Raw genomic sequence first — 72,089 nt, 5'->3', positions numbered from 1 at the left:
GTATCACGGCCTCCGCCTCGTACGTCAAAGAAAAAGGGGTCTCGCCCGTGGATCTTTTTGGGGTCATGCAGTAAGCCCATAATACATTAGGTAGCTCTTCAGCCTATCTCCCTTTTGCCCCGTCCAACCTTCTCTTGAGACCGTTCAGAATCGTCTTGTTCACAGCCTCGGCTTGGCCATTACTTTGTGGATATGCCGGGGTTGAATACTTTTTCTTTATGCCGAGTTCATTGCAGAATGCTCGGAAAGCTTTGCTATCAACTTGTAGTCCATTGTCTGAGACTAGTGAGTTCGGTACTCCAAACCTTGTAACTATATTTTTCCACACAAACTTTTTTACGTCGATATCCCGAATGTTGGCCAATGCCTCGGCTTCCGCCCACTTTGTGAAGTAATCCACAGCCACTAACATAAAACGGCGATTACCTGTTGCTCGGGGAAACGGGTCGAGGATGTCTAGCCCCCATTATGCGAATGGCCATGGGCTGTTTATAGGGTTTAGACGTCCTGTCGGCTGGTGGATCAGAGGGGTGTGCTTTTGGCATTGTTCACACCTCCTGACATATTCTGCGGCATCTTTCTGCATCTGTGGCCACCAAAACCCCTGGGTCATGGCCCTGTGCGCTAGAGACCGTCCCCCCACATGGCCACCACACACCCCATCATGCAACTCGGTCAGAAGTTCGTTAACTTTCTCGGGATGTAGACATAAAAGGTAAGGGCCTGCGAAAAACCTCCAATACAACTTGCGGTCTGCCAACAACCAGTACCGGGAAGCTACCCGGCGAATCTTTTTTGCCTCCTTCTCATTGTCCGGAATTTTATCCTCGGCTATGAAGTCAATGATCGGGTTCATCCAACACGGATTTGCCTTCGACATCATGGCAACTTCAACCCCAGCCAGCTTGTCATCACTTTTCACCTCTATGCTTGGCTCCCCTATAAGCTCTATCTTGACCAGCCTAGGTATATTCTCGGTTGAGGATGAGGCCAATGTGGCCAGTGAGTCGGTGTGTTTGTTTTGAGACCGACCTACCTGAGCAATCTTCACCATTCCGAATTGGCCAATAATCCGCTTAGCTGCATTTAGATAGGCTTTCATCCGTGAGTCCCGAGTTTCGAAGCTTCCCGTGATTTGATAAACAACCAGCTAAGAGTCTGAATAAATCTCAACATCTTTTGCGCCCAGACACAATACGGTCCTCAAACCAGCCAGTAGGGCCTCGTATTCGGCTTCGTTGTTCGAGGCTTTGAATCCTAATATGAAGGCGTGTTCTAATCGTATACCCTCTGGAGTGATTATGACAATACCAGCCCCGACCCCCATAGCATTAAAGGTACCATCTACAAACAACTTCCACGGATGAATTTCTGCATTACAAATTACCTTCCCGTCGTTCTTAGGTGTGAATTCTGCAATGAAATCTGCAAGAACCTGTCCTTTCACCGAGCTTCTTGGTCGGTACCTTATGTCGAACGAACCCAATCGAGTCCCCTATTTGGCAATTCGGCCCGTGAAGTCTAATCTTTTTAACAGTGACTACAATGGATACTCGGTGAGGACAAACACCGTATGGACCTAAAAGTAATGTGGCAATTTCCTGGTGGCGTGTACCAGGGCTAAAACCAACTTCTCCAGGGGCAAGTACCTTGTCTTGGCATCTACTAAGGTCTTGCTTATGTAATATACTGGCATCTGTACTCCTTGATCCCTTAGTAACACGGCACTTACGGCATGGTCAGTGACCGAGAGGTACATAAACAAATCTTCCCCGGGATCCGGGGCCGTCAACATTGGCTCCTTTGCCAAGTATTCCTTCAGTTCTTGAAAAGCCTCATCACATCCTTTGTCCCAATGAAACCCCTTCCACTTCTTCAGAAGTTGATAAAATGGCCGGCAGCGATCGGCGAATTTGGAGATAAATCGGTTTAGGGCGGCTAACATCCTGGTAAGCACTTGCACCTCTTTGGGATTGCTTGGTGGCCTGAGACGCTTCACAGCCTCTATTTGGTCGGGGTTGGCCTCTATCCCCCGAGTAGAAACCAGATAACCCAGGAACTTGCCAGCCCCCACACCGAAAGTGCACTTCTCAGCATTCAGGCGCAATTTATGCCGCCAGAGTATCTTAAATACTCCCTGGAGGTCTTCTGTGTGTTGTGACACTTTCCTGCTTTTCACCACCATGTCGTCAATGTATACTTCAACTGTGCACCCAATTTTTTCTCGGAACATCCTCGTCATCATCCGTTGATACGTGGCCCCGGCGTTCTTCAATCCAAACAGCATGACCTCGTAGTGATAGTTTGCAGTTGGGGAGATGAATGCTGTCTTTTCTCGGTCCTCAGGCGCCAAGGCAATCTGGCGGTAACCCTAGAAAGCGTCCAAGAAGCTCATCCTCGGGTGCCCATATGTCGCGTCCACCAGTTGGTCAATCTTGGGCATGGGGAACGGATCCTTGGGACATGCCTTGTTCAAGTCTGTGAAGTCCACACAAACTCTCCATTTGCCGTTCTTTTTCTTCACTACCACCGTGTTCGCTAGCCATCTCGGGAAGAATATCTCTCTTATCACTCCAGCTTCCTTTAGCCGCTGGACCTCCAAGTTCACTGCGTCAACATGTTCCTTTGATGCTCTTCTCGGCTTTTGCTTTTTCGGGGGGAATGATGGGTCCACGTTAAGTCTGTGGACAATGAACTCGGGATCTACGCCGGGCACTTCATACGGGTTCCACACAAAAACGTCTATGTTCTGCAAAAGGAACAACAACATCTCCACTCTTTCTCGGTCATTCATGCTTGTACCTATCTGGAAATACCTGTCAGTATCTAGAAAAATTCTAACCTTCAATACCTCCTCGGCAACGTCTGCCCCCGTTTCTCCTCGGGGCTTCGGTAATTGCTATAAAGTTTCTCTATTAGTCTGCTCCTCCTGCCCGAGCTGTTCACTCTTCCACCTGACCGCGGCGACAAGACACTGCCTTGCCACTCGTTGGTTTCCTTTTACCTCGGCGACACCATATTCGGTGGGAAATTTTACTTTCATGTGGAGGGTGGACGGAACAACCTTCATTACGTGAATCCACGGCCTCCCCAGGATTGCAGTATATGGTGAGAATGATCGGACTACTATGAATGTCACTATGACTTCCTTGCCTTCCATGCCCACCGAGAGGGAGATTTGTCCTTCGGGAACCACTATTCTCTCGTCGAATGAGACCAGCAGCGTGTCATATTTCACCAAATCCTGACTCTTTAGTCCGAGCCCTTCGAACAGGTCCGGGTACATGACGTCAGCCCCGCTTCCTTGGTCTATCATCACCCTTTTCACCAGGAAACCACTTATCCGAGAAGTTACTACCAACGCATCATCATGGGGTTGCACCGTCCCCTCCAAATCCTCTTCCCCGAATGAGATGGTCTGCCGTTCAACTTTCTTCTTCTTCTCGGGTGATTCTCTTTCCATGTAAGCCACTGCCGATACCCTCTTAGCTGCTGTCGTACCTCTTGGTGCAGCGTGGATGATTTCGATCACCCCCAGTGGTGGCTAGAGGGGGTTCCTTTTCTGTTGAACATCCTGGCCAGATTCCCGATCCATGAAGTCCACTACAAACTCCTTCAGGTACCCCGCTTTTACTAGCTGCCAGAGATAATCTTTTAGTACTCGACACTGCTCGGTGGTGTGCCCTTTATCTCTATGGTATGTGCAGTACAGGTTCTGGTTCCTCCGAGATATATCCTCTCCCATTTTGTTCGGCCACCTGAAGAATGATTCGTTCTTGATCTGATCTAAGATTTTATGCAAGGGCTCTTTGAACGCCACATTAACTCCTTCAATTTGCGCCCTTGGTTCCTGCATCCTGAAGTCTTTTTTTGGTCTTACCGGCACAACGCCCTGCCGAGATCTCCCGAGTAACGGTGCTTTCCCCCTGTTCTGCAGCTAATCATCCTCTAGGCATTTGTACTCCTCAATGCGCCTTATGAGCTGCCTCATATCCTCAGGAGGTCTTTTCGTTAATGACTCCCGCAATTCAGAGTCTTCGGGGAGCCCTATCCTGAAGGTGCTTGCCTCAATCTTCTCATTTCCTCCACCAATCTCATTGTAGAGTTCCCAGTACCGGCTTGCATAACTCCAGAGGGTTTCCCCGACCCTCATCTTTATGGAAAGTAGCGCGTCCACCGGCTGTGGCACTCGGCTGCATGTCACGAATCTACTACCGAATTCTTGAATCAGCTCGGCAAAGCTAAGAATGGAGCCTTTTCATAACCTGTTGAACCATCTCAGGGTCGTGGAATCGAGGCTGGAGGGGAATACCTTACACACCAAGGCATCATTGTGTGCATGCAAGGACATCATGTGGATGTAATGACTAACATGCTCCACAGGGTCCGTCTTCCCGTCGTAGGAACTGGACGGTGGTCTTGTAAATCTGCTCGGCATAGGGGCCCGTTCAGTTTCTTTAGAGAATGGTGACCGAGCAGCCCTTCGCAAGGCTCGACTTATGGTGTCCATGGCGGCACTGTGGGGTCGCCGTTCCTCTGGCGAATTTGACCCTCGATCCCTGTATTCATGCGAACGCGAACGGTCATGGTAGTGACCTGTCTCTCGGGAATGTGAATGATTCCTGTGTGATTCTTGAGAGGGTGATCGATTTCGGAATCGTCGCATGCTGGATTGGCTAGAGCTCTCTTCATGCCGATCTCCCGTGCTATCATTTCTCCTTTGCCGGTGGTGGCGGTCCCTTTCTTGGCGCCGACCCCTTGCTTCCAGCTCTAAATCCATCACCAGTCTGCGCAACCGCTCCAGCTCTCGGTCTCTGTCATCGTACTGCCTGTGTCCCGAGACGCCGGACACCGTTTGACGGGTCTAATCTGACCCTTCTCTCAGGCCAGACTCTTCCTCTCCTCGCAGGCGCTCCCTATCCTCGCGCCTTTTCTGCCTCTGTTCCCGCCACGTGGATCCCCGGGAAGATCCCACGGAACCGCTTTCAGCACGCCCTCCTAAATGACGTTCGGACATTTCCTTTAGTTGAGTCTCAGTCGAACCACAGCTTTGTAGGAGGGCCCCACGGTGGGCACCAATTGTGCGCTCCAGAAATGAGACTGTTGGGCTTGAACTCACTTGGGCTCACAATCTATTTGTAGGGTAGGCTTCAAGATTTCCTACCTTGGGTCGTTCTCGGCACAGAGACTTGAAGTGATATTGCTCCTCTCCTTCCTAATGACTCTTTTTCCTTTTTTTTTCTAAACCCCTTGCTCTTCCCCAACTTCTTCTATTTATAGCTTGTGTTAGTGGGGAGATTATAATTACAGCCACCGCTAGTGCAATTGGAGGTCTAATATTATCCGTTTTAAGTGGGCGTTAAGGTGAGAGTGGGATGCAACATTTATGGCCTTGGAACTTGGTTCAGGCTTAGCCGATTGTGCTCGGTAACGTTTCTCCCCGAGCATTTGATGGTTTGTAAGGACCGGGTCCATATGTTTGTTCGGGAAAGTTTATGCCGAGCATGTATCAGGATTCGAGGCCCAAAATTTGTTTTATATGAAGGCAGCTTCAAGAAGGGCTTAGGGCAATGGGGCCGTTCCATTGGGCCTGGACCCTGGGCCTATATGAGTCTTGGGATCTCGGTACCGTACAGTATGCTTTTCAACTAGAAATGTCCTTTTATGTGTTATTTTTTTAGGAAAATTACACTTTACCCTCCTAAACTAGTACCTACATCATTTTTGCCCCATAAACTATGAGAATGTATACTTACCTCTTAAACTATTACTCGTATAGCACTTTGCACCTCATCTTATAAATAATAGTTTAGGGAAGTAAGTATACATTCTCATAATTTATAGGGTAAATGTAAAATGAATATAGTTTTAGGGGGGTAAAGTATGCATTCTATAGTTTGGAAAAGTAAGTGTAAAAAATGGTATAGTTTAGGAGGGTAAGTATGCATTCTCATAGTTTAGTGAGTAAGTGTAAAATGTGTATAGTTTAAGGGATAAAATGTGATTTCCCTTAATTTTTGTTGACTAAAACAAAATTAATAGAAATTTGTCTATTCCATTGTAATTACTAATTACCCTCCCACACCATATAAAAAAAAGAAATAACAACTGGCACACACCAAATTATGAAAATAGGAAGCCAAATCTGTCATTAGCAAAATTGATATTTTATGATGGTATGAGAAAACTTGCAATATTTTCTTCTCCTATATACACTTTAGTGTTAGTTACTTTAATTGTTTTGTTTTCGGGTATCATCAGCTATTCTTGGCTATTTCATACAGGAAGTCGGTTTAAAACCATTCGCAATGATTGGTGGCAGAATATACAAACCTGCTTGAACATTTTTGGATCCCCACAACTGAAAACACGCAAACTCGACATTACCGGAGCAGGTAATCCATCTACCTTAGGGATATATACTCGCTCTCTCTTTTTGTTCTATCATACTGTTACAAAGTTTTTCTATGTTTCTGTGATAATGTAGACAGACTTGAGTCCTGACAAACGGGTCAGTTCAATTGGATTTAGATTTGATCTAGTAGGATTTCGAACTAGATCGGATTTGGGCTAGTAACTAATTAGATTAAAACTAGTTGCTATTCTTATGATCTTTACCTTATCTTTGTGTTAGGAACCCACTAGTTCCTAAAAGGAACGGATGGGAAACTACGGAAATGAATGAAAATTATATTTGAGTAGACTCGAGGTTCTCACTTCTCATCCTCTAAAAACAAGATATTGTCTATGAGCCTAGGCTTTGGGATGGGTAAAGCTAATTCTTAACAACATGATTCTCTCTCCTTTGTAGATTTTGTGCGCAAGATGTTGGACAAATTTCCGAACGCAATTATGAAAGCTGATGACTTTGGCTGGACTCCTCTGCATTATGCTGCATATTTTGGCAATTTCGAAGTTGTCAAACTATTTTTGGAAAATAATAATATTTCCCTTGCTTACGAGCGGGACATTCAGGGCATGTCTGCTCTTCACATTTCAGCCATGGAAGGACATTGTGATGTGATGAGCGCAATCATTGAAAAATTTCCATATACTTGTGAATTGTTAGATAACAGAGGTAGGACAGCTCTTCATCTTGCGGCGGAGAGTGGAAGGACAAAAGCTGTGAAAATATTGCTCTCATCTTTAGCTTTTCAGGATCTCATAAATGAGCAAGAAAACGACGAAGGAAACACGGCTATGCATCTTGCTGCCATCAAAAAGAGATACAAAGTATTGAAATTGCTTGCAGGTGATACGAGAGTTGAAAAAAGGGCTACGAACAAGGAAGGGAAGACCGTTGCTGACATTCTTCAATTAGATAGCCTTTGGTGGATTAAAATAACGGCGCTTTGGTGGATTAATATTATAATAAGGGTAAGCCTCGTAAAACTATGTTAAAATACTGTTTTTGGAAAAAATTTAAATTATTAAGAAATAGTAAATTTAATCATTTAATCATATACTTCTAAATTATCAATTTTCTAGAAAGTTTAAGTTATTGAAAAATGATAAATTTAATTATTTAACTACATACTTTTAAGTTCAAAAAAACTATAAACATGATTACTATGAATGAAACTATTTCGGAAAGATTTGAATGGGTGCAATTGCTACTCCCTGAATTTAAAAGTTAAGATGATAAATTATTTTTTAACCTCTTACCTTCTTATTTTTTAGGGAAAAAAATCTTTTTTATTTCTTTTAATTTTTTTTAATAATTTTAATTTTTATATTTCCCAATAAGTAATAATTACAAGGTGATCATCTAAACCCCTTCGGGAAAATGTCACTCTTCTGAATTCCTTTGAAAATATTATAGAGGGGGGAGATATTCATATATTAATATTGATGTGAATATGATCCCACTTAAATTAACAAATAATTCTATTACTTACATTTGATGTGAAAGTATGCTAAAGCATACTTGTACTTTAAAAAAGTAAGAGGTATTAATTTTTAAAAAGTTATACCTAAAAGTTAAAAAACAAAAAACTAGCTTATAAGCTTATCCGGTTGGAAACATTTTATCTAGTTTTTTTTGTTGAAAATACTAATAAAAGATAAAAACAAAATAAAATAAGTACGTGAATCACATGAAACCCACAAATAATATGAAAAATATGCAAAAGTTAAATAAAATAAATATGTGACTCATGTGTGACCCACAACTAGTAGGGAAAATAAGCAATATGTTGACTTATAAGTGCATCCCAAATGACTGCTTAGTGTCTTTTTAATATTTATAAGATGAAAAAAAATTTAACCATTTACCAGTGGACAATGGCAGCTCTAAGAATTTTATTTAGGGTGATCACTAAGAAATTTCAATTATCACAATATTTGTCTTGGTACCATTTTTCAAGGAAAAATAAAATTAGAAATTATTTTTATTAAATACTTTGAATGAGTTACAAATTTTATCTTGTTGTTTTATAATAGGTTTTTTTGTTGAATAATTTTTTTTACTTGTTGTTGTAAGGACGCGATTCGTGGCGGACCGTAACAGTGTCGGGTTCGCACGTGAAAAGGCCCCTAACAATATCATTTGTAGAGCGTGGGTTTGGAAGGCTAGGCCTTGGTTGATAGGCGGTGGGTTTTTCACGGTGTTCGTACTAGTTTCAGTTTTCCTACACCCCTGGAGTCTTTTTCCTAGAGGTGGGCTGGGAGGCTCTGGTTTCTGGCCATTTTTCCCAGCCCCTTCTCTAGTTTACTTATCTTTCCTTTTATATCTCCTTGCGTTCATTGTCCTTCGTCCACGTATAGGGTCAACTTTTCCAAGACTGATACTTGTCCCATCAGCCCATACCCAAAGTCGTTGGGGATGGTTGTAAAAGCCAAAGAATGCGGCTCTGTCGGGTTCAGAACATTAAATGGCAATAACAGCAGCTTTCCCTGGATATTTTAGATCTTTCTTCCATGTTCCAGTCCTATACCGTTTTTACCCTTCCCTTTGGAGGTACTGTGGGTCTGCCGAGGACTGAACTACCCTCGGCGGTACCCAAAGGCTATTTCGTTGAACTTGGACCATAATCCTCCTCGGCCTGGGCCTTTGGACTCTCCCTGGGTAGAGGGGCTTGGCCCATAAATCATTTGCGCCCCACATTAGCCCCTCAAAACCCGGCTGTCCAACCTCTGGGCTGGACAGGGGGGTTTTGGTGATGCCAAACTTCTTCCTACGGCCCAATCCATTCGGCCTATTGAACATGCTGGCGGCGCTTCATATGCCCAAGAGGTGCACCGGTCTACGAGACAGTTTTTAATTTCGCGCTTGATGCATTCTTATCGCTTGGGGTATTCAAAACGCGCTTTGAATAATCACTATTTACGAGACTACTTTAATTCGACGGTTTATTTTGATGGGGTGGAGAAGCGGAACCGGCGTGTTTGGGTTTGCTGGTTCTTTTGGAGATCTGAACCTATTAAATGCCCCCCGCTCCGCCCTCTGTATAAGTAGGACAGGAGGAGGTGATTGTTTTTACCAAAAATCCCTTTTCATCCTCCTGCGACTCTGGAATACTTAGCCTCCCTTAAGATTTGGTTTACTCGCCGGTTTATACACTTAATCGTACAATACTTTACCATAACAACAAGGGATGCAAAAGTCCCACCCCTCCCAAAAACGCCACGTTCCGATAAAACTTATCATGGCTCGATCGGGACAAGGATGGCGAAGACTCAAAATCAACCTCATCCTTCTTTCAGTCAAAATCCGAAGCAGGGACTCGTCACGTCAAACTTTCGACGTGACTGAGTCGAGAACACCCAAGATCGTTACCATCCGGCTCCTCACGAGCGTACCTAATATGGCACCGGCGTGTTAGGAGTCAGGGCGGAGGCAAGGGCTAAGTGCTTTTGCTTCTCCCTCTTTTGCTCCTTGGTGCCCTTCCCCTCCCTCTTCTTATTGTCTTCCCAGCACCAGTTCCGCCCTGGTGCTGTTTCTTTTCTATCTTTTGTTCCTCTCTTTGTCTCTTCATCTCTCTCTCTTCTTCTCCTCCTTCTTTACTCATGTCCTTCATCTTCTTTATTCATCCCCCTCATCTTCGTCATTGATTTCTTCCTTACTGTTTCCTTCTTCTTCATTCATTTTCTTTTTTAAAGTGAGTCCCTCTCTCAGTATGAGCAGCAATGAGGCAGAGATTGGAGAAATTTTGAAGACGAGTTTAAAAGACGCTTGACAGTTTACTTTTCTGTACTACAGATGTAATGGTTGCTTAGGCAGTTTACATTTTGTATAGGCTCGTTTGAGCCCCTTTTTGTATGTTGTAATGATTTTTTTATATTAATAAAAATTGTTGTCTACCTTATTTCGCATGTTATGTCTCTATGTTTTCATAAATTTGCAAGCGCTGCTCGGCACAATAATATAGCATCTAAATCAATGACGACTAAGACCAAAATATTTGATAATAAAATGATGTCGCCATAGCTTTAGTAGAAGTGTTTGGCACAATAAGGCCGACCCGTAAAAAAAATAGTACTCACCCGGAACTAGCCGAGGAGAGAACCGAAGGCTTGATGCCGTGTGAGAAATAGCCGTCCGAGGACATATCCCCTACCAAATGAATAGCCCTCTTATACGACTAAATGCTGGGGCGTTCCACCCTCTTCCTTACACCTTTATTGGCCTTAACATTTTATGGTGTTTAAGCCGTAGATGAAGTGACCTGACATTTTTACCAAGTAACCTTTCTTATGAGAGTCAAACCTTTTCTTATCCAAGTATTTGGTTTTCCCATAGGCTTGAGTCCGAGGACCATGCAAGGCCTTGGTTCTGTCCAATAACTTGTAATTTTTATAATTTTTCGTGCTTGGCTTCCCCATAGGCTTGAGTCCGAGGACCATACAAGGCCTTGGTTCTGCCCAAAAACTTGTAATTTTTATAATTTTTCGTACTTGGTTTCCCCATAGGCTTGAGTCCGAGGACCATACAAGGCCTTGGTTCTGCCCAAAAACTTGTAATTTTTATAATTTTTCGTACTTGGTTTCCCCATAGGCTTGAGTCCGAGGACCATACAAGGCCTTGGTTCTGCCCAAAAACTTGTAATTTTTATAATTTTTCGTACTTGGTTTCCCCATAGGCTTGAGTCCGAGGACCATACAAGGCCTTGGTTCTGTCCCTGGGTCCATATGCCGAACGGGCCTGGGCCGCGAATTTACTGGGCCCACAAATTAAGAGGTGTTTTCATAACTTTTGATCACGCGGTACCTTTTGGCGTCCCAGTGTTCGAGGTGCACCTTCTCGAGACTCCTTTAATCTCAGGGTTGCAGACGACGTTGGAAGTCGAGCCAGAGACGTTTTGTCTGTAGCGTTCCTTGGGACGCTGCGCGAATTAAATGCCACCACCTTATCTTTTAACATAAATAGGAGAGAAAGTTGCTCCTTTTCACACACAAATCCTTCAGATTCCTCCCTTAGTTCATCATGCTTGAGGCAGAGATTGGGAAAAAGGAGCTCCCTCCGCCACAAAGGCGTCATGTCCCCCCGAGACTCAGAGTAGGGAGGTACGGGCCAAGGAGGTGCAAGTTCAAGGGAGCATTCCATTTCGTCATAGGGGAGAGGGTCCTCTTCCCTCTTTTAGTCGAAATCCGAAGCAGGTTCTGGTCATGCCAGTTTTTCGGTATGTCCAAAGAAGGAATTTCCACCATCAGCACTGTCTACCTTGTGGCAGGCAAATTTTTGTGGGGGCTTCCCAACCTCAAGCTCCTAGCACCTTTTTTGTAGATGGTGTTAGCCTGAGGTCAGGTTCTTTGGCTGCCTGAGTTATGGGCATGCAGAGGTGTCGAGGAATGGTTTCCTTAGACAATAACTTGGCGCAGTAGCCAACCTCTCCTCTGAGCTGTCCCCACGGCCTTCTCTCCACTCGCTTGTATTTTCCTTTACTTATGTAGTCAGCTTCAGTGTAAGCTTGTTTCAGTTTTTCATTGTACACTGTACTGTTCCTTTGTCTTAATAAAATATGTGTCTATTTCTCCATACATATCTTTCTTCTCCGTAACAACTACTTTATGCATGAATATTAAATGCAAGCTTGCCCTTAAGGATATTCCAGGCAGAAAAAATGCTTTAACACGGGTTCCTACTAATTTAAACTCACAAATATTATCAAGTATAACAATGGTAACTTTCAATAAATTAAATTCTTGGAACTAACCGGGATAAGCGCTGAGTACTACGCGATGCATGCTAGACCAATGTCCGAGAACGATAATCTCTAAATAATTCGTCTGAAAGGGTAGCTAAGTAGCGAAGGACTTTGGTTGTGCTTTTGGGGTAATATGTTGCGCCGTATCGCATCAACCCCTTTGATACTGGGGATCCGAGGGTAGACCGAGGAATCCGCGCCATCAAGGTATTAACCCGTCTGCTAACGCGGAGTTCTCTTCGGAGGGATTTCGAGGTTTACGGGCCATAGTTTTTTCTTTAAATAGTTGGTTCCTCATCCAAGTAGTTGGTTTCCTCACAGGCTTGAGTCCGAGGACTTTGCAATGCCTTGGTTCTGTCCAAAACCTAGTTTTCACTACATCCAGGTAGTTGGTTTCCCCTGAGGCTTGGGTCCGAGGACCATGCAATGCCTTGGTTCTGTCCAAAACCTAGTTTTCCACATCCAGGTAGTTGGTTTCCCCTGAGGCCTGGGTCCGTGGACCATGCAATGCCTTGGTTCTGTCCAAAACCTAGTTTTCCACATCCAGGTAGTTGGTTTCCCCTGAGGCTTGGGTCCGAGGACCATGCAATGCCTTGGTTCTGTCCAAAACCTAGTTTTCCACATCCAGGTAGTTGGTTTCCCCTGAGGCCTGGGTCCGTGGACCATGCAATGCCTTGGTTCTGTCCAAAACCTAGTTTTCCACATCCAGGTAGTTGGTTTCCCCTGAGGCTTGGGTCCGAGGACCATGCAATGCCTTGGTTCTGTCCAAAACCTAGTTTTCCACATCCAGGTAGTTGGTTTCCCTTGAGGCTTGGGTCCGAGGACCATGCAATGCCTTGGTTCTGTCAAAACCTAGTTTTCCACATCCAGGTAGTTGGTTTCCCTGAGGCTTGGGTCGAGGACCATGCAATGCTTGGTTCTGTCCAAACCTAGTTTTCCACATCCAGGTAGTTGGTTTCCCCTGAGGCTTGGGTCCGTGGACCATGCAATGCCTTGGTTCTGTCCAAAAACTAGTTTTCCACATCCAGGTAGTTGGTTTCCCCTGAGGCTTGGGTCCGTGGACCATGCAATGCCTTGGTTCTGTCCAAAACCTAGTTTTCTCATTGTGTGGGATCTTGGCTTTAGGGGAGTTAGCTCCTCGGCCAAGCCCCTAGAGTTTATCCATACGGTTAACGTTACAAGGTACCTAGTTTACTCTTTACATGGGACCTTGGCTTTAAGGGAGTTGGCTCCCCAACCAAGCCCCTAATCAAGAAACATAGTCCCTAACAGAACTTTATACTAGAACTCTATAACCGACGGTTAGATATAACGAAGAAGCTCTATCGACCCACTTCCTATACCAACACACAAGCCTTTCCCACAGACGGCGCCAATTGTAAGGACGCGATTCGTGGCGGACCGTAACAGTGTCGGGTTCGCACGTGAAAAGGCCCCTAACAATATCATTTGTAGAGCGTGGGTTTGGAAGGCTAGGCCTTGGTTGATAGGCGGTGGGTTTTTCACGGTGTTCGTACCAGTTTCAGTTTTCCTACACCCCTGGAGTCTTTTTCCTAGAGGTGGGCTGGGAGGCTCTGGTTTCTGGCCATTTTTCCCAGCCCCTTCTCTAGTTTACTTATCTTTCCTTTTATATCTCCTTGCGTTCATTGTCCTTCGTCCACGTATAGGGTCAACTTTTCCAAGACTGATACTTGTCCCATCAGCCCATACCCAAAGTCGTTGGGGATGGTTGTAAAAGCCAAAGAATGCGACTCTGTCGGGTTCAGAACATTAAATGGCAATAACAGCAGCTTTCCCTGGATATTTTAGATCTTTCTTCCATGTTCCAGTCCTATACCGTTTTTACCCTTCCCTTTGGAGGTACTGTGGGTCTGCCGAGGACTGAACTACCCTCGGCGGTACCCAAAGGCTATTTCGTTGAACTTGGGCCATAATCCTCCTCGGCCTGGGCCTTTGGACTCTCCCTGGGTAGAGGGGCATGGCCCATAAATCATTTGCGCCCCACAGTTGTTATTTGGTCTTGTATTGTTTTTGTTTGGTTTATGTTTGTTGTTATTGGGGCTGATATTTATTGTTGTTATTGAAGCTTAAAAAAAGGATTAAGAATTATATTTGAAGCCAGAATTAATTTTGAAGTAATGCTACGTTTACAACAGTTTTACAATAAATCTTATGCAAAAAGCTATTATTAGTAGGTAAAAAAATAATATTAGTATTTAGCCCAAATTAGAACTAATAATAGCTTACCACATTAAATTTATTGTGAAAATTTTGTGAATGTGTAGTGTAGCACTACTCTTATTTTTGTTAAACTCAAATTTTTTTAATTCTGAAGTCAGGGTATTCAAAATTTTTATTAAGATAATCACAATATATTAGTTTAGCATATAATATTTTTTTAGCAAGTGTGTAACCACCTTGAGTTGCATGTAGAGCCGCCCCTGCCAATGGATCTATTTAAAAAGAAGGCAATTTAATTAAGTAATATGGTTGAATATGCAACATGTTAGTTTGTATTGATATCATGTAGAGTAAATGCAGTATATATCAGTGTGTATATATATATATACACACACACACTAAAGAGAGGCCATCATCACATATATTTGAAGCATAGTCTTGTAGACAAATTCAATCATAATAAAATATTATTAAATAATGACCAAAATTATTAGGTTCTAAATTTAGAACAAAGTAAAAGGAAGAGGATATGATATTTTGTTGAAGAAAGATGCTAAAATATTAAAAAATTTACCACATAAAATTTACAATTTGATATGACAATACAAAAGTGATTTGAAAATTGAATCATTTTTTTTTAGTGATTCAAATATAGCACAACAGTTGGAAATGTTAAGGTTGTAGGATAGTGTTTGTTACACTCACCCTATTATACATATATTTATTGAACTCATAATTTCAATTAAAAAAAAATGTGTGTAATAATTTTAATTGAAATTTATAATATTGCATCTCCATATACATTGAACTCCTTATAGTAAATTGCTAGAAAGAGGAGCTCCTTGAATATGGATTAAAATGTTTGAAATTAAATCTGGCAAATATATATATCAAGCTGATAAGATAGGCATGACTGCGTAGGGACCCGTGCATGTTCCAACTTTCAAGATAAAAATTAATTTATAATTTTAGGTATTTATTTAGCAAAAATTATTTTTATCAACTTATTTTACTATTTAACTTATTTTTATTACTATTTATTGATCTCACTGTAATTTTTGGTCTCTCTAATCACTTGTAGATATATGAGTTGTATCTACCACTCATGTTAAAGCCGGGGTATAGAAGCGAAGTTCTACTGAGTTTGGAGCAAGAGGTTGAGAGACAGACTAAGGAAGAGGAGATTGCTGAAAATGAAGGACATGAACAATTTAAAGAGTCACAGAGGATAGAACCTGCTGCAAAGGTCCAGGGAGGAAAGGATGCAGCCAATAATACCGTAGATTTTAAGGAATTGAGAGAATACAATGTAGTGGTAATGACACTCATTACAACTGTCACCTTCGCAGCAGCCTTCCAAGTGCCTGGTGGATACGACGGCAATGGGAAGGCAATTTTAGTTAAAAACAAACAGTTCAGAAATTTTCTGATGTTTGATACGTTGTCATTTGGTTCCTCAGTTGCCTCATTGGTTATCTACTTTGCCATGCCAGTCATTCAGAAAATTACCTTTGTTCAGGGTCTAGTACAGCCAGGAGTAATGTTGCTCGGTGTGACCTCCCTTATATTCATGTTGTTTGCCTTTTCGGCGGGCGTAGCAGCAGTCTTGGATGAAAAATCAAGTCTCTATTCTCTTACTAATGACACTACAGCGTATGGCTTGTATTTACCCGTATACCTGATTGGGATTACCTCCTTTATTTTCCTAATTCCCCTGATCTACATTCGGAACAAATTACGACCGTTTAGATCGTGATCATCATTTCATCGTCTATCTATTTCAAGGGGGCTCGTAGTTTTAGCACCTGAATTCGTCTTGTCATTTCTCCCTCAACCCATGTGCTCTGGCCGGCAGTTTGTTTTATAAGTTCTGTTTCTTTGTAATGCGATTTGATGTATGGACCTTTACAGTCAGTCCTTTTTTGGCAAGGAAAATAAATGATAGATTGGAACCTATGTATTAGTTTTCATGGATCGAATTAATGAGATTGATTGTTCTTGGTTTGTGAACAACGTACTGATCATTTTCCAAGATATATTGCCAAGTCTCTTTGTTCAATATATATAATTGAATTTTTCTTCCTAGTCAACTGCTATTGCTTGGTTCTGCTATATCAAAATTGCCTGTGGAAGTGAAGGAAGCTTGAGGAAGACAATTATAACTTATCGTCCTCCTTCTTATGATTAGTTCTTACTCCTTTGAAAAGGATGCTATATATGAAACACGGTCTTATCTAATTAACAGGAGTTCAGTTTATTTGAACCTGAAGGAGAAGTAACCAGATAAATCAATAAAATCCTTAATAGGAGGTCGATTCTATTTAATTAGGCACCCCCATAATATTGTCAATGACAACAACTTAACATTGCTGCAGAATAATTTCAAACCGTATGTGGTGTAAACACCCTTGTTTACGTCCTCCAATAAGTGAATGACACCTCAGATTTGTACAAATATAAGAATAGATTGCAATACACTGGATTACAACCCTATTAACTCATATTTTCAAAACAAGATAGTCAAAAAAAAAAAAAAAAAATCTATTGTCTTGCCCATTTAAAACTGTCTGCCGCTGTCAAATCTGCCATCGAAGCCCAACAACCCAAGATGATGGGTTTGAAGAAGCATAGCACCGCAATGAAGCGAGTTGCGGAAGAGAAAGAGATCTTCACTCGTGGAGAACTCCTCCATTGAATAGCTTCATGCTCGAAGACAAGCTAGCTAGGGTTTCTCATGGCCATAAATGATGATGGTTGAGAAATAAGAATGAGGACCATTGGATCAATTAAGGTTATAAAGGCTAGATTCTCTTCTAGTAGTGGTAAGTTAACAAAATTAACAAAAGTGCATGGGAGAGAAGCTCCATGTATGGTAAGGGCATCCTTACATATATTAGCTAGCTTCTCAAAAGATATGCTTAATCTTCATGTTGAGGAATTTATCCAGTAGACTCCTACAATTAGAAAGTAAAGGTTCCTAACTATTATTTGGAGTAGAGTCATTCATAAGCTAACTCAGTTTCGAATAAATCAACTTCAAATCAATAACTTGAATTTTATATTTTTTAATAAACAAATGGTATATTATTAAAAATCCTAGCTATTCTTAGCATGATATTGTAGAATCTCATTGCTAATACTCAAGCTAGCATGAAAAGTATGTTTGTGTATTCATTCATCGTTTAATCGAATATGTAACTAGTGGAAACCTTATGACTTCTAAAAATGAATGAGCTATCAAGAGTTTTGTTTACTTATGAATAACATTACCTAGCATCTCTATCAATGGAAAGGACCTCAATTCAATTCCCCTCTCTATTGTTGTAAGCAAGAAAAATTGAAAGGGGTCTAGGGTTGAGGAAGTTTAAATTAATTAACCAAACTTTGTTTCCCAAATGGTTTTGTCACAATGCTAAAATCCAAACCTTTTGATTTTTTACTCATTAAAGCAAACTAGTTTCAGAAAAACATATATCGTTTCCCGCCAATCCAAGAGTACTAATTCTTAGGTTTGGAGTAAAATTATTGCAGAGAGAGATTTGCTAGTTTGTCTACATGAAGAGTTAGAAATGGGGGAATAAATCAACCAAAATGATTTCCTATCACAAATTTGTAATGACCCTACTAATAAGTTAAACTAACTACCGGGAAGGTGGAAATGAATTTTGAACTTTATGGTAAGGATTCTGTCAAGGATATTTAATTTTTTCCAGACTCGAAGGTAAGTGAAGCCTATGATCAAGTAGTATAGGCCTCATTCGATGTCAAGACAATACTGGTGACCAAGGGATACCAATTATTAAGTGACGAAAGGAATTGATGAACCAACAAAAATCATAAAATGGATAATTCATGGGAAAATAAAAATAGAAACTTAATAGATAAATACAATGTAAGAAATATATATCTGAATTAGCAGATTACATCGTGACTCTTTGTGGCTGTTTTTAGTGCAGCTATGCAGGAAGGATTTGGGCTCTGCTTTGTTCTAAATGCGGATATGATTAATCTGCAACCAACCTTTATGATGATGTTTACCAATGGATTAATTAATATTAAAACTAAAAATATTTGGCCTTGAGGCAGTTAATTAAGCAGAATCACAAACTATATATATAATTATTCTATATTGAAATACTACCTAATAACTTATTCATGTGAAAACATACAAAAAGATAAATACAATAGAGTAATTAAAAAAAAAAAGTAATACTTATAGTATCATATGTATCTCAAATCTCAAGTAAGTGGCGCCAGTGCGAGTGGCTTTCTCTGAACTGTGACTGGTTAGAGGATGGGCATGAGGTTGAGCGATGAAGAACAAGGAAGGTAGTCGAGACGTATTCGATCAGGCGTCGGGTTCCCATAGGCCATAGCGCATGGCAGGCATAGTGGTTGAAGGAAAGCCGAAGCAATTGAATAAGTCTGGACTACATGCCTTGACCTTACCACCAGAGACGATGATCTCTTTGGCCTTCGCCAATGCCATTTCTCTCAAATCTCGAAAGCAAGAAAGACAAACAAAAAAATATATATATATATATGATACGCCCGACCAAAATGGTAATCGTCCATACAATGCAAGATAGGGACGACCTTACTAAAATCGTCCAGAGAGAGAAGGTCGTCCCTCAAAGACCTGAACACTCGTTCCCACTCTTCGCGGAACGGTTACGAGACATTAATCAACCTTCAGACCGTTGGGAATGGCAGCTCATCATTAACACCCAGCAAGGGCGTTACAAGGCTAGATTAAAGCCTCCATCAAGACTCCACCAACGGCTAGAAGAAATGACCTGCAAACACACATATATGAAGACTGAACCCCAAAAGGGGTGGGGTAAGACAACACTCTAGCACACTACTCTCATTGCTCTCCTGTGTCAATCTTTCTGACTTTGGCATCGGAGACCTTTTTGCAGGCACAACGCCGGCGAACTACTTCCTTTCGTTCGTCCACGGATTGCAGAAGATTGATTTGGTGAGGAACGGCTTCCATCTGGACGATCATAATCAACTGACGATCAATTCATCATCAGTTTGGCGCCGTCTGTGGGGAACGACGATTCAAAACGTGATCTGTCCCCAGTCCAAATGGAATCCAGTACAAATCCAGATCCTGCTGCGCTGGCCCTACAAATCCAGTCGCTGTCAGCAACCGTGGAAGAACTCACAAGACAGAACCAAGAGATGAAACAACGACTACTGCAGGAAAGCAATCGTGCAGATAGGGGAGACGACGAAGACAGCAACAGAAGGCGAACCAGCACTCCGGAGGAAGCAAGCTCTGATCTTTTGAGAGAGATGAGGAAAGAGATGGACGAACTAAGAAACGCCATAAAAGGAAAGACGGACCAAAGCTTGGAGAGAATCGTCCGGAAGACGGATTCGCCCTTTACCATAGCCGTCCAGGAGTGCCCTGTACCCTCCAAGTTTCGTCTACCCCAACTGGAACCTTTTGACGGGCTGAAAGACCCCTTGGATCACCTGAATACCTTCAGGACGACCCTAGGCCTCCAACAGCCGCCTGACGAGATCTTATGTCGCTCATTCCCTACGACCCTCAAAGGAGCAGCCAGGGAATGGTTCAACAAGTTGCCAACATCGTCCATTGACAATTTCGAGCAGTTGAGCAAGCTCCTTTGTCCGCCACTTCGTAGGGGGACAGCGACCAAAGAGAACTGCCGACCACTTGCTTACCATCAAACAAGGAGAGAAGGAACCACTAAGGTCCTACGTGACACGCTTCACCCGAGGAATGTTGGAAATAGACGAGACAGATGACAAGGTACATCTCACGACCTTCAAAGCAGGATTGAAGTCCAGGGATTTTGTGGCATCCTTGGCAAAGAACCCCCCTAAGACGATGGCCGAGGCACTGTTAAAAGCTCAGAAGTACATGAACGCGGAAGAAGCCCTGGCAGCTATTGACGGAGCAGATAAGAGTAGGGAAAAGAAGAAAGAAAAGGAGGATGATCGAAGAGGGCTAAAACGGGATCGGGCTGACAGACGGAATGACGATGGAAATCGAAGGAGAGAGGACAAAAACCCTCGTCCATCAAAGTTCACCCCGCTGGTGATGCCAGTAGATCAAATTCTAACAGAAATAAGGGACGAACCATCCCTAAAGTGGCCAAAACCACTCCATTCAGCACCTGGATTGCGCGACAAGAGGAAATACTGTCGTTTCCATAAAGATCATGGGCATTACACGGAGGACTGCAGGGACCTAAAAGAGCAGATTGAAGAGCTAATCCGTAATGGGAAGCTACAACAGTATGTAAAAAGGGGGGATTTCGGCAGGTACGGACAGAAAAGCCAGCCAGTTAATGCACGAAGAGACGAAGATCGCCCCCAACCTCGTCCACAGAACGCACTAGGGGAAATAAAGACCATCGCCGGGGGACCAACCGCCGGAGGATCATTCAAGTCTCTCAGGAAGTCATACCAAAGACAGGTAAACAGCGTCCACAACGTACCACCGTCAAAGCAAAGACGCACCAGTGAGGACTTGCATTTCTCTGAGGAAGATGCCAGAAGTGTGAAGCAGCCCCATGATGACCCACTCGTCATTATGATCATGATCGAGGGGTTCAACACGCGTAGAGTCCTGGTCGACAGTGGAAGTTCAGCAGACATAATCTATCTTCCTGCTTTCCAACAACTAAAGCTGGACCCAAAAAGGCTCCGTCCTTTTGAGTCTCCCCTCGTCAGTTTCAGCGGAGACAGAGTATACCCCAGAGGAATCACGACGTTAACAGTAACGGCCGGGTCATACCCCCTTCAGGTAACCAACCAGCACAATTTTCTAATAGTAGACTCACCCTCGTCCTACAATGTGATCATTGGCAGACCAATGCTTAATCGCTGGAAGGCTGCTATCTCCACCTACTGCTTAAAGGTGAAGTTCCCAACAGAACATGGAATCGGGGAGATTAAGGGAGATCAAGTACTGGCCAGGGAATGCTACCATGTCGTCCTGGCCTTAAAAGAAAACCATACGTGGACAATTGAGGAGAAGACGCCAGAGATTATGGAGAAACTTGAAACGGTAGATCTGGCTGAAGGGAATCCTCCAAGGATGACCCAAATAGGGACGAGCATGAGCTAAAAGACGAAAGGCGAAATCGTCAGCTTTTTGAAAAGCAACCTCGATATTTTCGCCTGGAGCCATAAGGATATGCCAGGAATCCCAGCAAGCCTCATCTAGCATCATCTGAATGTTGATCCGGGAAAGAAACCTGTCCAGCAAAAAAGGAGAGTCTTTGCTCCCGAGCGAAATAAGGCAGTGATGGACGAGGTAAATAAGTTGCTTGCAGCAAAATTTATCCGAGAAGTCCACTACCCAGAATGGTTGGCCAACGTAGTCATGGTCAAAAAATCAAATGGGAAGTGGAGAATGTGTGTCGACTTCACAGACCTGAACCAAGCATGCCCAAAAGATAGCTTCCCGCTGCCCAGAATCGACCAGCTAGTAGACTCCACAGCAGGACACAAACTCCTCACGTTTATGGATGCGTTTTCAGGATATAACCAGATACAAATGGCTGAAGAAGACCAAGAAAAGACCGTTTTTATCACCAGCCAGGGACTTTACCGCTATCAAGTCATGCCTTTTGGGCTCAAAAATGCAGGGGCCACCTATCAAAGATTGGTAAACCAGATGTTCGAGAAGCAAATTGGGAGAAATGTGGAGGTTCATGTTGACGATATGCTCGTCAAGAGCAAGGAAGAAGAGAACCATCTGGACGACCTCAGAGAGACGTTCAATACTCTCAGACGGTATAGCATGAAGCTAAATCCGTCCAAATGTGCCTTTGGGGTTTCCTCGGGAAAGTTTCTCGGGTTTGTAGTATCGCAGAGAGGGATTGAAGCAAACCCCGAAAAGGTAAGGGCCATCCTGGAAATGTCTTCACCCAGGACGGTCAAAGAAGTACAGTCCCTAACAGGGAGAATTGCGGCCCTCAATAGGTTCGTCTCGAAGGCGACGGACAAATGCCTTCCATTCTTCAAGACTTTGAAGAAGGCGTTTTCGTGGACGGAGGAATGCGAAGCGGCGTTCCGAGAGCTGAAAAGTTATCTTAGCAACCCGCCCCTCCTTAGCCCGTCTAAAGAAGGTGAAGATCTATTCCTGTACTTAGCCGTCTCAACCACGGCTGTCAGCGCGGCATTGATTAGAGAAGATGGTGGTTTGCAACTTCCTGTGTATTACGTTAGCCAGGCCTTCCAGGGTGCCGAGGCACGGTACCCACGTATAGAGAAGATCACCTTCGCCCTGATTACGGCTTCGAGGAAACTTCGTCCATATTTTCAGGCCAATCCCATCGTCGTGATGACGGATCAGCCCATAAAAAAAGCAATGAACAAGCCCGAAGCTGCAGGAAGAATGGTGCAGTGGGCAATCGAGCTCAGCCAGTTCGACATAAAATACCGTCCAAGGGTGGCGATAAAAGCACAAGCACTGGCCGATTTTATAGCGGAGTTCACCGTCCCTGAAAACGTAGAGAACATCTGGACGGTTAATACTGACGAATCGTCCACTCAACGCGGAGGCGGAGCTGGCATCGTCCTCACTTCTCCCGAAAAGAATGTCATCAAGTATGGAGTCCAACTTAAATTCCCTGTGACCAATAATGAAGCAGAATATGAGGCATTACTGGCAGGATTGAGAGTAGCTCGGGCACTAGGAGCTGAGAATGTTGTACTCAGGAGCGATTCCCAACTCGTCATTGGACAAGTAAGGGGGGAGTACGAGGCAAAGGAGGCAAGGATGCAGAAATACCTCAAGCTGACGAACCAATTGATCAGCTCCTTCAATTACATAGAGTTCGTCCAGATCCCCAGGAATCAGAACACAGAAGCTGATGAGGTGGCCCGAAATGCCTCAATGGACAGCGGAGGTAAGAGGTTCGATTGGAAGACGGAAGAACAAAACCATCCGAGCATACTGGAACTTCAGATTTCCTCCGTTCACACAGATCATGGATGGACAAGCCCGATAGTCACATTCCTTCAAGAAGGACGACTACCGGATGATCCAAAGGAAGCTAAAAAGGTAAGGAGACGAGCAGCCAGATTTACGATACTTAATGACGAACTCTACAAAAGAGGCTACTCCCAACCGTATTTGAGATGTGTTGAAAAGGAGGAAGTCAGGTACATCCTTGAAGAAGTGCATGGTGGAATCTGCGGAGATCACACGGGGGCAAAGTCCCTCGCTAGAAATATCATGAGAGCTGGCTACTTTTGGCCAACAATGCAACGAGACGTAGCTGATTTCGTGAGGACGTGTGACAGTTGCCAAAGATATGGGAATGTTCAAAGAATCCCCAGGGAGAAAATGACCACAATATCATCTCCCTGGCCATTCGCACAGTGGGGGATCGACATCATGGGTCCCTTACCTCAGGGAAAGAGACAGGTGAAGTTTCTGCTCGTCGCCATCGACTACTTCACAAAATGGATGGAGGCAGAAGCTCTGGCAACATCACCGAAGCAAAGGTACAAAATTTTGTTTGGAAAAATATTGTTTGCAGGTTCGGTATACCAAGGACGATCATATCAGACAATGGTCGTCAATTTGACAGCTAAAACTTCAGGTCATTTTGCTCGAGCTTGGGCATCAAAAATAAGTACTCATCACCAGGTCATCCCCAGGCCAATGGACAGACAGAAGTAACCAACCGGACCCTGCTCAAGATCATCAAGTCTCGGTTGGTGGGGGCAAAAGGAATGTGGCCTGAAGAACTGCCAAGTGCCTTGTGGGCATATAGGACGACAGCGCGGACACCAACTGGAGAAACATCGTTCAGTCTGATATATGGCACAGAGGCAGTTATATCAGTCGAAGTTGGTCTCACAAGCTTAAGGAGGGAATTTTTCGACGAACAAACCAATGAGAACCAATTGAAGGAAAACTTAGACAACCTGGACGAGATTAGAGATCAGGCAGTAGAAAGAATGGCAAAGTACCAACAGAAGATAGCAGAATACTATAATCAAAGAGTGAAGCTAAGAAGATTCAACATTGGTGACCTCGTCCTTAGAAAAGTCACCCCTGCGACAAAGGATCCAGCACATTGCAAATTGGGACCGTCCTGGGAAGGACCCTACAGAGTTGTCCATTATTTGCGTCAGGGCAGCTACCACCTGGAGGATTCAGAAGGAAAAAGACTACCTCGTCCGTGGAACGTCGAACATCTAAAGAGGTATTACGAAAAGGAACCATAAACTTCATTGTAAAACCAATTTGATACTTCTATCTTATGTAAGCAATTGTTCGAATTATAAGTATTGTCCAGCATCCCTTAAGTGTTATTGAGCAAATCATGCGCCACTGTTTTCAAAGATAAGCACAAACGATTGTCCCCTTAAAGGCTTGACGATGATAAAATTCCTTGAATGGATGTACATCGTCCCTAAAAAGTTTAATGACGATAAAATTCCTTGAATGGATGTACATCGTCCCTAAAAAGCTTAATGACGGTAAAATTCCTTAAATGGATGTACATCGTCCCTAAAAAGCTTAATGACTTAATAACCTTAAATGGATGTACATCGTCCCTAAAAAGCTTAATGACGGTAAAATTCCTTAAATGGATGTACATCGTCCCTAAAAAAAAAAGGTCGTCTCTGAAAAAGATTAATGACGACAAAATTCTTTAAATGAATTACATCATTTCTAAAAAAGCATAACGACGACAAAAGTTCCTTAAGGGGATGCACGTCGTCTCAAAAGCTAAATTTCCTTGATGTCCATGTGCATCACACAACATGATTTCGTCTGTACAGAAGAGCAAGAGGATTAAACCCTTCAAGTTGATCAACATAATCTCGTCCATACAGGACAACCAAAAAGTCAGATTATGGGAAACATTTCCAAAACCCCCAGGAAGGTACAAAAATCCTCACACAACTCATGCAATCATGAAAAGCAAAAACAAACACAGACAGTTATAAAATCAAACATAGAGTTAAGTTATTCTAGAAGCAAAAATGGGGGGCCCCAAAAACAGGAGGGGCATCCAAACAATAGCTGTTCTTGACTTAGTGCATAAAAAAAAAAAGGAAAAGAAATTTTCTTAAAGGCAAAATTAAGCTGAAGGGGCAATATCATCGTCCTGGGTGGCCTGAGGTGGTTCAACACCGGTAGACGCCCCTGCTTGAGCCGCCTCGTCCTCCTCAATCTCCTTATCGACAGCCTCAAAGTCTAAATCGTCAAGGCTCACGCTAGGACCATGCTTGACCAAATACCTTCGCAGCAGCTCGAACCCTTTGAAGTACCACTAGAAAAGAATGGTGTTATATTCTTCAGTGGTTTGGAAAGCAGTAACGGCCTTGGCTACTACAACCTTCATCTTCTGAGCGGCCGCCGCTAGTAGTTCGTCCTTCTGCTTCACAGATTGTCTCTCAACGTCCAGCTGCTCTGTCAGTACACGAACCTACTCCTTGGAAACGTTGAGAGAATCCATGGTCGTGACCAAATCCTTCCGCAAACCAGAGGCCTCAGCCTCCAGAGCTTCTACCTTCGAGTTGGCCACGACGGCCTTCTCTTCATTCGCTAAATACTGAGTAGTGATGTGCATGGTCTCCCCCAACACCTATGAACGAGTACAAAGTTAATAAAAATTAGTTCAATCAAAAACAACAAAAATGATCAAGCAGATAAAAACGAGGAAAGGAACAAGATGTATGATGATTCACCTGCACAAGCTTATGAACGTGGCGGCTCACCATCTTGTGAGAAGGAATGCTCGTGACTTCCCTCATCTCACTAGGGGTAAAAAGCTCGGTGGCACGGTCCATGGCTGTCCCAGCGTCCGACCAAACACTGGCACCAACCTTCCCTTTCCCCTTATTAGTAGCCTTCTGCTTCTTCGAAGGACGAGCCACCTCCTCAATTGAAATACCAGGAGATGCAGCCAGACCCTCTTCCAGATCAAGGGTAGGTGTGGATGACCCTCTTTCCACCACCTCTTTCTCCTTCTCCCTATCTGTGATTCACAGCCTCTTCTGGCCTATGCTGGAAAGGGGCTCATTCTTTTTGCCCTTAATTTTGTCATACATCTCTTTGTTAAATTTCGACGTCATTTCTACACAAAAGAGATCAAGGACGAATAAAAGAGATGTAAGGACGACTAAAAAGAATGCAGATAAACACGAAGAAAAGGCGTGAAGTACAACTTACGTTTTCTCTCTTCACGGTCGAGGGTACTGAGTACGTAGAGGGAAGGTTCTGGTCCCAGACAGTGACGAGCTAAGGTACGCGGATCAATCAGCTCACCAAAATCCTCTATCGTCCTTGCGTACTTGATTGCAGCCTGCACTCGCTCTGCAAACTTGGCCTCTAGCTCTGGACGGTCTTTCACTGCAAAGGACGACATTAAAAAAAAAAAAAGAAAAAAAGAAAAAAAGAAAAAGAAAAAAAAAGGGCCAACAACATTGGGGTACACGCACCAATCAAAGGGGTCTCCCATCGTCGCAGCAACCTAGGTACGTTCCCCCACAGATCATCAGGCAACGTTTCCCAACCGTCCCCAGATACAAAGAAGTATCTTGATTTCCAGTAGCGAAAGGACGACGGAAGGTCAGCTACCAGACGAGCCTTCCTACTCTAGGGTACGAACTCATAGTACCCAAATTCTCTGGACTCTTTTAGACGATACAAGTGGACAGACTCATTAACTGAGATCATATCCCCGTCAACAATGGTCGTCCAGATTACCATACAACTAATCACTATTCTCCAGGAGTTAGGCATAAGTTGCCCCGGTGCAAGGTTAAAATGGTCAAGAAGCTCCATTATGAACGGATGGACGGGAAATCGGAGGCCACACGAAAAAGCAGCCTCGTAAAAGCAAACTTCTCCGTGGGCAAAGGCACAAGCCTTTTCGCCCTTCCTGGGTAGACGAGCCTTAGTTCCCTCTGGAAATTGGAATCTGTCCTTAAATTTACTAAAAACCTCAACTTTCAAGGAGCAATTTTCCTTCAGGGCATGAAATCGACAGACCGTCGCTGGAGCAGGGGAATGGGAGGACGAGGGAGCACGGGAAAGAGTGGTGGTCGTAGCACCGATCCCGGCCTCTTCCTCGACCACGTTTGAGGACGAACCCCTCTCTAAATCACCTAACCCTTCTTCTAAACCCATATTTTCCTCTCTTAGGTGCCCTCTAATAGACCGAAACCAAGCTTGAGACTCCAACAGAAGAGGGTATAAAACACCCAACGCCGAACCTAACCCGGTATCCCTATTAACAAATTCCTCAACTACTAGGTACGAACCGGCAAGGGAAGGCGCACCCAATAGGTCACCAGAAAGCTCTACCAAGGAACCTAGGCGGGCAAGGAGAAAAGCTACGGAAGGGAAGTTACGCCTAACTTCGAAAGTGTCCACCATTAAAGGAAAAAAGGAAAAACTAACACCACCACTCAGTAAGAAGAGAAAATAGTACAGAAAGAAAAAGGAACTTAAGTGACACAAATGCAAGGAAAAACCAGAAAGGAAAGAAAAGCGTAAATAGGGGTGGGCGTACTTGGAAGTTAGGGAGAAAACTGAGAAGGTGAGGAGCAAAATACGCGTAGGAGAGATCAACCGCACAGAGAATGGGGAAAATGGAAAAAGGAAAAGCCAAAAGAAATCAAAGGTCTCTGCCTTGGAAAGTGCGGGAAAACTGAAAAGGCACTCACCAGAAACGAGGCACTCCCACCAATAGAAATCAAACACGTGGCACTGAGAGGAGCCACAGCCGCCACTACGCAATCAATGCGGAGCAGAACTCCAAGCGCCATTACTGAAAAAAATAAATAAATCAAAAATAATGATAATAACAATCTTTTCATATTCCTATAATCGTCCGAGAAATGGACGACCATGGAATAGGGGGGCAGCTGATACGCCCGACCAAAATGGTAATCGTCCATACAATGCAAGATAGGGACGACCTTACTAAAATTGTCCAGAGAGAGAAGGTCGTCCCTCAAAGACCTGAACACTCGTTCCCACTCTTCGCGGAATGGTTACGAGACATTAATCAACCTTTAGACCGTTGGGAATGGCAGCTCATTATTAACACCCAGCAAGGGCGTTACAAGGCTAGATTAAAGCCTCCGTCAAGACTCCACCAACGGCTAGAAGAAATGACCTGCAAACACACATATATAAAGACTGAACCCCAAAAGGGGTGGGGTAAGAAAACACTCTAGCACACTACTCTCATTGCTCTCCTGTGTCAATCTTTCTGACTTTGGCATCGGAGACCTTTTTGCAGGCACAACGCCGGCGAACTACTTCCTTTCGTTCGTCCACGGATTGCAGAAGATTGATTTGGTGAGGAACGGCTTCCATCTGGACGACCATAATCAACTGACGATCAATTCATCATCAATATATATATATATATATATATATATATATATATGAAAAACTGTTACGGAAGAGTCTCTTGAGTAAAGCGAGCATTAGCTAATAAAGCTTCAACCTTCATGTATGTATATAATTATATAGAGAGATAGAGATAATACGATTTGCTCATCTTAGTTTGAAGCGTCACGACTCACGCAAGTGTGATGTCAAATGGAATCGATATTAAATGGAGTGAATAGAATAAGAAATAGTCTTTAATACTATTTTCACGAGGAATATTAAAAAGTATTAAAAAAAAAAACAGTCAATTGTTTTGTTTTTTCATAAGCCAGATATGTGTGATATGTCCAAATCCCAACGTGAAATGAGAACCATTTTATGATGTTTTTTATTGTGCCATTAGGAGTTGGGCTGGGACTCCCCTCACGTAGACTTCAACCCATGATTCATGCTCATAGTGCTAGACTTTAGATCGGCTTGCTAGCTAGACGGCAAATGGATTAGTTAATAGTCGACTTTTAGATTTTTTTTTTTTTTTTATATTGTATATCCGCGTTTGAAGGGGCTATCATTATGGGAATTTAAGTTTTAAATTAAAAATATTTCTTTTCATACCATTGGAATAAAAAAAAATTTTTAAAAAAAACCTTAAATGAGTCTTTTTAATTGTTTCTTACGCTTGAAGTATACGAGCATGCTTCTATACACTTTTTTAAAGAAAATAAAAAAATTCTACCAATATATATATATATATATATAATTTCAAAAATTTTAGGACGACATAAAAAATCACAATTTTTTGCCACAACTATCCACGTAGCATATTATGAGTGGCAAAGACTCACACTCTGCCACATAAAATAATTATAGCAAAAGCTATAGCTTTATGTGGTACAAGAAATATTCACAAAATTTCCGATTTTGGTAGATATGAAGTTACATGGCTATGTTGCCTCGCCCATGAATTTTTATTTTATTTTTCTATAGTATAACATTTTTATAATAACTATCAAACAGGCTTTGTATATAAACCATTGACATTAAAATATTTAGGATTTAAGAGAGCATCAGGTTAAGTTTTAATATATAATAAGATTTAAATGAGTTAAAGAACCAATTAGAATATGATGGTGGAATAATGCTAGAGATATAAACTATTTTACAAAAAAATTTACAAATTACTGATGTAATGAGTGGTTATTGATAAACGAAAAAGTGATGTTATAAGTGGTAGGCCTAGATGAAAACCAATAAGAAGTGGGCCACATCAACTGTTTATAAAAATGTTGTAAAATAGTTTATGTTTGTATCATTACTTTAAGATGGTGGGATGTTCTAATGCTGAGCTTGCTTCCCTATTAAGTATTAATTTCTAAGTATTAAATTCTTTTAGTAACTAGTTATCAACCTGTGCTTTTGTTCTTTAATTATAATTTGTAAATATTATAAGTAAAAATGTTTTTTTAAAAAGTCATATACTATTACATAGAAAAGTTATTTTTCCCATTAGTATTTTGTGTAGGCCTCTTTTATTTTATTTTTTTTATTTTTTTTTTAATAGGAAGGCCTCTTTTATTTTGGGGTTGAATTTGATTATATTTTGTTAATATATATAAAATTTCTAAATATCAAAATGTATCTTGCATCATGCATGAAATTATTTTAGTGCATTTGAGGACAATGTCATTAATTAATGTGTGGTGATTCTTCCACTGAATAGTATAATGTCATGTGTCACAATCTAGATTCATCATCACCCCAATCAAATTAGGTACCATTTTCATCAATTTTGGCACTTTTCTTGCTATATTGGGTAGCGTCCTTATCAGTCCTTCTTCTTTTCCTCTTTCTAATTTTTAATTTTTGTGATTTCAAACCATTAGGATCTATCCATCGTGCCCATCATGCATGTAGGTAAGGTTTAAGCCATAAATCTTTTATTCGAGAATAGGAGACTTTACCAATTGAGTTAAATTAGAACACAAAATGTCTTTTAACTTTGAAGTATAAGAAAATTGCTACGAAATTCAACGCAAAATCAATCATCGATTATTTTTAGGATTTAAGAGAGCATCAAGTTATGTTTTCATATATAATAAGGTTTAAATGTGTTAAAGAACCTATTACAATGTCTTTTCTATTTATGTTTGTTGTTAAATTAAAAAACGAGTTTTACTTTTCATGAGGGTAGGGGGCACTTAAATGTCAACGTTTGTCAGTCGGGCTCTAATTGGATGCTTTGTGGAGTCTTTGCCTCATGCTGTATTCATCCACTTCAATTTATGTTTAGAGGTAATGTATTGTGTTCTGTTGATAGAACGTTGTTTTGATTTGAAATAGAAATTCTATTTTAGCTTAATTAATTTAAGTATATATTTTTGTAAACCTAATTTCTGAAGACTTAAACATCGATCCTTGCCTCTCACCTCACAAGAACTTGTATTTGTAAAATGACTCATGCTAATGATGCACAATGGTGACGGTAGTACGTTCTAATGTCGAGCTTTGTGTCCCTATTAAGTTCTTCTAGTAATTTTCTATTTGAAATGAGAGATGCTACGTCCACAACATTTTTACAATATTTTCACAACAAATTATAGGTGGTTAGTTGTTATTGGTTTAAATTTAAACTTATCACTAAGGGTCCGTTTGGATACAGCTAAAAACTTAAAACTGAAAACTAAAAACACTGTAACAAAATAATTTTTAAATGTGTGAATAGTACCGTGAAACCTATTTTTAATGAAAAAGTTGCTGAAAAATGAAATTTATGGGTCCCATGAACAGTGCACAGTGTGCATTGTTCACGGGAAAAGCCAACAATCACAGCTTGAAAAAAAAAAAAAAACAAACAAACAAACGCAGACGTAGACCGAAAGCACAAAACGTGCCTCTCAAATGCACACTAAGATTACTTTTTTGCCCCAACAATAACAACCAGTAACAACCTGCCACTTATAATTTGTTGTAAAAATGTTGTGAACATATAATTTCTCATTTGAAATACATATCTCTATTACACGTATATGTATTTAAATCCATTCACACGCATGAGAAGGAAAAACAATACAAACCTTCAAAATTCAAAATCATTGCCAAGAAAATTTACAACATTTCGAGTAAAATGCTAAAACTCATCTCATTGATTATTCAAAATTAATAGTCCAGAACCTTTGTCGGGACAAAATTGCCAAATGCCCGTTTCGGGCAAACTAATCAGTCTTTTGCCCTTCTTCCCAAACTAAATAGGGAAATGCCCCTCTTTTGAAAATTGAGTTTTTCAAAATCGATTTAACCCCTATAGCGACGTTTTCAAGGACCTATAGTGACGTTTATAAGGACCTATAGTGGCGTTTTGTAACTTGATATCCATGAAATCGAGTTATAGGCAATTCTATTGCCTATAACTCAATTTCATGGATATCAAGTTACAAAACGTCACTATAGGTTCTTAAAACGTCACTATAGGTTCTTAAAACGTCACTATAGGTCCTTAAAAACGTCGCTATAGGGCTCCGGAAATTTTTTTTTTTAACTCGATTTTATGAAACTCGATTTTCAAAAGAGGAGCATTTCCCTATTTAGTATGGGAAGAAAAGCAAAAGGCTAATTACTTTGCCCAAAAAGGGCAGAAGCCCATTTTGTCCACCTTTGTCGTAATATACATAAAAAAATAAAATAGAATAGAATAAAACAAAAGAGAACGGAAAAAGGGCTATCGATTCCATGTCCTCTAGCGATGATTTAGGTTGAATGGCGAAATTGATGTAGATCACTGCAAAGAAAAGTTACAACATTTCGAGTAAAATGCTAAAACTCATCTCATTGATTATTCAAAATCAGAAGTCCAGAACCTTTGTCGTAATATACATAGAAAAATAAAATAGAATAGAATAAAACAAAAGAGAACGGAAAAAAGGCTATCAATTCCATGTCCTCTAGCGAGGATTTAGGTTGAATGGCGAAATTGAAGAAGAGAAGGAAGTTAGCAAATCGGATACGTTTCAGCTACCTTAACTTTCCTATAGACAGGACTGAACGAAAGGATCTCCTTGGCTTGGATTGTAAATGCCATTTCTCTCAAATCTAAGGAACACTCTGAAATACACTTGGCCTAGGATTGGTTTGTAAAGCCAGTTAAGCTTTGAGTACAGAATGTTCTACGCAATGCACGGAAACTTGGTAATTTCATTGAAAATAATTTTTATTTATTTAAGATTCATATATATATATATATATATATATATATAAAATACCCATTTTGCTTGGTAATTTCATTTGAAAATAATTTATACTCATATATAATACCCATTTTGTTATATAGCATTTATGATGTTTCCCCACAATATTACCGAATGCTTTGAAACTTAATCTTCTTAATTCATATTTTATCATTTTTCTTTATTCTAAAAGTAGTTTTGACTATTAGTCAATGTTGTCAATTCCATACCATACCGGCCAGTAATCCGGTATGCTCGACCTCTCTGTTTCATATCGGAAAAAATACCGGCCGTACCGGCCAATTTCGGGCAATACCGGCTGGTACAGAAAAAAGTTTTTTTTTTAATTTTTTTTAAAGTTTTGTAATTTTTGAATTTTTGTTAGGAAAGAATGGTAACTTATTTGCATTAACTTATTAGTATTATTTGTTTTCTTAGTATGCAATGGTAACTTTTAAGCTTTCTATTTTATTTTTTTATTTTTTTTCCCTTTTAATTGATACTAAAATTTAAAACCATGAATAATTAGTTCTGAATTGAGGAAATGTTTTATGGTAAACTTTTATATTTATTATAATATATATATATATATATATATATATTTATAAATATAAAAAATAACGGTAAACCCGAAACGGTACACCGGTATTAACCGGTATCCGAAATATATCGTACCGGTGGCCAAACCGGTACGGCCTCCGGTACGGTATTGACATCCTTGCTATTAGTAGGTTTCCTTTATTAATCTATATATATGAGATTAATTGGAACTATATAGTTATTAGACGTTATTTTTTGTTTATTAGTCCTTATCTTTGACGGGGGACTTGAGTAAAGAATTTATGTGAAAAAATTTATTGTCAAATAGAGCATCATATGGCAAAACTTCAATCGGTACCTTTTAGATAAGATTTGAACATTTTTATTATCTTTTGAATCATTGATAATGAATCAAAAGATAATATATGTTCAAAATTTATCTATTAATATTATGACTTACTTTGCTATTTTAAAATTGATTGGAATTGATAAGATTTTGTAACTCAATAGGTACATTTTGGTGTTTCTAACAAAAATGTTCAAGGTCAAATCCCTCTTTTCTCATTATAACTATTGAACTATTAAAAAACAAAATCTCTCAAAAAACTCAGGCTAATTATGTAATTTTCATGTTAGGAAGCTTCTTATTCTATAGTTTGCTTAAGTCAAGTCCTATGTTGAGGAAGTGAATAGCATAGGTCACGTGGTTGACCAACTTACGTAATGAAATTTCTTTTAAAAAAAAAGAATAAATTTATTGCATACAAACTATTTTATACAGTTTTACATAGGACAAAATGGGTTTCTGCTATTTTCAGGCAAACTAATTAGCCTTTTGTCTTTCTTCCCAAACTAAATAGGGAAATGTCCCTCTTTTGAAACTCGACTTTTTCAAAATCGAGTTAAACCCTATATTGACGTTTTCAAAATTGCCTCTAACTCGATTTCATGGACATCAAGTTATAAGATGTCACTATAGGTTTTTAAAACGTCACTATAGGACTCTAGAATTTTTTTTTTTTTTTTTAACTCGACTTTGAGAAAGTCGAGTTTCAAAAGAAGAGCATTTCCCTATTTAGTTTGGAAAGAATGGCAAAATGTTAATTAATTTTCCTGAAAAGGGCAGAAGCCCATTTTGTCCCAGTTTTACATGTATTTCAAAAATAACTAAAATTGTGATTTGAAGTCATGGTTTTCATTGTAAAACTATCTAAAACAATTTGCATATAATAAACATTACTTAAAAAAAAATCAAGATCCCATTTTTCTATTATTGAATAGAAGTGAATATATTCATTTTACTCATCAAGAATATTCCATTTTTTCCTTGAGGACTCCACGCCAGTTATGTTGTTTTCATGTAAGAACTAAGGGGAGGTTCATACGAAGGAGGTAAATTTGTTTTTTTTTTTTAAACCTAGTCAAGATTCCCTTAGGTTCCATTTTGCTATTATTATATAGACGAGAGTCACGAGTCAACATGACAAAATAGCATTCAACTAGGCAAAACAATAGTTAGTATATTTGCTAATGCTCAATTGGTTAATAAAATAACTTCAGGACAAAGATATTTAAGATTTAAAACCCCCTCTCCCCTTAAAAAAGAATAGTTATATGTAATTCCACGGGCAACGTTATTAGTTTCTAAGATCAAATAAGATCTTAAATTTGAAACTTCTAAGATTCTTAATTACCTAGTGTGCATGTGTCTGATAAAAGGACTATATATACACTCAAAAGAATATAATCACAATATAAAGTATTTTTTTTATTAAAAAAAAAAATCTTTTAGCATAAAATAACACAAAATGGTGAAATTGAAGAAGAAGAAGATGATGATGAGGAAAGATAGAACGGAGGTAGCCGAGACGTATTCGATCTGCGTTGGGTTCCTCTTGACATTGGTCAAGGGGAACCCGAAGCAAATCGGATGCGTATAAGCTACCTTAACTTTGCTCACAGACGGGACTGAAGGAAACGATCTCCTTGGCTTTGGATTGGCAATGCCATTTCTCTCAAATGTAAAAGACCTCTTTGAAAAACACTTGCAGACTCACTGAGTAAAAGAGCTTTAAGCTTGGAGTATATATAACTAGGAAAAGTTTGCTGTTGATCGGAACAGTTAGTTTGTGGCGTCAGGCATGATGTCAAATCAAAAGTCAAACGGAGAGAATTATGCTTTATGCCACAGCGAAATGAGCAAATGAGAAGGGCCTTTATGGCTGGCTCTTCTTTACTTGCCACATGGTAGCTCTTTTTGTTTGCTTGGCCTTGAAAAACAAATTTTGGATTTTGGTATTTGTAGAACCGTGTGGTCCAACACTTTTTAAGTTCGAAATATGTTTACTAAAATATTTGAAAAATGTCCAATTCAAAAAAAAAAAAAATGTTTGAAAAATGTTGAAACTATTATAAATCGATAAGTTCACAATATTTTCAGAACAAATCTTAAATGGTAAGTTGTTATTAGTTTTAATCTAAACTCACCACTGAAATCACTTTTTTGTCTACTAACAACAATCAATAACAACATGTCACTTAGGTTTCGTTTGGGAGTTCATAAGGGAATAGAATAGAATGATTTTAAGCAAGGGAAATGAATAGAATATTTTTAAGTAAGAGAAAGGAATGGAATGAAATTGAATGAAATTTAGTAACATTGTTTGGATGTTTTAAAATAAAGAAATTGAAAGAAATGAAAATGAATGGAATGTAAGTAGTTTTGTTTGAGAGTAACATAAAGGGAAATGAATTGAATCATTTTATGACAATATTATTATTAGACCTCTATTTTAAAATAAATGGTTGAATATATAGGGGTATTTTGGAAATTTTAGTAAAAAAATTCATTTAATCTAATTTCATTCTCTCTAATTCCTCCAAATTTTGGGAGAATGAAAATTTGAGATTTTAAGGGAATAGAGAAGAATGAGTATTCCTTCCAACTCGCTCCATTTCCTCCCACTTAAATTCCCAAACAAGAGAATGAACTTTCCATTCTCTCCATTAAAACTCTCAAACAAGAGAAAAGAAAAATATTCTAAAATTATTCTTTTCATTCATTTCCATTCCATTTCATTCTCTCCTCCCAAATAAGGGCTTAGGGTTTGTTGTGAAAATATTGTGAACGTATCATTTTTCTTCTAATTTTTATTATAAAAATTAAAAATCTTACAAATTGATTAGACAAAAAATGTAATGAACGTGACTTCATCAACATAATAAATAAGTATCTAAATTATTTTTATTACAATTTGTGCATTGTGACACATTTGTTTGTAAAATTTATGTAGTAAAATTTTTGTAATATCTATGATATCACTTTTTAAATTTTAAACACAAACCATGAGTTCTCAAATGCAAAAGTTCATTTTCATCAAATACAATATTTGGATTTGATTTTTGCTTATACCAAAAATCAAGTGTTATCTTGATAAGAACGTATTTGATCTTGAAGATGTATGATAATAAGTTAATAACGGACTTTGAGTATAAACCAAGCCTGCTAAGAATAAGAGAGAGGATCAAATAAGTTGCGACAAGGCTTAATATATGTCACATTAGTCATGACCCTCCCATAATAGAGCTGTAAGTGAGCTGAGTAAGATCAGATATAAAAAAATTCAGGATTGTTCACTTAATTTATTTCTTTGAATACGAGTTAAGTTCGAGCTCACCGCCAAATTATATTACATGTTTTTTATTTTTTAATAAATAATAGAAGTTTTATTGAATATGAAAATGTACCGTATATTTACAATGATAAGCACGAAGTAGACCCAAAAAAAAAAAAAAAAAAAAAAAAAAAAAAAAGTAGACAATCTAAAAAGATATTGGAACTCCAATTGGACGTACAATTAATGGTATAAAACCCATGCCTCAACCAATCAAATAACATACAAAATTGATGAAGAAATCTTTCAACGTCGAAATGTATGATTATTCTAATCCTTCCACACTTACACCAGCAACATTAAGCAAAATGACACCAAATTCCATATATCTAAAAAATATTTTTTAAATCAATGCCATTTAAATAAAATAAATAATATACATATATAGTCTTTATCATCATCCATTGAATTTCAAACATCGTAAATGATGATTCCTTGGATATTAGTGGGTTGACAAGACTCGAACGTTGATCTTTGGACTACCTCCTGTAATACAAAGAACACAGAATCAGAGGGGACCGGTGGGGACCAAAAATCCTCCGATGATCAAGTTAGTTACTTTTGAACTCTCTGTAAGGAAAAAGTATTCTCTCAAAAAATGAAATTGTCTGAATCTCCTTACCCTTCATCGAAGAAGCCTTATATAGTGTGTGTGTGGAACGGTTATCTGTTTAGTAATCGTTCCCAATGTCGAGGAGTCTGGAGAATTGGGGTAACTTCCATAACCGCTGTGGAAGTTACCTAGGTCGGACGGGCCGATGAACTCGTCCATCCTTAGTAAGGATGGACGAGACCTCCACGATGAGCTCGTCCACTTTTAGTGGAAGATGGACGAGACCATCTTGGAAGGCTTGTCCTTCGTAAGTGATGAGTAGATTTCATGAGGCATTGCTCGTCCATATATGGACGAGGTTCGCCAATACGCTTGCAATTTTCTCCGCTTATTGTAGCTTCTTTAGTTGGACGAGACATATGGACGAGTTATGGACTTGGATTATTTGTGACACCATCAGTTGCCCCCTCATCCATGTGAGTCGTCCAAAGGGTTGAACGTCCTTGGACATATATAATTGGTTAATAATTACTGCACCACGTGTCATTTTTTTATTGGCGACTGATTCCGTCGATTTATTTTTCCGAGGTAGGTGCCACGTGTCGCTTTCGTATTGGTTGGGTCGTTTCGATTACCCAGGTCAGCATCCTATAAATAGTGGAATGCCTCCCTTAACCCTCCTCATTCCAGAGATTTTCTTCCTTGACATCCATCGTCTAGAACCTCGTCTAGGAGTTCCCCTGCGTCTAGAGTCTTCTTCCGTCTAAAGCCAGGTACTCTTCTTCTCCTCGTCTTTAGGTTTTAAGTTTCTTGTTAGAGATGTCTGTTGCTTCCTCGTCTACAGATAGCCTTAATAAGGCTATAGACGAGTACTGTGAGGATACTAGTGATAGGTCTAGCTCTAGCAGCGCTAGTGATGAGAGTGGAGGAAGCACGGACGAGAACTACTCTTCTGGGGCCCCTGGGCTCCCTATTGAGGTCGTCCAAGAACAGCTTAGGAGAGCTTCTGGCTCTCAAGCTGGTTCTCCGACCAATCCTACGGACGAGGTAGAAACCGTTTTTAGTTGCGCTGTAGGCGTCCACTTTAAGACGGACAAACAAAGGTTAACTAGCCTTAAATCCTGGTATCAAATCCCAGACGAGTTTACCCTTAGGCTGCCCGTCCGTGGAGAGTGGTGTTGTGAGCCCCGTTTTGGAATAGGCGTCTATGAATCTTACTTCTTAGGTGGCCTTAGGTTTCCTTTAAATGCCTTCGCTAGAGAGTTATTAGTCAAGTTAGGTTTAGGTGTTTGTCAATTCAATCCTAACGCATGGAGATTAATTATCTCCATGCAAATTTTGTGGAGGGAAGTTTTTGGTGGGGACCGTCCTCTTATAGTGGACGAGTTCCTTTATTGTTATAAACCTTCTGCCATAAGTCAATCTGAAGGTTTTTATCAATTTACTGCTAGTGGGAATGATTGTAGGTTGATTAAGTCCCTAGCTTCGTCTGATAGGAAATGGAAGACGGAGTTCATTTTTGTTTCAGGCTTCTGGGCAGGGAACCCTGTGGACGTTGGCAGGGATCCCTTTCCCCCTTACACTGGGGACCAGGGAACCTTCGTCCAGAAGGTACGTCCCTTCCCCTTGTTTATTTTTAATCTTACTTCTATTTGGTATATTTACAATTTCTAACCTTTGTTTGTTCATTGTGTTGTAGCTGCCAAACGTCCGTCCTTGAGCAAATTTCACAGTGACCGCGTCCACAGGGCTCATCTACATACAGACAGGAGCTTTCGTTCTCTTGTCACGCTTAAACGTCTAGCCAAGTGGGGTTTAGGTCCTGAGCCTTCAGACGAAGCTATCGCCCACGAAGTTACTGTGCGAAAAAGTAAGTTTTTAGCTAAACCTCCTTTTCTTTTTCTTTTTTATGTATACATTCCTAATTTGTTCATCTCGTCTTAGGAATGTCAACAATGAAAGAGAACAGAGGGAAGGAAATTGCAGGAGAGGGGAAATGTCCTGAGGGTCAGACACAGGATCGTCCTGAGGGTCAGACACGTCCAACGGCTAAGGACAAAAGGAAGTTCTTGCCAAAGAACATTGACTTGGAAGGGCTCCCCAGTCGTAGAGACAAAAGGGTCAAACAAGGCTCGTCCAAGGTGGTCAAGTCCAAACCTCCCCAGTCCCAGCCTGCCGTCCAGATAGTCGATGTGGACTCGTCCACTCCAGTTGAGTCCACTCCGTCCAAGACTCCGCCCATAACTCCTTTGGCCAAGTCTACTACGCCTGGCTCATCCCAGCCTTCTACGAACATCATTGAGAACAAAGACCTGGCTTGGGAACGTTTCCAGATAGCCGTCAAGGACGAGGATATAAACATGTGCTATAACATGGGCTTGAAGGAATTTGAGCATTCAGGCGTCCATGACCTCTTCCAAGTATGTCAGTATCTCTCGTTCTTGTTCAGTTAGCAACTTTTCCTTATTTAATCATTCTATGTTGCTTTGTCTATTCATAGGCCATGTCAAAGTTTATAGCAGCGTCTAGACAGGCAACAGAGCTGGACAAAACGAGAGTCTTGTTGGAGACGAGGATTCAGCAGGTGAATGCTGACTGTAAAAAATGGGCTGGGGCTGCTGAAAAGGCTAAGGACGAGGTCAAGGAACGTAACAAGCTGATTAAGGAGCTAAGAACGGATGCAGTGGAGAAGGATACGCGCATTGATCACTTGCAGAAGATGAACGATAAATTGAATGCTCGTCTCTCCAAGGCAAAAGAGGACGTTGCGGCTGAGTTCAAGTCGTCCAAAGCATATACAGACACTTTGGATCGCAATTATGCAGCTGGTTTTGAAGATTTCAGAATGGACGCTATTGAGAACTTCCCTGAAGTTGACTTTAGCGTAATCAAGCTTAACCTTGCTGCTGCCACAAGCTCTCTTCTCCAGACTGGCTCTGATGACGTCAACGTGGAAGACGACGCTAGTACCCAACCTCAGGATGAACCAGTTGTGAATGCTCCCCCTTTTTAGGACAAGACTTTTAACCTTAGTGGCTTTCTTTCTTTTTTCTTTTTTTCTTTTTTTTTTTGGTTTTATATTTGGTCCTTTGTTTTTGGACCTTCTTTATGTAACAAGAATACATTATACTCGTCCATGGTTTTAGGACGGGTTTTTTAAGTATACTATTTCTGCTTTTCAAACTAATCAAGGGTTTTTGGACGTAGGATGTCCACCCTTTGAATGAAGTTTTATTTTCTTTGCATGGACAAGTGATTTCATTTTCTTTGCATGGACGAATGCTGCTAAGCTATTTAACTCCAGCTTTAGCTCATCCATGTCGAGAATACATATTTTTCATGTAGTCTAACTCGTCTTAGCAGGTAGTATTTTTAATTAGCTTGATTCGTCTTAGGACTTGCAAACTAATTTTACTTACCATCTTACTTATTTTGCCAACTTTTTCTCTCGTCCAGAGTTTGGATTGTTTCAGTTGGCTCCGCCTCGTCCATGAGTTGGACGAGTGTGGACGTGGTTTTTCCTTGCTTTATTCAAGAAAATTTAGACGTTACATCTCTGCGTCCAGAGATTTTGTTCGTCTTGGATCTTTCAACCCTCTTTCTTTGAGGATTGACTTGGACGACAATATCATGGAGAATTCACACAAACATTTTGTACAGAACATAAATATTGTTTACAGACAAGGCATATGCACACTGATGCCTTTTTATTTAATAAATACATACTTCATGACTTCGTCCATAACACAACTATAATAAGTAATAAAATCGTAGTTTCAAACTCCACGCACAAGCAACACCAAACATAGTAGTATCAAACACAAACAGCATCATACATAGTAGTACGTTAGTAGACAGATAAGACCCAGTCTCGTCCATAGGTTCACTCTTACTGGTAGTACCTCCTCAGGTGCTCCACATTCCAAGGATGTTCCAACTTTCTCCCGTCCAGGGCCTCCAGGTAGTATGATCCTTGCCTTTTACAGTTGATAACTCTATAGGGTCCTTCCCAGTTTGGGCCCAACTTCCCATGTGCTGGGTTCTTGGTTGACAAAGAGACCTTTCTTAGGACGAGATCTCCTATGTTGAAACACCTAGGCTTCACCATCACATCATACTGCCTAGCCATGAGGTTCTTATACTTTGCTGCCCTGTGTTCTGCGTTTGTCCTTACCTCATCTATCAGATCGAGGTTCAGATGAAGCTGATCCTCATTATCCTTGTCTTGATACATCATCACCCTGTGATTAGCCATATGTACTTCTACAGGTATGACTGCATCACTTCCATAGGCTAGCTTGAAAGGAGTCTCCCCTGTAGGGGTCCTCACTGTGGTCCTGTATGCCCATAAAACTCTTGGTAATTCATCTGGCCATACTCCCTTTGCCCCCTCAAGCCGAGTTTTGATGATTTTCAGTAAGGATCGGTTCGCAACTTCAGCCTGGCCGTTGGCTTGGGGGTGTGCAGGCGAGGAGTAATGGTTCTGAATTCCAAAGTGTAAGCAAAAGTCCTTGAAGAGTGCATTGTCAAATTGTCGTCCGTTGTCAGACACCAATACCTTCGGCACTCCAAATCTGCATACAATGTTCTTCCACACGAAGTTTTTCACATTCTGTTGTGTGATATTTGCCAACGGTTCTGCCTCCACCCATTTGGTGAAGTAATCGATGCCCACCACTAAAAACTTCATCTGCCTTATTCCCAAAGGGAAAGGACCCAAAATGTCCAATCCCCATTGTGCGAAGGGCCACGGTGCCACCATTGGGGTGAGGTATTCCGATGGTTGCCTGGGGACGTTGCTAAATCGCTGGCACTGGTCGCAGACTTTAATGTATGCTTTTGCATCAGCTTGCATGTTCGGCCAGTAATATCCTGCACGGACGACCTTGTGGACAAGTGATCTGGCTCCTGAGTGATTGCCATATGCCCCTTCGTGAATTTCTCTCAGCACGTAGTTTGCTTCGTCCGGAGCTAAGCATCTAAGGTAAGGTTGAGAGAAACCTCTCTTGTATAGCACTTCATTCATAAGGACGTATCTAGCTGATCTCACCCTCACCTTTCTGGCCTCGTCCTTCTCTTCTGGTAGTCGTCCGTCTTTCAAGTATGATATAATGGGAGTCATCCAATTTTCTCTGTTATCCACCTGTTGTACTTCTTGGACATCTATACTTGGCATATATTGAACTTCATCTGACTTTTCTAATGATTCATCTGCTGAGGCCTCTTTTGCTATAGTATCAGCTTCCACGTTCTCCTCCCTTGGGATTTGAACGAAGTCAGCTTTTTCAAACCTTTTCACAAGGCGCATCACCCTACCAAGGTATTTCTTCATTCGTTCTTCCTTCGCTTCATACGTCCCATTCACTTGCCCCATGATCAGTTGGGAATCCCCCATGACACATATGGACTTGGCTTCCACGGACTTTGCCAATTCTAGCCCTTTGAGGAGGGCTTCATATTCGACTTCATTGTTAGTCGCTTGGTACTGTAGACGGACTTTATGTTTCAGTTTATCTCCCTCTAGGGATTGCAGGACCACACCAATTCCTCCTGCATGCCGTGTAGACGAACCATCCACGTGGACGATCCATCTCTTACTGTCTTCTGTCTCATTATGACTTGGGGTAAACTCCGCGATAAAATCTGTTAAGGCTTGAGCTTTTATGGCATGCCTTGGTTGATACCTGATATCGAACTCACTTAGCTCCACAGCCCACTGGACTAATCGTCCTGCAGCTTCCAGTCTATTCATTGCCTTTTTGAGCGGATGATCTGTCATAACATTAATGACATGTGCTTGGAAATAATGCCTCAGCTTTCTTGATGCTGTGATTAGTGCGAAGGCCAATTTCTCCATTTGTGGATACCGTCCTTCCGCTCCTTTCAATGCCTTGCTTGTATAGTACACAGGTCTTTGCACTTTATTTTCCTCTCTTATCAATGCTGAGCTCACGGCATGCGGGGTTACCGCTAGGTACAAATATAATTCCTCTCCTTCCACTGATGGACTTAGAAGCGGTGCCATGGTAAGGTATACCTTCAAATCTTCGAAAGCTCTCTGACACTCGTCGATCCATTCGAATGCTTTTTTGAGAACCTTAAAAAATGGCAAACATTTATCAGTAGCTTTAGAGACAAACCTGTTAAGCGCAGCAACTCGTCCAGTGAGGGATTGGATTTCCTTGGTATTTTGCGGTGGCTTCATGTCTAATATTGCTTGAATTTTATCTGGATTCGCTTCAATTCCCCTGTGGGATACCATAAAGCCAAGGAATTTCCCTGATGATACTCCAAAGGCACATTTGCTAGGATTCAGCTTCATGTGATACTGCCTCAATGTCTCAAATGTCTCCTGCAGGTCGTCTAGATGTCTTCCTTCGTCCTGACTTTTCACCAGCATGTCGTCTACATAGACTTCCACATTCCGCCCAATCTGCGGACGAAACATGTGGTTGACCAACCTCTGATATGTCGCCCCTGCATTCTTTAAACCAAACGGCATCACCTTATAGCAGAATAAGCCTTGACTGGTGACAAAAGATGTCTTCTCTTGATCAACCTCGTCCATTCTTATCTGATTGTATCCTGAAAAGGCATCCATGAAGCTAAGCAATTTGTGGCCTGCAGTTGAGTCTACTAACTGGTCAATGCGCGGTAGCGGATAACTATCCTTGGGGCAAGCCTTGTTTAGATCGGTGAAGTCCACGTACATTCTCCACTTGTCATTCGCTTTTTTGACCATTACTACATTGGCCAACCAATCCGGGTAGTACACTTCCCGAATGAACTTTGCTACCATCAGCTTTTGGACCTCGTCCTTGATTGCACTATCTCTCTCAGGGGCAAACACCCTCTTCTTTTGCCGCACTGGCTTGGAGGAAGGACATACATTCAAACGGTGGGTAATGATACTAGGGTCTATACCCGGCATATCCTCGTGACTCCACGCAAACACATCGATGTTTTTCTTCAAAAATTGGACGAGGTCCTTTTTAATCTTCTCTTCTAAATCTGCTCCAACCCTGGTACACCTCTCAAGGTTATCTTCATCCAAGGAAATATCTTCCAATGCTTCAGTAGGCTCTGCTACAACCTTCTTTTCTTCAATATTCATTGCTTGAACTTGTTCATCCATGGCCAGTATGGCCAAGTAACATTCTCTTGCTGCCAGTTGGTCACCTTGTACCTGTCCTACCCCGTGTTATGTTGGAAACTTGACTGATAAGTGGTAAGTAGAGGTAACAGCTTTCCAACTATTCAAAGTTGGTCTCCCAATGATGGCATTGTAGGAGGATGGACAATCTACCACAAGGAAGTTCACATCCTTGGTAATTTGTCGTGGATATGCCCCCACTACCACGGATAAGGAAATGGTACCCACTGGTTGCACCTTCATCCCACCAAAACCTACTAGAGGGGAGTTCACTGGACGGAGCTGGTCTTGTCCTAATCTCATCTGCTGAAAAGCTGGATAATATAAAATGTCTGCTGAGCTTCCATTGTCCACAAGCACTCTTCTGGTTGTGTAGTTTGCAATTAGTAAGGAGATGACGAGAGCATCATCATGAGGGTGATGAATTCTGTCAGCATCCTCGTCCATGAAAGTGATTGCCCGCTCATCCGTAGACCTTGCTCTTGGTGATCATCCAGAAAGCTGGACGCTCTGTACTACCTTCAAGTATGCTTTCTTGGACTTGGACGACTGGCCAGTTGAACTTCCCCCAATGATGACTCTTATCTCCCCGAGTGGTGGTCGCGATGATTCTTCCATCTTTCCCTTCTGTTTCTCGTCCCTCTGGTCTCGTCCAAGGAAACCCCTCAACTTCCCTTGCCTTATGAGATTTTCAATTTGTTGCTTTAAGTCAAAACACTCGTCCGTGTCATGACCATGATCCCTATGGAAGCGACAATACTTGTTCCTGTTGTGCTTGTTGGGATCACCCTTCATTTTCTTCGGCCATTTCAGGGAAGGATCATCCTTGATTTGCATAAGGACTTGCTCAAGCGGGGCGTTTAAAGGGGTATACTGCTGGTTTCGTACTGAAGGGCCTGGCTTCTTACTTTCTCGGTCTCTCCTTTCCTCCGTCCGTCCCTTCTTTGGACGAGTACCTTGCTCGTGCTGACGACTGGGATTTGCGTCCATTCTCTCGGACCTCTTCCTCTTTTTAGCAATGATTGCATCTTCTGCATTCATAAAATTCTGAGCCGAATGGACGAGTTCGGCCATGGACTGGGGCTATTTTTCATAGAGCTTGTGTATAAACAGATCCGAATTCACCCCGTTGTGGAAGGCTGCCAGTAGAAGCTTATCATCTGCTTCATCCACACTGAGAGCTTCGCTGTTAAAACGGGTGATAAATGACCGAAGGCTCTCGTTCTCTCCCTGCTCTATTGTCAACAAACTGGACGAGGAACGCTTGTGCCTTTGTCCTCCAATGAAATTGTTAACAAACAACTTACTCAACTCTTCAAAAGAACTCACCGAATTTGGAGGTATTTTGCTAAACCAAACTCGCGCTGAACCCTTAAGAGTGGTAGGGAAGGCTCTACACATTATCTCATCAGGCACCCCTTGAAGATGCATGGTGGTCTTAAAAGTGGCTATGTGATCAAACGGGTCACGTGTTCCATCATATGAATCCAGAGAAGGCAACTTGAACTTTGATGGTAGGGGGTGACCGTTGATGGAAGCCGTAAAGGGAGAATCAGTCCTGTGAACCAAATCTTCTATCGGATTCGCCCTTTTCATACTTTCCTTCATTTCCTCCATAACTTTCTTCATTTGGTCCATTTCTTCCTTCAAGTGTGGTACCGTTCGTGAAGTGGTGCCTCTAAATTGACTTCCAACTTCGGTATTCTCTCTTCCGCCATGACTCTGTGTTTGTCCACCTTCACGTTCTTCATGTGTTTGCCTCCTCATATTAATCTCCATTCGTAATTCTTGGTTTTGGCGAGTCAACTCCGCCATAGCGTCTGCCATAGATTGTGCATGTTGGGCAGATGACTGCATAACCAGTGCAGACTGGCGATCACGATGCGGGTTGCTGCTTCCCTGATGGCCTGGGCTAGTAGCCCTTGATCTAGTCCGAACCATCAACCCTTTGTCACGGAGAAGTAAATTGTGAAACAATTTCTTCCCACAGACGGCGCCAACTGATGATTCCTTGAATATCAGTGGGTTGACAAGACTCAAACGTTGATCTTTGGACTATCTCCTGTAATACAGAGAACACAGAATCAGAGGGGACCGGTGGGGACCGGCCAAAAATCTTCCGATGATCAAGTTAGTTACTTTTGAACTCTCTGTAAAGAAGAAGTATTCTCTCAAAAAATGAAATTGTCTGAATCTCCTTACCCTTCATCGAAGAAGCCTTATATAGTGTGTGTGTGGAACGATTATCTGTTTAGTAACCGTTCCCAATGTCGAGGAGTCCGGAGAATTGGGGTAACTTCCATAACTGCTATGGAAGTTACCTAGGTCGGACGGGCCGATGAACTCGTCCATCCTTAGTAAGGATGGACGAGACCTCCACGATGAGCTCATCCACTTTTAGTGGAAGATGGATGAGACCATCTTGGAAGGCTTGTCCTTCGTAAGTGATGAGTAGATTTCATGAGGTATTGCTCGTCCATATATGGACGAGGTTCGCCAGTACGCTTGCAATTTTCTCCGCCTATTGTAGCTTCTTTAGTTGAACGAGACATATGGACGAGTTATGGACTTGGATTATTTGTGACACCATCAGTAAACACTTCACTTCACAAAGCATATGCATCCTTGCAATGGAGCAAAAGCCGATCCATCGCTTCTCCACTACACCAATGCATACCACACCATTAACTAAGCATAAACCTCTCTTGATTAGGTTATCAACCATAGTAATCATATCCTTACATATTCAAACTTTGTTCATTTTCTTATTAAACAAGCTCAAGCTTGTTTATGAGCTACTTAATTAACTTATTCTTTTGCTATATATATATATATATATATACACAAAATAAAACCTTGACAAATTTCTTTCTTTACCCATTCACATATTTATTCTAATTTAATATATAAATTATATTATTTGAATTAATTAGATAAAAATATTATTGTGAACTTATAAAAATTATATTCACCGGCCTTATCTTTTTTTTAAACATATTTTTTACCATGAAATGGACAATTTATATTAATAATTATTAATAAGCTACAAATAATAATTTGATATTTTATGAATTTATTTTTAAACTTATACCATCCAATTTAAAGTTTATATTTGCTCAAAAGAAAAAAAGGTCTACATAACTTTTTTAACATATGCTATTATTTTTTAATTGACTATGAGGTAACGCTTTATTTGTTTCAATGGAAAACTTTGCGTAAAAATAATTTTTCACATTTTTCAGTATTTGGTAATATCATAAAAAATGAGTCAAAAGAAAACTATTTTTAATCAATGTTAAAAGTATGATTTATTTTTAAGGATTGTTTTCCACTAAATTTTTTTAAAAACAATTCTATTTCACAAAAACTAAATAATAAAAGTTAAGAAATTATTTTCTAATTTATTGAAAATTACTATCAAATATAAAAAAAAAAAAGAAAAAAAAAAGAGATAATTTTATAAAACATTAACATTGAAAATAACAAAAAGATAAAACTGTCCATGGTTCATTTCCGAACCTATCCCAGACAGTGATTCATAATTCTCGTTTTATATTTTCTAGTGTCTACTCTTTAATTCTTAAACCCTTTTTTCTAAAAAGAAAAGAACAAAACAAACAACAAAATTCTTAAACCCTAAACCCTTCCCTAACTCTCTCACTCTCTCACACACACAGACTCAAAAGCCATGGCGTCCATGGCGAGAAGAGCCCACCCGCTCCTCTCCAACATTCCACACTTCCTCACATGGCGGTCCCTCGGCTTCCGCACCATTTGCTGCGGTCGCCTCGGCTTCGCCACCCAGTCTCAGCTCGACCCGGACCCGGTCGTCGCAGGCACCAAGGTCCTCGAGACATTCAGGGAGGAATTCGAGATTGGCTCGCGACTCATCTCCTTCGAGACTGGCAAGATCGCTCGCTTCGCTAATGGCTCCGTCGTTATGGGCATGGACGAGACCAAAGTCCTGTCCACCGTCGCCTCTGCCAAAGGCGACGCCGTTCGCGATTTCTTGCCACTCACTGTACCATTTCTCTCTCCCTCTCTTTCTCTCTCTCATTGGTTTGGTTTTGTTGAATGCATATATTGGTTTATTTAGTTACTGTGAATTTTCACTATAGGAAATGAATATAATGTGTAAATGTGATTTTCTTTTACTTGTTTTTTGGCAGTGGAAAATGATGTTTCTTTTGAAATTTTAGTTCTTTTAACTAATTCTAATTTAATTATACAGTTTTTTTATATTGTTTTTGTTTGCTGAGCTATTGGTTTGGTTTTGTTGAATGCACATCTGGGTGGATGATTTTTTAGTATTTCTTATTGGTCCTAGGAAAAAGGAAATGGATATTAGATGCAGAGAAATGCTATGCCTACAACATTTTCACAATAAATCCTAAGTGGCAAGTTGTTATTGAAGGTTGTTGGTGGTTAAAAAAGTAATTTAAGTAGTTTGTTCAAATTAGAACTAGTAACAACTTACCGCCTATGACTTACCACCTATGATTTGTTGTGAAAGTGTTGTGAAAATGTTGTGGATGTTGAACTTCTCTTAGGTGTAAATGTAGTTTTATTTTATTTTTTAATTTGTGGGGGTAATGAAAGAAATAAAGTTCAGGTGTATGTTTATATTTATTTGGAATTATGGACATTCAGGTTTTTGTCTGAATTTTGTTGTTGTTGGTTTTTTTGTGTTAAGTGGCACTGGAAAATGACTTTTCTTTTGAAATTTTAGTTCAATATACTTACTAGAAGGAACAAGAAAAGTATTTATTATAGAGTACAGAACAGGGACATGTGGTTTTGGAGGTGATTTTGTTGTGAATGAAAAAAAAGGTGCAGAGTTGAGGTTATGATTGACACATCTTTGACTATAACAATAAATATGAAGTCGGAGAAAAGTGAAACCAACCAAGACTGACTCAGTGATTCCAATATTATGTTTCTTCTATATTGGAAGAGAAATGTCCTACAATTTTGCTGTTAGTCGTGTGGTTTGGAAAGAGAAATCTAAAGCCCTTGATATGTTACATTTCATTTTGATGATAATGCCATATTTGTAAGATATCTATGTTGCTGTACTATCCCTAGATTGATGTTGTTTATACTTTATATTTTCATTTGATAAGATGATGCCCCTACAATCCTTGCAAGTGAATGTGTTTGGTGTGTTTGATCACTTTGTGTGTCTTACTGGATTTTGTTTTTTACAAGGTTGATTATCAAGAGAAGCAATTTGCCCAAGGTGTTATTCCAAATACGTTCATGAGGAGGGAGGGTGCTCCAAAAGAGCGCGAACTTTTATGTGGTCGTATTATCGATCGACCCATACGACCCCTATTTCCTGCTGGATTTTACCATGAGGTTCAGGTATGTTGTCACTATTCTGGTTGGTTAAAGAGCATTTTGCTAGAGTTCTCGTTTGTAACTTTTTTTTTTTACTCTTAATGTATATCCTTTAATATTGCCTGATTCATAGGTGATGGCAAGTGTGCTTTCCTCAGATGGAACACAAGATCCTGATGTAATGGCAGCGAATGCAACATCTGCTGCGCTTATGTTATCAGATATTCCCTGGGGGGGCCCCATTGGAGTGATACGCATAGGGAGGATTTCTGGGAAATTTATTGTTAACCCAACGATGGATGAGGTAAGGCTCAACCTCAGATCATAATTGTCATTGATGGATTCCTGTACATTCTGTTTTCTTGAAGTATCTCTTACATAATTGTCTTGAGGTTGTTTTAGGTCACAACATTAGGGTTTACTCAATTTTATTTTCTTCTTCCAAGTTTGCTGATCCTTAGAGACTTACTTTGAAGGCAGTCTATTTGTACAGTAATAGCTGTATTGCATATGTGGTAAAATTTAAATTTGAAATTTCATTATTTCCTTATTTCTTTCTTCATTTTATTTTTTGTTATTCTTGAATTTTTATTACCACATTGAAAGATAAATTTACAATTAGTCACTTCCCCCAAGACAAGAAATAAAGAAATAGTAAGTTATCTCGAGGGCCCTGGCTGCCAAAACCAACAAAATATAACTTAGTTCATGCCGGTAGGACATAATATTGACCTTTGCTCTGTTTCCTGAGTGTCATTTACACCTATCTCAAACTCTTAGTCTATGCTATTCGCTTTGAAATGCAATTCCACTATTTTGTTTTTTCTTATTTCCTGGATAATCAATTCTTTGTTATAATCGATTCCAGGAACTCTTTGCCAAATTTAACCAGTCTTATATTATTATTTCATAAAGAATAATTTACATTGTTTGGTTCTATAAATGCAGAATAATATAATAAATGCTCTTGCTGGTTGATAAAGTATCATATAACTAAAACATATAATATATTATATTACATTATTGACACCCCCTGAACTTTAGGGTAGTTTCACTTACACCCCCTAAACTTTTATTTTAGTCAATTTAGTACTTAAACTTTGGTACTATAGTAAATAGAAACCCTTAACTTCCCCCCCCCCCCCCCCCCCCCCAAAAAAAAAACCAAAGGCCAATTTAACCTCTTTTAAATTAAAAATGAAGGGGTCTTACTCCAACAATGCCAAGCTTTAGGGGGTTCTATTTGTTACAATACCAAAGCTTTTGTACTCAAAAAAGAAGAAGTTAAGGATTCAATTTGCTACAGTACTAAATTTTATGTACTAAATTGTCTAAAATTAAAGTTTTATTTAAACTATGTGATTATTGGTATTATCAATATGGAAGTCTACGTTCTCTTTAGATAAGTATATCCTTTCCCATCTTCTCATTTGCTTTTATTTGTTTCCTGCAGCTTAGCTTAAGTGATCTTAATTTAATATATGCCTGTACAAAGGACAAAACTTTAATGATTGACGTGCAAGCTCGTGAGATCTCAGAAAATGATCTAGAAGCTGGGTTAAGGCTGGCTCATCCTGAAGTGAGTCATGAAACTTGTCCACTCTATATATATATATACACGTATATTAATTGCTACTTAGATGCTTGACTTTGATCATTCAGGCAGTGAAATATCTTGAACCTCAAATCAGACTGGCTGCTAAAGCTGGTAAGCATAAGAAAGAATATAAATTGTCTTTGATTTCAGATAGAACGTTGGAGAAAGTTGGTAATTTGGCCGAAGCACCCATAGAGTCTGTTTTTACTGATCCTTCATACGGCAAGGTACATACCATCTCTGTTTATGGTAAATTCTATGATTTTGGGGGATTTATTTTGCTGCCCTTTCTCTCAACACACACACACAAGTCTGTGTGTGTTTGTATCTGGGTGTGTGGGAAGGTATGTTGATTTTGCCATTGATTTTTTTTTCCTTCTTTAATTTCATGTTATGTTTTAAATCCAGTTTGAACGTGGAGAGGCTTTAGATAAGATTACACAGGATGTTAGGAGATCACTTGAAGAAGAATGTGATGAAGAAAGTTTGAAAGTTCTACCCAAGACAGTAGATACAGTGAGGAAAAAGGTATCCCATGCCACTATAAATTTCTATAGAGATAAACTTATATTGAGATCCAGTAGGTTAATATCTCTCACATGCTCTCTGAAATTCTTCTACATTTTTATCATATCAGCGCCTCATAATTACTGATTATGATATGCTTAATGCATTTACCTTTCTTTTCTCTTTCTTGGAAAGTTCTAGAATAACTGCTTCAGCCAATTGAATGCTTATTCAAGAACACATTATTCTGTCTTCATTTATTTCAAAAGTTGATTATACAGCCAAGTATGTCTGTCATTTTGCAGTTGATATGTATCACTCCTTGAAAACCTTTGGAATTGTGAATTGGGTGATAGTATTAAACCATACAGTGCTCAATCTAAGACGATATAATAAAATTATATGGTATTTTGGTGTGGTCAAGAGACTTGTAGCTCAATTGGCACCTTCTTGTGTTTTCAAAGGAGACGCCTAGGATTCAAATGCCCCCTTCCCATTGTAACTATCGAATTAAAACACACACACGCGCGCGCGCGCACACACACACACACACACACATATATATATATATATATATATTGTGAAATGCACATGGAAGAGGCAGTTGGATTCTTTACTGGAGCTATAGGCCTAAGGTTTCTATTCTTTTGTTATATATCTGTTCTACATTTATGTTTATCCTGCTGTTACATCTTTGGAGGTTAGGAATTATTTATATTGTATAAATATATCAGGTTGTACGCAAAAGGATTATAAATGAAGGATTTAGAGTTGATGGGAGGCAACTTGATGAAGTGAGGCCTGTATATTGTGAAGCTGGTAGTTTTCCTATACTGCATGGGTCATCAATTTTTAATCGGGGAGATACTCAGGTGAGTATAGATGCTTTGGTGGCTTAAGAGTTAGATACTTGCACTCTGATTGTTTTGGTGTAAAATAATTTCCTTGAGAAAATGTTTTTAGTGGAAAACATTTGCTCAGAAGATGACCTGTTTTCTTGAAAATTATCCCAAAAACTTTTTATGCTGTTTTGGCACACATGGAAAATCATTAATGTTACATAGAGGTATGGTGGTGGCGATGGTAGCTTCGTAGGTATGGTGGCAATGATGGCGGCAGAGTGGGCTACAGTGGTGGTTGTCACAGAGGAGATAGAGGTGGTGGTGGCATGGCAATGATGGTGGTGGCCTGGAGAATTGGAGGGGTGAGGAAGGCACAAGAAAATGCTTTCTGGAAAATAAATTTTCTTCCTAAACAAATGGAGCATTGATTTTGGAAACAGCAAAAAGAAAAACTGAAAAAATTACTATGTTTGTGTGGTTAAGAGTTATAGGCCAAGTATAACATAGCATTACTTATAGGTTCTCTGTACTGTAACACTCGGAGCACCTGGAGATGCTCAACGCTTGGAGTCCCTTGTCGGTCCCCCAACAAAGCGCTTCATGCTTCACTACAGCTTTCCACCATTCTCAATAAATGAAGTTGGCAAACGTGTTGGACTGAACAGGCGTGAAGTTGGGCATGGTAAAACAATTTACACTTCCTATTGTCGTGTGTTGTCAACACAATTTATATTAAGATTGAATAGATGTGATTGATTTGTTTTATTTACCTTATGGGCATGCATTTAGTTGTCGCTCAAGTTCTGTTCATGCTTCTTTAGTTGTTTCTATTTTAGTTTAGTTTAGTAACTTTAGTTTTTTTTTTTTTTTTTTTTTTTTTTTTTTGCTTACTTTGATCTTAAGTTAAGTTAATTTGGATCACTACAATTTTGCTTATTCCTGGTTCCACTAATTTATAGTTTTATACACAATATTATGTATATATATATATATATTTTTTTTTTAAATAATATGTATCTCTATTTTCAGAAGCCAGAGAGTAACATTACAGCATAAAATAGGGTAGAATTGCTTTAAGTATCTACCTGGTTGAATACAGTTTATATGAAGTTATGATTGTGAGATCACCACTGCACTGTTTCACGTTTGGGCACAAAAAGTAAGAACCAAACACCTAATGGGAAAAGAGTGAACCAAGAGCAGTAATTGGGTTCTCTTAGGAGTAGTCTTTGTACATCAAGGACTGAACATGATTTTGGCCATACATTTGACTCAAATCCTGTCCAACCCGCCAGGTCAAGGATTTTAACTTTGGTTTGAATGGAATTGGCCTGCATAAAGCCAAGCTTGTGTGTGTGTGTTTAAATGAATGGCACACAGAATGACACAAGCCAAATTCATCACTTCCTTGGATATTGGATTGGTGTTCTGTTCTTGAACTCATCTCGATCTTAAGAAAGAACTTGAAGCATTCAAGATATAGGGGATGATTGAAGATTGCTTGAAACTTCTTATATTTGCTAAAAACTAAAAGTCATTTTTCCACCAATTTATGGTTGCATTTGGAAGATCACATTATATCAAACTTCAGAAGTCTAGTGATGTAAAAAATTCAGACCCTTCTGATAATTATTTAAGCCTCTCTCTAATATTGCATTCCCCCTTGGTTTTTTGTTCGAAAGGGGAAAAAAAATCACAAAGCAACAATTGGAAGCAGGAATATCATCCCACCTAAAAGAAGTTTTCTGTTTCTCTTCTGTTCTTCTTCAATTTATGTGAGCTATTGTTACATACACCATTTGCTACTTAACATCAGACTATTTTATTACTTGGATTCCTTGGTTTTCTGACCCAATGATTTCAATGAAATGCACAATATTGTTCAACAACTTAAAAATGCTTGCATCTGGAAAGAAAATTGTAAATGAAGAAAATGTTAGAAAAAGTTTAGCATAAAGCAGTTTCTGGCACTCCTTGTAGGAACTCTTGCTGAGAAAGCTCTGCTTGCTGTGTTACCTCCTGAAGATGATTTCCCCTATACGGTCCGTGTCAACTCAGAGGTCATGGCCTCAGATGGTTCAACATCAATGGCTACTGTCTGTGGAGGTATTCTTTTCCACCTGTCATAGTAGTAGTAACTCTTCCATGCCATTTTTTACTCTTAACTTTTGGTTATTTGCTTGCCAATTGAGGAATTAATTCTTATTCTAATAGGCAAATTACGTGTGTAGAGTAATTATGTGTCGGAAGTAGTTTGTATCATGTTGTGTTTGTAGGTGGATCTTTATTTTGTTTTATTTTATCTTTGATTGGAAAGTTTCACATGCACCTAGTGGGTTTTGAACCCATGACCTCACCTTTCATTTTATTCTTACAAGGAGAGGACGTGCCATTTGACCTATAGTTTATTGGCTTCTGGCATGTAGCGTAATTATGTGTTGGAAGTAGTTTGTATCATGTTATGTTTTAGGTGGATCTTTATTTTGTTTAATTTTATCTTTGATTCGTAAGTTTTACATGCACCTAGTGGGTTTTGAATCCATGACCTCACCTTCCATCTTATTCTTACAAAGGAGAGGATGTGCTATTTGAGCTATAGTTTATTGGATTCTGAGGTGATCTTTACTAATCCCTTCCTATAACCTTCAAAATCATCCATGACAGAATGTCGAGTTTGTGTTATGAATAAATATTTTGCATGATGCCAATGCCCATTAGGTCAAATGTCATTTCGTGGTGTTTCCAATAGAGATGTCTAGGGTTCAAATCCATCATTCCCCACTTAAAATGTGTATAAAAATAAATATATTGCATTATATATAAACCTTCTCATTTTGTAGGTAGTATGGCATTGATGGATGCTGGCATTCCATTACGCGAACATGTAGCTGGTGTTTCAGTGGGTCTTGTTAGTGAGGTTGACCCAACAACTGGAATGATTAAGGATTATCGTATATTGACTGATATTTTGGTAAGACTTCTACTTGGCTTCTTTGAGTCATATACTTATGCATGGTGGTTATCTGAGCTGAATTCTTTTTGATACTGTTGTTTTCTTAAGTTAAATGTTTTCAAAAGGAAATAGAGAACTTTACTTTCTCATCTTCCTAGATATTATAATAAATAATTTAATTTTTTTGGGACTTTGAATTGGCCATTGGTCATGTAGTTTTTATTTTGGGCTTTTGAGTACCATTCCAATATGTTTTGAGTTTCAAGTTTCAACTATTATGTATCTTAACAATTGGCTCGTTGCCAAGTTGTGTTAAGAGTTTGTTATATCTTGGATTTCCCTAGGGCCTGGAAGATCATCTAGGTGACATGGACTTCAAAATTGCTGGCACACGAAAAGGAGTTACAGCAATTCAGTTGGATATAAAACCTGCTGGAATTCCTTTAGATATCATTTGTGAGTGTTTAGAGCCTGCATATAAAGGTCGTCTTCAAATCCTTGACCATATGGAGCGGGAGATCAATGCACCACGTACTCAGAATGAAAGGAATTCTCCTCGTTTAGGTTGGATTTTCCCCTTTAATTGTGTTTAATTAGTTCACATTACTGTGGTGATAGTACTTTTTGAGCCTGAGAATTTATTGTGATGATGCAGCTACCTTGAAATTCAGCAATGATGCCCTACGCCGCTTGATTGGGCCTCTAGGAGCTTTAAAAAGAAAGATTGAAGAGGAAACAGGTTGATCCATACTTCAGAATACCTTATTCTTTTTCTTTTTTTCTTTTTTTTGGGGGGGGTGGGGGGGGGGGGTGGGTTGTGTATTCTCTTATTGATTTCATGAAATAACATACACAGCTGGGGGCATAGTTTTTCTTTTTTAGGGTTTGTCTCAGCCTTCCTCATGATAGTGATATTGGTACTGTTCTTCAAAGTGAAAATGTCCATGACTTCAATACTTCTTTTTGAGCAAAGATCCATGCCATTTCTCGCTCTTCATGCCATTGAAATTGAACTTAATTTATCCATGTTTTCATGCTTTTTGCATGCTTTGCAAGTTCTTGACACCAAAATTCTCTGCCTTCATAATTATATTTCCATAAACAGATTGTATCTTTGTATTAGTCCTTATAATATTTGTTCTTCCTTTCAGTTAACAAAATCTACTCTTCTTCATAAGCAACCTTGCACTTTTGCTGTTTTCTTATTATCGCTTATTTGATTAAACAAACTTTTGTACTGTAATTTTAATTTATGATAGTTGATTTTCTATTAGATGTATTTTATATATGTAATAAGAATGAACTAGTGTCTCATTAGCAGCTATGAAAGAAAATAGACACTTTTAAACATATTTGAAAGTTTTTTTTAATATTTCTAATATATGGATATTTATTTAAGTCACTGTTGTATTTAAGATAGAAAAACCATCAGCTTTGTTTGATATACTTGCTTAGCTAAAGATTTGTTTTGATATTGCTATACTGAGATTATGAGAATCAATTCATGGTTGTGTTAACTTATGACCACCTATCAAATTATCATGTCATATGCCTGCCATTATCCAGGTGCACGAATGTCTGTAAGCGATGGAACACTTACCATAGTTGCTAAGAATCAAGCTGTAATGGAAAAAGTATTAGAAAAGGTAAATCTTACTTTTAATCGAAGTATTACATTTCGAATTTGGACTGAAAATGTGGGGTTTTTTTGGGTCAGTAGTGTGTGCGTGTTTTTAAGTAGGTTTTAAGTTTAATGGATAGCAGAATCTGTTCCAGTAATAATTGAAATTTTTCTTCAGAACTTTTAACAGTACTGCCTCAGGGAGAATAAAACAAAGGAAAATAAAATGAAGTTCAGAGAGAGAGAGAGAGTAGAAAATTAAAAAATTTCTTCATCAGCTTCCTTGTGATTGTTTGGCTGTTGTTTTTTTTTTTTTTTTTTAAATTGAAACAAAGTTTGATGACTACCTCATGCTTTTTAAACAGGAATACAACTCTTGTTTAAGTTGGTTCAGTTCTGGGTACTTTTTGAACCTGACTCTGACTATAGTCAGATAACCCTAATCTAGACTGGGCCAATCTTCAAAATAAAACAGAACCAACCGAAACTATTTTGGGTCAGTCTCCATGTGGAAATAATTGGCATAACATATACTTTTTCCATGTGGCTCACAGTTAGCCTGTAGTGATGACATACGTATTTCTGCTGTGTGTTTGGTGCCTTAATCATTTTATTCTGCTGCGCAGGTTGATTTTATTGTAGGCCGTGAAATTGAAATCGGAGGGATCTATAAAGGTGTTGTAAGTTCAATAAAAGAATATGGTGCATTTGTGGAGTTTAATGGTGGCCAGCAAGGCCTTCTACACATTTCTGAGCTGTCACATGAACCGGTATGTTAAATGGATGGATTAGTGTTTCTTGAGTCCCTAGTGCTCATTGCACTACATCCCCATTGTAGCTCCCTCTTTTTCTTTTCAAATGGTTTGTTTGCTCTGTTGAATTTTCTATAACTGAGCATTCTCTGTTATAAATCTAATGTATAATTGCTTGAACCTGTATTTATTCATTTCACTGTTGGCATAAATTAAGAGATTGTACCTTATGGTGGGGGTTGAAAAGGAATGGGAATTTTGATGTTCACTCTTTTTATGATGCCTTAAGGGGCCTCTGCAATAAGATTTTCCCATGGAAGAGTACTTGGTTCGTTAAGACCCCAAGGAGGGTTTCTTTTTTTGTATGGACGGGGAAGACCCTTACTTGTGACAATCTTATTTAGAGGATAATCATGGAGGGAACATAATCGTCGTACTTTTGAGGATGAGGAAGTTTCAGGGATACAATTGATAGAGCCGTTTGCTAGATTGTTGTTTGACTGGTCTTAGGTGTAGGGTTTCACTAATAGTAACTCATTTGAGTTTTTTGAATCATTATCTTTCTGTACATGAAGTAGTCTTGTAAAATAAAGTTACTTTTTTATTAAAAAAAATATTTATAATGGGATTTACAAAATTTGAAAATAGGTAAATCATCAATTTATTACATTTATATTTTGAAATTGAATTTCATATCAATATAATTGATTGCTCCAATCTCTTGATTTAGTTCAAGTAATCAGTTCCTTGATTTCATCTTCAATTTGTTGAAAATGTCATACTTTCCAACACTTTCATTATACCGGGTTGTAAACAGTCGTGGGAGCTCTTATTCCACTTAACAATTTTGCATATAAAGATTATTAGCATCAATACACACAAATAGCATCAGGAATTCTGTATTGTTGCATTTTCTAATGTTATTATTTGTTTCTTCATTAATTTTACCTCTTTCCTTTGATCAGGTCTCTCGGATATCAGATGTGGTTTCTGTTGGCCAGCAGCTTTCTTTGATGTGCATAGGACAGGATGTTCGTGGTAATATTAAATTATCCCTTAAAGCTACTTCACCTCGACCAGGAGCAGACACAAATAATGTGGTGGACGGATCTGTTCCACCTGTGAAAGAAGAACCTAATATATGGGCATCAGTTGGGGATGTCTCTAATGAACAAGAGAATGAGAATTCCCCATTAGAGGAGTTGTCAGGGAGCAAATCCGAAATGATTGGGGTAAACCCCTCTACTTCCTCAATATCACCAATTCTGATTAGAAGTGCTGCAGAGTGCGATGAAGAGGAAAAATCTGCTGCTTTGAATCAGAATCCCATGAGTGCCACTAGGAATGTTTGTGCTTCAAAATCAAATTGCAAGTCGAAAAAATCGTCTCCTGAGGATCATGCAAATGAGTCACCATTTTCTAATTCTGGTCTTTTTCCAACTAAGAATGTTAAGAAGTCAAAACGTGTCTTGCAAAAGGAAGGAGAGATAGATTTCAATTCTATCCTCAAAAGTCTAGATGCCGATGGGAACAAGCACAATTCATCCCACACACATACTATGAATGGCTCAACTGACCAGGAGGATGAAGTTGAGGCTCCTATAACTGCAAAAAAACTGAAGATTGGAACAAAAGTTACTGCCAAGGTTTATCAAATTCGTGCACGTGGGTTGGTCCTTGATTTGGGTGGAGGACTTCGTGGCATGTATCGGTTTGAGGTACGTGTTGTCTTGTTTTACTTTTGAAGTAGCTTGATCCTTTTTTTTTCCTCCAGTTTTACCCTCAAATGTACCTCCCTTCTTCCCACTCCATTTGGAATCAAGAAAGCCCTTTGTTAAGCCTTTTGGCTTGGTTTCATAAATCTTATATAGCCAGGCCCTATATAGGCCATAATTTTGCTAAGTTATATGCCACCATGTCTTGTCTCACCAGCTGATAGCCCTTCTACACCACCTCTCCCCTGAGTAGTGCTGATTAGCTGGTTACATAATTTGACCAATCTTTCTTCTTTTCATCAATTTGTGCTACTGCCGACTTTTCATGGATATGCCATATTTCAATTTTGTTGTTTCGTTTGCCTTGATAGTCGTTAATCTCAACATCCCATTTCACTGATGGTAGGCTGGTCGTTGCTTCCTCTTTCCCTCTATAGGTTTTATTTATTTATTTTGGGCATACAAAAACCATACAAGTTGGAATGAAAACAGTTATATTTTCTTTCCCAAACTCCTACCCCATCCAAAGGATGATTTAAGAAGCATGTCTGGAGCAGCTATGGGGCAACTAGCAAAGAAACTGGTTTGTTGTTGAGCATTGAAATGACAAAAAATATAAATGCCTATTGACCAAGATAGAATGCAATTTTTTAAACATTTGGGTCATTGAAAATTTCTTTCTTCTTTGAAACTGGTGTGTTTATTTAAAAATGCCTTGTTTTTGCCATGCAGACTGATGGAAAGGAGGATTTTGAGGTAGGTGATGAGTTAAGAGTTGAGTGTTCAAGCTTTTCTAGCAAGGGGATTCCAGTAGTATCTTTGGTGGATGATCAATAGTATTATGTTAGTGATTCTTTTATAAATGAGAACAGCAAGATAAATGATTTGAAGATGTTCCTGTTCTGGTTGGGATATGCTAAATTTTGGCAAATTTTTTTTGCTGGAGAGTACAGACAGATGAATTTTGCATATGTTCTTATATTCTGATGGGAAAGGAGAGAGGACTTAGCAAGATTTTATGGCCTGCCTAATCAGTAAGAATATCAGGAATGCAGGCGCTTGGTTCAAGTTCAATTCTATGGGAAAGCTTCCCAATTTCTGCGACCAGATAACAGAGTTGTGTTTTAGAAATACAAAACACATGATTAGGCAACTTGACCTAAAGTCCTGATTAGGTAGGTAGGTATCTTTTCTATGCATCTTATTGTAAATTTTGGTTTCTGTTTGTTAGTGATACATTATAGCAACCTTTAACTCTATCAAAAGGGATGACAAAGTGCATATATCTATAGAGAAAACAGAGGAATATTACAAATGATGATGGTTTTGACCTTTCAAACAATTTTGTTCTTTCTATGGTAAGTTTATGTTGTTTGTTCTTCAGATTATATCATTTGAATTTGGGGTGAAATAACTAGTGATATGAAGAAAAAAGAGCTGGGATTAACATTCTAGATTTTGTTTCATTACCATACATGTATTCGTGGTTCAGAATTTTTCATGCATTTATGGATTGAATTGTTCTGCTGAAATTCTTTGAGCAAAACATATCATGTTCTAAGGATGGTTCTCTAGGTCCATTAAACTCCAGGAAACCGATTCATTGCCCAAACATGATTTATGGAGGCTTCCATTTCCATGTTCTCTAGCAAAATCACCGCATTACAGCTGATTCAGAATGGCCATTATGCTGACTTTTTCTACAATCACAATCAACATTGCCTTGAGTTCAGATAGCTTGAAAGAACTAAAGATGTCAATTTGCATGAAGAAGCTACAGAACAATTTGACAACCATTCTAGGGATAATTATCACGTGTCTTGGCGTTGGATAGGCCAGTACAACATACAATTAATGAGCGATTCTGAAGTTAGGGATACACTTTCTTTGCAGTTTCCACCTTTATCCATTTTTATACATTATACAAGATTGTTCTTAGTTACAAATATAAAACCCATTTTTGAAGGTAATGTTTTGTGAATTAAAATATGTGTACTATCGAAAAACTTAAGTTATTATTTTATGGAAAAAAAAAATAGAGCTCCATTGGAAGCATCCAAACCATGGGCCTTCTACTTTGAATTAATCCTGATTTTGAAATGTTCAAAAAGGCCATAATGGGCGTCATTTCGTTTTCTTGGTGACAAAGGTAAAAATTTTCACGCTTAGTTGGTTATATATTTGTTAGTTTTTTTTTTTTTTTGGCCAATCCCTTCTCTAACAAAACCACACAAATTTAACACCACCGGTATAACCATGCTAACTATAGTAAAAAAGAAACCAAAATACCAAAAAAACCAAAAAATCATAACCACAAAATTAACAATAATCAAAACTCAGAACCCCATATCTTACCACTCTCTTTTCTCTCATGCATGGCTGCCAATTTTTTGTGTTTGATCTTCTTCATCATCCACTTTTCAATTCAGGTAGCTCATGCAGACCCACGTTTGGACGTGGTAGCGCGCTCATGCAGCCATACGAAAGCACACAACGCATCAATGTACGTGGATACATATTGGAAGATAATGGCGAGCATGGAAGAAGATATAAAGCGCAATAAGTTTTCGTTTGAAGAAGTGGGTGAGGGACCTAACCGACTCCATGTGTTTGCGCAGTGCATGGCTGATCTTTCCGGTGATGAATGTGAAGAATGCTTCAACCGTGTGAAGACCCTTTTCGCTAGTTGCTTTCCTTCCATAGGTGGTCGGGTATATGCTGATGGGTGCTTTATCAGGGTAGAGAATTATAGTTTCTATGAAGAAACTGTTGGACCTGATGCTTTGAAGGTAATTTATATATATAAATATATATATATATATATATATTTATATCTATATATTGGTTTATGTTAAATTGCACTCATACATCTTGTTATTAAGAAGGAAAATGTGTCATTTGAGATCAGGCTAATAACCAGGGGAATATGAAATTCATTAAAAAGAAACTATTGTTAAGAATTCGTTTCAAGTAAAATGAGTAAAGTATGAAATAGGAATTTGTTATGATCGTTTTGCTCTTTTTTTTTGGCTAGTTTGTAGGGAATTGTTGTTTTGAGAGTTTTATAATATAGGTGATAGATAAAATAAATGTTATGTCCACAATATTTTTATTTTTATTTTTTATACACAATATTTTCACAAGTGGTAAGTTATTATTGGTTATAATTTAATCCTACCACTAAAATTACTTCTTTACCCACCAATAATAACTCATAACATTAACAACCTGACATATATGATTTGTTATGAAAATAACATTTCTCGATAATAAAGGCTATATGTTGGGGTTTGCATGGATCAAGTTGAGGAGTTTTTTCAATCCAACCTACTATGATGGGATTGAAAAAACCCAACCCAACCCAACACATCACAGGAGTTCAACCCAACCCAACCCAACTAGGTTGGACCCAAGGATTGGATAGTTTTTTTATTTATTATTATAATAATATTAATTGATCATCAAAACAACACCAACACAAATAAGAACAAATTTGCAACCTAATAAACCCTAATTCAAATAACCTAATATACCTATGTATAACATCAAACTAACACAAACTATTTTATTAATGTTTCAAATTAAGTTCAAACTAACACAAATAAAAACTAGATTTATAACTGTTCAAACTATTGGTAGTACATCAAACAACACAAATAATCAAACCAAATATTTCTATTAGATACCCCTGCCATTTGAAAATTCTAAGTAATAGCACCATCATACACAAATTATTAAACCAAATGACATTGCATTTAGTTAGTAAAATATCAAATAGTTCAATCTGTACTCAGTTGAGATACAAAATAAACATAAATTAGTTTTATTATTCTACGATTAGTAGTATATTATATAATTATCCCAACTCAATTGATAAATAAAAAAGTAAATAACAATATTATATAATAAATTTTTTAAAATATATATTTTTTAAATATAAGTGGGTTGGGTTGGATTATGCAGATTTGTGAATCTATTGACCCAAACCTAAACTGACCCACTGTAATTTTTTCTTTTGATAATCCAACCTAATCGATCAACCCTTAAAAACCAACTCAACCTAACCAGTTGGGTTAAATCAAGTCAATTTTGGCAGATTAGCAGGTTGGTTGCACAACTTTAGCTACATGACAAAAAACTTGTAACTCATTAGTGTTATTTGGTCTCCCCTCTGACAAAAACCGGAATTCGAATTCCCCTCCTCCACTTGTAACAATTATAAAAAACAAAAATACAAACTACATTCTTCCTATTACAAATGGATAAAATAAATCACTACATTATATTAGGGAAATAACACACCACTAGCACAATCCCAATACTTGATATGCTGCATTAGTGTGGGTAACACTTAGGTACATTTCCTTAGGTACTATATATTAGATTCCTCAATTAACTTTGAAAACATGGTTGCGTACTTGCATTAACCAATGAAACACAAACATAATAATTTTTTTCCCAGTGATAATTACATTCAATATAATTAAGTATTTATAATTAATTTTTTTGGGCAATTTATTTGTACTTAATTAGAACTTAATATAATTGATATAAAGAATTGCATCAAAGTTTTACCCCATTTGTATTAGTATTAGGATTGTAAATGAATTAAGTTGCTTATGAACACTTTGGGCTCAACTTTTGAAAAATTCTAATAAACAAATTAAGCCTAAGCCCAAGCCCAAATTATCGTTTGACTATTAATTGAGTCATGTTCAAACATAATTATTTGAGAACAAACTTGGTTCAAGTGGAAACCTATTAATAATGACCTTTTTTTGTGGTGTCTTATGCCTTTGTCTTGAAATTTATCTCTTCCTCTCCTACTATCAACCATAAAAAATATATATATATATATATATTAAAAAAAAAAAAAACTAAGAATGAGGGTTTTTTCCCCAAAGAGAATATGAGGTGTTTTTTTTTTAATAGATAAAGAGAATATGAACTTGATTTGAGTATATATAATACAATATTATACATTTTTTTATGTATTCACATATAAAAATATTTTTTGATAGGGTTGAGGGGTTGAGAGTTTGAGATTAGATTATGCAAGATTATAAATAAGTTCATAAGATATCAAATTATTATTGGTACTTTCTTATAATTTTTATGGTGAAAATTAATTATATATAATTTTTAACAATAAGAGGCCAATAAATCTAATTGTTATAGCTTAAAAAAATTAATTTTATATTAAATTACAAATTACACTCTCAAAATATGTCTAAAATTTAATTCAGTCATGAAACTTTTGATTTTTTCATTTTAATTTTATAATTTCTTTTCTTTTCTTTTTTCAATGTAGTCATTGTGCCTGCCACTGTTAAGGGAATTACCTTTAAGTGTCCCAAAACAAGTTTTGATCAAAATAGTGAAATAAAACTAGATAATTGGATATAATGGGAAACTTAAGTAGAGCTAAGACCTAAGTTTTAACCTTCCATTTACATCTTCCAATACAACAATATCATCTCACATTATTTATTTTTCAAAAGAATAAAATAAGTAAAGATTACCACGAGAAAGAAGGCAGCTTTAATTGCTATGAGAATGGATAATATATATATATATATATATATGCATTTGCAGGCAACTCAAGTCACTTCTTCTTTTTTATATTTTAATTTATTTTTTAAGAATAGTGAATAGGGTTTTAATGAAATTGTGATCACGTCTATTAGTTTCTATTCTTTCATCTTAAAAAATATGATAAGACATTGTAAATTGGGGGTGTTAAACAGTATCCCTATAGAATTTATACTCATTAGAAACTCCTTATATCTAATTAATTCAAATAATATAATTTTAACTATATTATAGTTGTCAACTATTAACATAAATTTGTGAAAGGTTAAATATATAAATATATATATATATATATATATCTCTTAGTGTTGATGTGTATTATATATGAAGAAAGAATAAATTGTGTGAACAGGCTCAACTTGTTCAACAAGGATATGAATAAGTTTGAACTTGTAAATAGCTAATGAGTTTGAACTTTAAACTTGGTTTGTGTTCAAAATAAAATTAAAGTAACCAATTTTGAATATTTAATACTCGACTTGACTTGTTTACTGCCCAAATTAGCAAGTTCAATATAAAAAACCCGTAGCATGCTTGTTAAAAGGATGTTAAGAATATGGGCTGTGTATAATCAGACACTTTGAGCCTTAAGATACAAATACATTTTCAAGATGCAGTATTAATTGACATGAATCTCCATGATAACGCTCGTGTGCTTTTCTGCGTGGTTTTATATAGCTTTATTTTGTCTTTTACAACAATCATGAACCCAATCCTCGCTGATTTTCCTTCATCTAATATGCTACTCTTTTTGGGGATTAATTGGACATAGAGATGCAGTAATAGTTTTGACAGAAGTCAAATATTCAAGGACACGGCAAAGGATTTAGTCTATAAGATAGCAAAACAAGCACCAGATAGTCGAGGATTTGCAGTAGAGCGTCAGAAATTGCCTGCGGGTTCATCAGTCTATGCTATGGCTAATTGCTGGAAAACTATGGACCATAATATGTGTTCTTCCTGCCTGGTAAATGCAGCCATGGTTTCCTTATCTTGCCTACCATCAACAGATAGCCGTGTGATGAATGCAGGCTGCTTTATTCGTTACTCTGATTATGACTTCACCAATGGCCCTGATTCTGATGCAGCTGTAGGTCAGTTCTTAATCATTTAATCTTGGTAATATTAGTTCTGGTTACCGCAACCGTGTCAAGGAATGCTCTGTCCTATGGGGGACAAGACCATTGCAACAATATCCTTCCAATGTAATTTGAGCAAGACGCATATCAACATATGTTTTTATATTCACTAAGTGCCGATATAAATCTCAAGTTCTGTAGGTTTATTCATTGCTCCTGGTACCTGAATAAATTTTATAATGTACAGCCCATGTTATTATCCCAAACCATGTCATATTGGCATATGTTATTAAGATTTTTTTATTTTTTATTTTTTGATGGTGAAGTATACATCTCACTGCTACATTTCACCTGTGCAAACGCCCTTCCAAGCACTTTTATGTTGTAAACATTATATGATAGTGCCTCCTTTATTTGCCTTTTCTTCTCGATGTTGAGGGTTTCTTTTTTCTCATATTTAATTTTGGACCTTATCTAATTTCAAAATTTACTTGTTGAATCTCTTGTAGATACCATATTTTCATATGTCTCATATGCTCTCGGTGCCATTGCTTCCTGTGCTTTGGTGATTGTAATTGGATTCTGTGCTGGTAGAACTGTATACAGACGAAAGAATCACAAAAGAAGAGTAAAAGGTAATGTTAAATGAAATTGCATATTACTGATTCCTTCGCTTTTGTTTCATTCTTCCTCACAATAACACTACTTTAATAGTTTATCTATATATGCTCACATTCTAGTAAATAATTTCCTCTCATCATCAAAAATATGTTTTTGTATCCAAAGGAAAGGAACCGTTCTTATCAGATTCAAACAGAAGCTTGCAGATCTTGCAGTTTCAGTTCTCAACCTTAGAAAAAGCAACTGACAGCTTTGATCAAGCCCACAAGCTTGGTCATGGAGGAAATGGTGAAGTGTTTAAGGTATGTGTATTAAGTGCCTTCTATGTCTAAATTTCCTAATTCCATTTCTCTAATTTATTATATATGCATATTTGAATAGGGAACCTTAGCTGATGGTAGAGAAATCGCGATTAAACGATTATACATAAGAGGAAGAGCTAATACAAACGAGGTTTACAATGAAATGGATATCATTAGCAGAGCCCAACATAAGAACTTGGTTCGTTTCCTGGGTTGCTGCTTCACCAATACAGACAGCTTCCTTGTCTATGAATTCCTTGCAAACAGAAGCCTTGACAGTATCCTATTTGGTAATAACTTCAAACTCAATCTCATCTCTTTGGGTAGGATCAGACAAATGATAATTGCGATGGCAATTGGCAATTAGATAGTATGTAATAAATCTAATCTAATGTAAATTATCCTAGTCATCTATTTGGTGAGTGTTGTGTTAGTTAGAATTATGGTTATGTGATTAAATTCATTATTTCCTAATAGCTTAAGTTTTTGGGACAATCGGTAATTTAATAGTGTTTATGTGTTCACGTAAGAGATCTAGTTATAAGTATAATCTTGTGGATAATGGAATCAATTTATATAACATGTTTAACTAACTACTGTTGGTTTCTTAGTAATTATGAATTCATGTTCCTTCTAGTGTAAAATATCTTGATGAATCTTTTGCTACCCATGGAAGATAGACCCAGAGAAGAAGACGGAACTAGATTGGAATAGAAGGCTTGGAATAATCATTGGAACAGCCGAAGGTTTGGAGTACCTCCACAAAGGCTGTCAATTTCGGATAATTCATAGAGACATCAAAGCAAGCAACATTCTATTAGACTTGAAACATAAACCAAAAATTGCTGATTTTGGCCTAGCAAGGTTTTATTCATGTGACAAAAGCCTCATCAGCACTGCCATTGTCGGCACATTGTAAGTATGCTTATTTAATAGTATTCTTCTTATTCTTCATAACTTCTAGTCAGGTATTTAGAACTTGAATTCTGTTGAATCCTTCACTATACTAACAAAAACTCTCTCTTGTTAATGCTTGAAAGAGGTTACATGGCTCCTGAATACCTTGCTCAAGGAAGACTAACTGAAAAAGTAGATGTCTATAGCTTTGGGGTTCTAGTGCTTGAAATAGTCAGCGGTGTGAAGAACAGTGAATTTCATCCTACAGAAACATTTGAGACTCTTGTTATTAATGTAAATTTTCTCATAACCTTGCTTAATACTTGTGTGTATGTGCATTTGAGCAGCTTCTGTCTTTGTATATGCAACACATTTAGTCTAGGGACACAATTTTTTTCACAACTTGACATCTTAGCAAATTGTGAGAAGGATCTTGAAAAAAGTTGTCCCTAACATTTCTCTTGTATTCATTGCCATTTTTAGTTTCATTTTTTGTTTGAATGTAGGCTTGGAAGCACTTCCAATCAAATACAGTATTTGAGATTATAGATGAAAGCATAATGATGGAAGACGTTGGAGAAATCACAAGAGTTGTTCAGGTGGGTCTATTGTGTACTCAAGAATCACCATCTTTACGTCCTAGCATGACAACAGTAATTCAAATGCTTAAAGAAAAGGATTTCCATTTGCCAGTGCCATCCAAGCCTCCTTTCGCGGATGAATGTGCAAGATTATCTTCATCATTTGACTCTTCATGTCATCATAGACAAACTTCTTGTTTATCTGATTTATGTACATTCCACAGTTTTAAAAAATGTGACCCTGAATAATTCCTCTTTGATTTTCATTAGGCTTTCCTTCTCTCCCTTTCCCTCTATTTTTTGGGATCATTTCTCATGTTATTTATGTTTGCAATGCTTGACAAAGACAAGATGCAGCATATTTAACAATGTTTTAGTTCTTTTATTCTCTTTCTTTTCATTTTTTTTTTCCAAATCAAATTTTTGTAATCCTAATTCTCAAAAAAAAATTAAAAAATAAATAAATAAAAAATTCTTGAAATCTAGTGTTGAGAGTAATATTAATCCAAGGTCATGTGTGGGATTAGGCCCATTGTACAATTAACTTGCCAGAGTATATAAATCATTTCAATTTCCATTATGTTAACAGTCATGTAGGGGAAACATCATGATAGTTAGGAAAGTTAAAAGTATAGCAAACAAGAACTGAGAGAGAGAGAGAGAGAGAGAGGACTAAAATAGAATCATGAAGATATGTGTGCAAGAAATATTGCAGAACATATCATTGTGTCTTTTGAGTTTTGACATAAATTGGTTATATCTAAATTGAAACGATTAGCATGACTCCATTAGGGTGTAATATGTCTACTACTTTGACCATTCTTGCTTGATATTATAGATCTTAAGTAGGAGACTATGATTGGAAATGAAATTGAAGCTAAAAATCTTAAGAGTGTGCTCTTTACAGTAAGCTCATGTTTACCTTAACATGATGGCCGATGTTTTTGAATTTTGCACAAAATCCACCTAAAATTTTTGGTACAATCTTAATCTAAAGCTGCATTTCATTGTGAACTGGCTTATGACTTTTGAGTGCAAATTTTTAGGTGCAGAGATTGCTTGAGAATCCTTAAGGTGACAGCCAATAAGGCTTAAGCGTATGATATGACAAAAAGGTATGATTGTTTTGACTCTTGAGATTTGACTTTCGTACAGGTATGTAACAGCAGGTGGTGCTATGATTGGTTGCTGTAAAATGTTTTCCGGAAAATACATATTTTCCGGAAATGCTAATTTTCAGAAAAGGAAAATATTTCAATGTGTTTAGTTGCATTTTAAAAAATTTTCCGGAAAATACTTTCTAGTGTTTGGAAAAGAAGAAGGAAAATACAAATTCAGAAAAACACAAGCCACAACCTAGAAAAAAAATCATCAACGATCGCGATCCGAGATCGCGATCAACGTCGCGATCTCGCCGGCGCAATCTTGCGAAGGCGAGATTGCGATCGACGGCGCGATCTCTCTCTCTCTCGCGCGCGCGCTCTCTCTCTCTCTCTCTCTCTTTTTCCGGAAATCCTTTGAAGTGAAAATGAGGGGAGAAATTCATTTCCGGGTCAAAGGTGAAATTAGTGGTCAACCGAAAATCATTTTCCGGAAAATAATGTTTTCCGTGACAGCCAAACACATGGATTTTCTGGAAGTTGATTTCTGAAATTGGTTTTCACCCAATTCAAACGCAGCCTAAATTGAGTGACCAATTTCCGTTATTGAGGGGGTGTTTGGTTAAGTATTTTGAATAATGTTATTTATAATTTTTTAAAATACGTGTGGGTGAAAAAATATATAAAAATATATATAATGTTGTTTAAAATGTGAAAATTTGTGTTTGAACTTGCCTACCAAACAGGCCTGAATCTGGCCAGCCAAAAGATATATTAATAAAAATTGCATAAAATAGAAAAAAAAAACCAAAAAAAAAAATACACAAAACACAAAAAAACAAAAAACAAAAGGAAATTTTCCATGGGTGAAGGTCTCATCACGTGTTTAGCACCGTATTTTGAACAAAGTGGACAAGTTTCCACTTTATTAGGATAGATGATTAAGAAAAAAATGTCAAAAGTTGAGAATGAACCTGACCTTCTTTTCTTTTTTCAAGAAGAAACCTTACCTTAAATTAGGTAGAAGACTTTTCATTACATAGACACTACTTATCAGGTCACAACATAAAAAATTAAGAGAGAGAATATATGGGGGTAGTTGAGTTGATAGGTCCATTAAAAAAAAAAAAAGTTTAGTTGATAGGTGTAAGAATAGGCTTGGGCATATGAAAGTTGAAAAAAAAAAATAATCAAACCTTGCTTCTTCTTATTTCGCTTTTTTTCTCATACTTTTTGCATTTTATGTCATGATCAAAGTGAATGTAATTATACATATAAGTCCCTCTCCTACCAAGTCCTCATTCTCAATTAATTAATTAACAGAAATATTTAAAACCAATGCAGAAATTTACTGAAATCAAACCTATTCTAAGGTTAAAAAAGTGAACAAAAAGCCAAGATTCCTATTTGAGATGAGCTTCTTAATAACAGTAACGGTTGGCTAGCCCGTAAAAATGGGGAGACAATTTTTTCTTTTTTTAATTATGTAATTTGAAGAAAGGAGTCAATTCCAAAATTGTATAATTAAGATTTGATTGTAGCTGTTGTTGTTGAGGTTTCCAAACATTCATAGAATTATTTGAACAATATTGGGTTATGTTCACATAATCTTGGAATGAAGAAGTTCCTCTCCCAAGCTGCATTTGTTGCAAAGTACTCATGTAATGGTAAACCTTCACATTCAAATTGGTTCGACACTTGCATTTGATCTAATATGGCTTTAGTTTATTATGTAGAACAGAACAAAGCCAAGACAATTTT

The 72,089-nt window shown here is 38.6% G+C and overlaps 4 protein-coding genes across 4 annotated transcripts in view; all 4 read left to right on the top strand.

Moving 5' to 3' along the window:
• Positions 1-16,221, top strand: part of LOC115976622 (ankyrin repeat-containing protein At5g02620-like) — a 61,205-nt gene extending 44,984 nt beyond the window's left edge. The window contains exons 3-5 of the mRNA XM_031098038.1: positions 6,285-6,395; positions 6,812-7,377; positions 15,409-16,221. Of these exons, the coding sequence (XP_030953898.1) occupies positions 6,285-6,395; positions 6,812-7,377; positions 15,409-16,083 (1,352 nt within the window). The 3' untranslated portion in view covers positions 16,084-16,221. The remainder of the gene's footprint in view (positions 1-6,284; positions 6,396-6,811; positions 7,378-15,408) is intronic.
• Positions 16,222-20,193: 3,972 nt separating this feature from the next.
• Positions 20,194-21,438, top strand: LOC115970831. Its single transcript, XM_031090454.1, has one exon. It carries the CDS (start codon positions 20,194-20,196, stop codon positions 21,436-21,438), a length of 1,245 nt encoding a protein of 414 aa, XP_030946314.1.
• Positions 21,439-48,407: 26,969 nt separating this feature from the next.
• On the top strand, positions 48,408-61,539 carry LOC115976621 (polyribonucleotide nucleotidyltransferase 2, mitochondrial). Its single transcript, XM_031098037.1, has 16 exons — positions 48,408-48,850; positions 50,038-50,193; positions 50,303-50,473; positions 51,623-51,748; positions 51,832-51,993; positions 52,175-52,294; positions 53,008-53,145; positions 53,635-53,797; positions 55,096-55,221; positions 55,956-56,086; positions 56,413-56,632; positions 56,724-56,807; positions 57,635-57,714; positions 58,316-58,459; positions 59,407-60,159; positions 60,889-61,539. The coding sequence occupies exons 1-16, from the start codon at positions 48,518-48,520 to the stop codon at positions 60,991-60,993; spliced, it is 3,012 nt and encodes a 1,003-aa protein (XP_030953897.1). The 5' UTR covers positions 48,408-48,517; the 3' UTR covers positions 60,994-61,539.
• A 998-nt stretch (positions 61,540-62,537) lies between these two features.
• Positions 62,538-69,599, top strand: LOC115978268 (putative cysteine-rich receptor-like protein kinase 43). Its single transcript, XM_031100292.1, has 8 exons — positions 62,538-62,945; positions 66,521-66,842; positions 67,337-67,462; positions 67,614-67,750; positions 67,830-68,040; positions 68,431-68,665; positions 68,791-68,941; positions 69,154-69,599. Exons 1-8 carry the CDS (start codon positions 62,658-62,660, stop codon positions 69,475-69,477), a joined length of 1,794 nt encoding a protein of 597 aa, XP_030956152.1. The 5' UTR covers positions 62,538-62,657; the 3' UTR covers positions 69,478-69,599.
• The last annotated feature ends 2,490 nt before the right edge of the window (positions 69,600-72,089 follow it).

The sequence above is a fragment of the Quercus lobata genome, chromosome 2 (genome assembly GCF_001633185.2).
Source record: "Quercus lobata isolate SW786 chromosome 2, ValleyOak3.0 Primary Assembly, whole genome shotgun sequence".
Lineage (NCBI taxonomy): Eukaryota > Viridiplantae > Streptophyta > Magnoliopsida > Fagales > Fagaceae > Quercus > Quercus lobata.
The sequence above is the reverse complement of the archived record's forward strand: the minus strand, read 5'-3'. Positions and strand labels throughout refer to the sequence as shown.

Bases quoted from the DNA above. Each gene is read 5' to 3' on its own strand.
- LOC115970831 (XM_031090454.1), top strand. From the start codon at position 20,194: ATGGCCGAGGCACTGTTAAAAGCTCAGAAGTACATGAACGCGGAAGAA.
- LOC115976621 (XM_031098037.1), top strand. From the start codon at position 48,518: ATGGCGTCCATGGCGAGAAGAGCCCACCCGCTCCTCTCCAACATTCCA. The intron at 55,222-55,955 runs GTATTCTTTTCC...CTCATTTTGTAG, and splicing joins AATGGCTACTGTCTGTGGAG to GTAGTATGGCATTGATGGAT. The intron at 56,087-56,412 runs GTAAGACTTCTA...GGATTTCCCTAG, and splicing joins GTATATTGACTGATATTTTG to GGCCTGGAAGATCATCTAGG.
- LOC115978268 (XM_031100292.1), top strand. From the start codon at position 62,658: ATGTACGTGGATACATATTGGAAGATAATGGCGAGCATGGAAGAAGAT. The intron at 66,843-67,336 runs GTCAGTTCTTAA...AATCTCTTGTAG, and splicing joins TGATTCTGATGCAGCTGTAG to ATACCATATTTTCATATGTC. The intron at 67,463-67,613 runs GTAATGTTAAAT...TTGTATCCAAAG, and splicing joins TCACAAAAGAAGAGTAAAAG to GAAAGGAACCGTTCTTATCA.